The 72,089-nt window shown below is 38.3% G+C and overlaps 3 protein-coding genes and 2 long non-coding RNA genes across 7 annotated transcripts; all 5 read left to right on the forward strand.

Moving 5' to 3' along the window:
* The first annotated feature begins 3,171 nt into the window (after positions 1-3,171).
* Positions 3,172-4,890, forward strand: LOC131632610 (uncharacterized). Its single transcript, XM_058903357.1, has 3 exons — positions 3,172-4,418; positions 4,634-4,811; positions 4,870-4,890. The coding sequence occupies exons 1-3, from the start codon at positions 3,172-3,174 to the stop codon at positions 4,888-4,890; spliced, it is 1,446 nt and encodes a 481-aa protein (XP_058759340.1).
* Positions 4,891-22,944: 18,054 nt separating this feature from the next.
* LOC131632609 (uncharacterized) lies at positions 22,945-23,648 on the forward strand. The gene is made up of 2 exons (XR_009293053.1): positions 22,945-23,314; positions 23,420-23,648. It is a non-coding gene; the product is annotated as an uncharacterized LOC131632609 (long non-coding RNA).
* A 278-nt stretch (positions 23,649-23,926) lies between these two features.
* LOC131632608 (uncharacterized) lies at positions 23,927-26,405 on the forward strand. The gene is made up of 3 exons (XR_009293052.1): positions 23,927-24,760; positions 24,847-25,852; positions 25,959-26,405. It is a non-coding gene; the product is annotated as an uncharacterized LOC131632608 (long non-coding RNA).
* Positions 26,406-40,984: 14,579 nt separating this feature from the next.
* LOC131632605 (uncharacterized) lies at positions 40,985-45,504 on the forward strand. Of its 3 annotated transcripts, XM_058903353.1 has the most exons (14): positions 40,985-41,114; positions 41,238-41,475; positions 41,565-41,691; positions 41,775-41,902; positions 42,010-42,079; positions 42,188-42,290; positions 42,967-43,084; positions 43,210-43,291; positions 43,485-43,546; positions 43,761-43,833; positions 44,370-44,450; positions 44,531-44,573; positions 44,660-44,740; positions 45,136-45,274. In XM_058903353.1, exons 2-13 carry the CDS (start codon positions 41,282-41,284, stop codon positions 44,716-44,718), a joined length of 1,140 nt encoding a protein of 379 aa, XP_058759336.1. In that variant the 5' UTR covers positions 40,985-41,114; positions 41,238-41,281; the 3' UTR covers positions 44,719-44,740; positions 45,136-45,274. The 3 variants fall into 3 exon arrangements, with proteins under 3 accessions (XP_058759336.1, XP_058759334.1, XP_058759337.1); XM_058903351.1 differs by lacking the exon at positions 44,531-44,573 and having other exon boundaries at positions 45,136-45,504; XM_058903354.1 differs by lacking the exons at positions 40,985-41,114; positions 44,531-44,573 and having other exon boundaries at positions 41,336-41,475; positions 41,780-41,902; positions 45,136-45,504.
* Positions 45,401-46,538, forward strand: LOC131632606 (photosystem II 5 kDa protein, chloroplastic-like). Its single transcript, XM_058903355.1, has 2 exons — positions 45,401-45,431; positions 45,848-46,538. Exons 1-2 carry the CDS (start codon positions 45,416-45,418, stop codon positions 46,390-46,392), a joined length of 561 nt encoding a protein of 186 aa, XP_058759338.1. The 5' UTR covers positions 45,401-45,415; the 3' UTR covers positions 46,393-46,538.
* The last annotated feature ends 25,551 nt before the right edge of the window (positions 46,539-72,089 follow it).

Raw genomic sequence — 72,089 nt, forward strand, 5'->3', positions numbered from 1 at the left:
TGAATCTCTGCTGAGGAAAGACTCAGTGGGGAAGATGAATACTTCTGCATAACGATCCACTGAGGAGATAAGAAATCCGTTGGGGATAAGGAACTTGGAATAAGAACTTTTTATGAAAACACCTCCACTGGGGAAGAAGATGACTCTCCTGGGGAAAACAGGTCAATCTGTTGGGGAGAGAAACACGCTACTGGGGAGAGTGAGGAGCTCTGCCCAGGAACCTCATTAAGAGATTTTCTAGGGAATCAGATACCATTCAATCATGATTCAACTGGGGAGAAGACATTCCACCGGGGATTCTGAAGCACGAAAATTGAATTGAGACGTGCTTTGCTGAGGAGATGAGAATCTTGGAACAAAGAGAAACTCATACAGATGCACTCAGCTGGGGAATGAGAATCTCTCACTCGGCTAGATCCGCCGATGTGCTGACATGGCATACTCGAAAGGATGTGCCTGCGAGATAAAAAGATGAAAATGCCCCAGGACATAGCATGACGTCCACGGGATTTCCTCACATGGCAGAGGATAGTAATGCTCACCCACAATAGGCAAATGCAAGAGCAAACAGATTGTCAGACATCTGAGCTTGAAACTTTCCTAACAAGCAATGGATTCACGAGTTGACAAGCAAGCAGTGATTAGAACACCAAACAAGTATCGGGTGGAGCATGAAACAGGCATTGGTTCTCCAAGAGAATGCCACCAGGAGGTGGGCTTAAGGGGTCAAGCAAGTGTTGACTTCAAAAGGACCAAATAGATATTGGCTTTCATAGTGTTTCTGCATATTCGTATTGATTGTAAAGATGCCAACAAGTAATGGGCTTACAGACACATTGTGGTGTATAGACAACTATCCGCAATTGTTGGAAATCCACGACACGAGGGTCGGAAACTCACGATACGAGGGTCGGAAAGGAGAGAAACTTACGATACGAGGGTCGGAAAGGAGATAAACTCACGACACGAGAGTCGGAAAGGAGGTAAACTCACGACACGAGGGTCGGAAAGGAGATAAACTCACGACACGAGGGTCGGAAAGGAGATAAACTCACGACACGAGGGTCAGAAAGGACCTAAACTCATGACACGAGGGTCGAAAAGGAGATAAACTCATGACACGAGGGTCGGAAAGGAGATAAACTCACGACACGGGGGTCGAAAAGGAGATAAACTCACAACACGAGGGTTGGAAAGGAAATAAACATACGACTCGAGGGTCGGAAAGGAGACAAACTCACGACTCGAGGGTCGGAAAAGAAACAAACTCACGACTCGAGGGTCGGAAAGGAGGTAAACTCACGACACGAGGGTCGGAAAGGAGATAAACACACTTGCACAGCTTGAGTCTGGGCTTTCTTATAGATGACCTACTTGATTAATCATTCCGATTGATCGTTTAGAGACTAGTCTTTGGCTAGTTCACGTACACTCTTACTTTACCTCTTTCATGTTCATCCCTTTATGCTTGAACTCGTATGCTTGTTTGTATGGATTTTACCAGAATGAGCTTGTATGTTTTCATTTACTTCTTCCATCTTCTTTTTTTTAAACTGTTCACCCCCGCATTACTTAGTCCATATACCAAGCCCCCAATCAACTCTTTGTAAGTTGATTGCCTTGCGCATCGCCATCGACCTGTTTCAAAACTCTTTTCATAATAAAACCTTGACTTTTGTCGAGTGATCATTAAACTCTTTCGTGCATTTGCACTTTTTTTCCTTTAAAATTGTTTTTAATAAAACCCTTTTTCAAAACTGTTGAGCAGAACTACAAATGCTCTGACTTCTCCATTGCACTAAGGAGGTATGTAGGCACAAGACGCAACGTCTTGCCGAGCAAAATTTTGTAAATAACCTTTTCTTTTCTCATTTATATTTATTATTTTAACAAACAAAAATGGTTTTAACATAACACAAATTTTCAAAAGGTTCCTGTGGAGTACCACAGATGTGAGGGGTGCTAAGTCCTTCCCCTTGCATAACTAACCCCCATATCCAGATTTCTTTTTGTGTTTTTTTTGAGTTTTTTCCCTTTCTTTTTTTGGAAACAATAAAGTTCGGTAGCGACTCTTGCTTTTTAATGAGTTAAGTTAATTAATGGATTAAACTCAAATTTTCCGCTCCTACAGCAGCAACCCCTAAAGATGAATATCCTATGCTTGTGGCAAAAATGCTAATAGACTCAGCCGCGGGCTTTGAATATCTTAGTATGTTAGATGGATATTCTGGATATAACCAAATCTTCATTGCTGAGGAAGATGTACTCAAAACAGCTTTTCGATGTCCTGGGGCAATATGCATCTATGAATGGGCTGTTATGCCTTTTGGTTTAAAGAATGCTGGGGCAACTTACCAAAGAGCAATGAACTCTATATTTCATGATTTTATAGAGACTTTCATGCAGGTATACATAGATGATATTGTCATACAGTCTGCTTCAGATGACAGTCACCTTGATCATCTTCACCAATCATTCGAAAGAATGAGGAAACATGGTCTGAAGATGAATCCCCTAAAATGTGACTTCTTTGTGGAGGCTGGAGACTTCCTGGGCTTCGTAGTCCATAAGAAGGGGATAGAAATCAACCAAAATAAAATAAAGGCTATCATGGAGACAAAAGCACCATCAACAAAGAAGGAGTTACAATCATTATTGGGAAAGATAAAGTTCCTAAGAAGATTCATCTCTAACTTGAGGGGTCGAACGCAAGCCTTTTATCCTCTCCTCCGTCTGAAGCAAGGAAGATTTGAGTGGAACAAGGAGCATCAAGAAGCTTTCGATAGAATAAAGCAATATTTAATGCACCCACCCATCTTGTTACCCCTAAATGGGAAGAAGCATATGAGGCTGTACATATCAGCTTCTGACACTACCATAGGTAGTATGTTAGCACAAGAGGATGAAGATGGCATCGAAAGAGCCATTTATTACTTAAGTAGGGTATTGAATGATGCAGAGACTAGATATACTGCTATAGAAAAAATCTGCCTTTGTTTGTATTTTTCCTATATAAAACTTAAGTATTATATAAAGCCAGTTGATGTTTATGTTTCCTCTCATTTCGATGTCATTAAGCACATGTTGTCGAAGCCAATATTGCACAGTCGAATTGGAAAATGGGCTTTAGCCCTTACTGAGTACTCTTTGACCTTTTTGCCTTTAAAGGCAATGAAAGGACAAATAGTATCATATTTCATTGTGGACCATGCCGTGGTCGAAAGCCATCAACAATATGTTGAAATAAAACCATGGAGACTGTTCTTCGATGCATCAACTCACAAAGAGGGAAGTGGAGTTAGAATCCTCATCATTTCTCCTGAAGGAATTCCAACAAAACTCAAGTTTAAAATCGAAGGCCCCCTATGTTCTAATAACGAAATAGAGTATGAAGCATTGCTTGGAGGACTTGAAGCTTTGTTGGAATTGGGGGCAACCAGAGTCGAAATCAAAGGAGACTCCGAGTTAGTGATAAAGCAACTGACAAAAGAATACAAATGTATAAAGGAAAATCTGATTATGTATTTCGTCATGACAAATAGGCTGCTCAAAAAATTCGAATATGTGGATTTAAAGCACGTCCCCAGGATAAAAAATCAAGAAACAAATAATTTGGCACAATTAGCTTCAGGATACAAAGTGTCGAAGGAAAGGTTGGAAGAATTGATTCAAGTTAGAGGAAAAGCAATGGCCACCAGATTATCTCCGACTAATTTAGAAAACACACAATTAGGCTTCGCCAACCAAGAGGAATTTGAAGTGTTGAATAAAGATGCTCTAACAGATACATATTGGAGAAGTCCAGTTGTTAATTACCTTAAAGAACCTTCGATAGATACAAAAAAAAAGATTAAGTACAGAGCTTTGTCTTATTTCTTGATGGGGAACGAATTATTCAAGAAAACTCCTGAAGGAATTTTGTTGAAATGTATAGGCGAAACTGAAGCTTATTTAGCATTATCTAGTGTACATAGTGGAACCTGTGGAGCCCATCAATTTGGGAACAAAGTGAAATGGTTGTTATTTCGTTACGGGATGTATTGGCCCATTATGTTAAAAGACTGCATAGACTTCGCCAAAGGTTGCCAAGAATGTCAGATGCACGCAAGTATCCAACATTCTCCTACAAACAAGTTGAGTTCGATCATCAAGCCACGACCTTTCAGAGGATGGGCATTGGACTTAATTGGAGAAATTCAACCTACTTCATCCAAGGGCCAAAGATATACTTTGGTGGGAATAGATTATTTTACAAAGTGGGTTGAAGCAGTACCATTAGTAAATGTAGACCAGGAAGTTGTGATTGAATTCATCCAAAAACAAATACTCTACATATTTGGAATCCCAGAGAGCATAACAATAGATCAAGGTTCAGTGTTTACTGGTCGAAAGATGCAGGAACTTGCAAAAGAAATGGGGTTCAAATTGCTAACTTCTACACCTTATTATGCTCAAGAAAATGGTCAGGTCGAAGCAGCCAATAAAGTGATTATTGGTTTAATAAAGAAACATGTGGGAAGAAAACCAAAAAATTGGCATAAGACCCTAGATCAAGCCCTGTGGGCTTGTCGAACATCACCTAAAGAAGAAACCAACACTACACCTTTTCAACTCACATTTGGACATGATGCAGTGTTACCAGTCGGAATCTATTTGCAGTCAGCCAAATTCAAAAACAAGAAGAGAATCCTCCAAATGTGTATTGGGAAATAATGATGAACGAATTGGTGGATCTAGACGAAGAAAGGTTGCGTGCTTTAGAGATGATAAAGAGACAAAAGGAAAGGGTGGCCAGAGCATATATCAAAAAGGTGAAAGGTAAAACTTTTGTTAGAAATGATTTAGTTTGGAAAGTTTTTTTGCCTATAGATCAAAAGAGTCAAGCCTTAGGTAAATGGTACCTACATTAGGAAGCCTTAGGTAAATGGTACATACATTATGAAATAGAAGAACTGGCAGAGAATCGAAGGATCCTAAAAGTAAATGGGAAGTACTTGAAAAAGTATAAACCATTCATACAAGAAATTAAAATAATGGCGAAGTAACAATAAAGGAGCATATTAAAGCCAAAATGGTGTAAGTACGAGCGCCAAAATGGCAATATTCTGATATTACAAAACAAAAATTATAAAGTAAATATCCAGAAGCATTAAGAAGAAAAGCACAACGCAGGTCATAGTCTGCGAAATGAAAAACCAAAAGATATGCTGGAGCAATCACGTATCAAAGTCAGCTGGAAGAGAAGCTTTAATCTAGGCATACTGAGAAGCAGACAGAGCTAGACGACGTTCGATCAGGGTTTGTTGTCTCTTCAACTCTTCGATTTCTGGCTCCAATTGTTGGGCCTTCTCGATGTGTTGGATACCCATTTGGACTTCTTCGTTTATCTCCTGCCGATCTAGCTTTCGGATCTCGTCCTGACGATCCTCTGCAACTCGTATCTTTTCTTTCAGTCGTTCGATCTCTTCCTTCCAAGATTTGATATTATCTTCCCATGCTTTATACTCTATTTGGTATTTCGAATGTTCAAGCTCCATAGCTTCGACCTTGTTAGTTGATTCACTAGCAGAATTTCACGAAGAAGTTAGGGCACTCACTTTTGCATTTAGCTTTTGAGAAACCTCGTGCCTTCGCAGGTGATCTGATTGGAGCTAGTCAAGCAAGAAGCCCAGTGAGATTAATAATTGTGAAACCTCTTCGGAGATGTTGAGCAAGTCTACTTTCTTCAGCAAGCTCTTCAGGCCAAAGCAAATGGTGGCATCCTTTTGTATCGCCCGAACCAAGTCAACATCAAAGAATTTCTCTTTTATCTGGCGAAGAAGACTCTGGCCAGGTGATTATGCAATTTTTCCACAAGAAGCTGTCGAAGACACACCACCCTTGCTAGACGAACTACTCCTCGTACTCACCGTGGCTTTGAGAAAACTAGCAGGATTTGTAGCTTTGAGAGGTTCCAACTCAGTTGAAGAAGATAGTGGAGGAGTATTGTTCGAAATAGTTCCATGTACGGTGACCTTCCCAAAGGGTTGGTCTTTTTCATTTTTAGACTCGAGTTGGCTAGAAGCCTCATCTTTAGTTTCATTTCTATCCCTAGGATCAACTTATTCACTCTCTGCAGACTGTTCATCTCCCTCATCAATATTGGATAACTGAGGGTTATCCTCCATGTCGATGTCTTGATCAATGTGGGGAATGTCTGGGGATGAATCATTCAAACGATTGTATTCGACTTACTCAATGTTTTGAATAATTTTCGGAGCACCATCACTTTCAAATTCTAAAGTGAGAAGAGGATCGGCTTGCGAAGTCTGTTTTGGAGAAACTGTAAGAATCATCAAGTCCTCAATCAGATCTTTCGAAGAAAAAACCTTGTTAAATAAAGCAGATAGATACAGGTACATACCAGGAGGATTGTCAATTAAGGGGATGTCATTTGAAGAGTTACTTATTTTGAGACTAGAAGTGACAGTGCCCGCATCATTCTACATATACAGGAAAAATTAGCTCGAGTCAAAAGTCAATATGAAACTTATAATAAAATAATAAAATAAGTCCCTACCTTGGTAAGAATATTATCTGGGCTAGAGTTGTGGCTTTTGATGATGGGGGTGTTCCTAGCAGGCTTTTGAAGCTGTTCGTCAGATGATTTTTGGCCACTCGAAGTTGTGGGCTTCGAAGTCCTAGACTCTTTCTCTTGGACCAAAGAAGTGGTGGCTCTTTGCCTTTTCTTGGTCACCAATTTGGTGTGAGGAGGATACTTATCCTCATCATCCGAGTCAATCGTGATGCTTTCAGGGGCACCTAATCGTGATGCTTTCAGGGGCACCTTTCCTCTTTTTTGGGGTTGGTGGTGGTTTTTGAGTATTCTGAAAAGAAATGTGTTAGAATTACGTAAAAAACCGAAAGTTTTGCAAACCAAAAAGAAAAAGTTAATTACCATAGGTTTTGGTTTGCTGGTCTTGCTAGAGTCTTCGCTAGTCTTTTTGTCCTTCGCACGGGCCCTACCCCGCTGCCTACGTATCCTTTTCAGGAATCAGAGTTACCGTAGCTCGGCTCACGATTTTCTGTTTGTTTTTGTGTTTTTTAGTTGGGCGGAGTTAACGTTCGCGCTCTTGCATAAGGGACGACCTACGATGCGATCGAGCGGAAATAACGATGCCCTTAGAAAGAAGAAAAAGAGAGATTGGTTGGTAGTTAGTTACAGTTGGAAACTGTTATGATATGTCTGAAAGTTAGTTATAGGTGGTTATGATTCTGTTACAGAGGTTTTGAGCTGTTAGAAGTTAGTTGAAGGTAGTTATATGTTGTTGGTGAAGTTAGCTATAGGTATAGGAAAGGTGGAAGTTTAAAACTATATTGTGACTGATTGTTGAATGTGATGTATGTAGGTTAGTGTTATATGTATCAGTTAGGGACTGATTCTGACTGTTTTTTTTATTGGATTTGTGGTATTTTTGTGTGATATGCAGGTTATGGCAATGTGTTTTGAATTGATGTAGGTTTGATTTTGCAGGTTGGTAATGTAACAGGTTTTGGATGGTTTAGTAGTATGTGTGGAGCTTTGTGGTAGACTGTTGGAGATTGAATCGAGGAGAGAATGAAGAAAGTTGTGGTACTGTCTTGAAATGTCAGAATGTGTTTTGATGCATCACGAGGCAAAGCTACAAGATGGATTAGTTTATGTAATATGGAAAAGTTTGGGATATTAATGTATGTATGTGTTGTAACCTATTAGTCTGAACCTGAGCTGATTTAGAATCCAGAAAAACACAAGATGGAATCATGATAGACAAATCTTGGAAGATGCAATGTGAAGTGCAGTCTTAGAGATAGGTCTAAAACTTTATACTCTTTGTATTTTCCTTTGTGTGAAGTGATGTAATAGTCGTGAATTAGTGATGACAATGTAACAGAACCTTTTGCAACCCTTTCAAATTAAATGTCAACATTCCACGTATTCAAAACCCTTTACTCAAATTGCCCATTCTTTCTTTGAATATTTCTTTTTCAATGAAATTTTAATTTTATTCTTTTCATCTCAACTTGCAATCTTGAATGAATCATAGCGTGAAAGAAACCACCAAAGATCTCCATGTGGACTTTTGGCCACGAAGTCCACCTTCTAAAAGTCAGAGCTTCAACAAATGCTTTCCAAATTTAAAAGGAAGTACAAAGTCCATCATGTTTCACCAAAATCTTGCACAAAATCCAAAATCATTGGCTTGTAACTCAAGTAACCAAAGTGAGTCAAGTAATAGTGAAGCCATTATGCGAATGATGGCTAACCCAAATGCTTAGCAAAAAAAAAAACCCGATGATCATAAGGCCCACACCTCAGGATTTATCTGATGATCCCCAGCATACATAGAGTACCTTAATCCATGAACAATGAAAATCTCTGTTGAACAAGTCTGCATGGTGCAGAAACCCTGGACATTGTGAGCCCCTAGATCCCATGCTAAATTTATTGATTAATAGATGCATGATATGTTAGATGACCTAATGGAGAGTATGTACATGAACGCAAAGCCTAAGCCAGTTAGAAATAAAGGGGTAGGACAAATTTGGGGTATGACAGTTGCCCCTATTTAATCGTCTGATACCCGAAGGTGAGATTGGCGTCAGCCTTTCGAACATTCGAGGCAGAAGAAGATTAAATACCAAGACCAGAAATTTGTCCTGAAAAGAAGATGGTGTAAGTGTTATTCTTATTTTTGTTTTTGATATCTGCTAGGGAAAGAGAATTTTGTTTTTTTATTTTTTCTGGTGGAAAAGTTTATGGTGAGTAATGGTTGAATGAGGATAGCTTGTAACGTGGTAGCGGTGCCAATACAAGGTTATCAAAAGGGATGGTTGTTACATGGAATTGTAATTGAAAGATACATGTTTGACAAAGAGATAAGATAACACAGACGAGTGTCGAAGGAGGATATAGACGAGCATCGAAAGAAAAATACAGACGAGTGTTTGGGCCAATACAGACGAGTATCGAAAGAAGATACAGACGAGTATTAAAAGGATAAAACAGACGAGCATTTGGATCAATACAGACGAGTATCGAAAGAAGATATGGACGAGTACCACAAGAGAAACACAGACGAGCATTTGGAACAATACAAACGAGTATCGAAAGAAGATACCGACAAGTACCAAAAGGATAACACAGACGAGTGTTTGGAACAATACAGACGAGTATCGAAAGAAGGTACAGACGAGTACCGAAAGGATAACACAGATGAGTGTTTGAACAAATACAGACGAGTATCGGAGGGAGATACAGACGAGCATCAAAAGAATAACACAGGCAAGTGTTTAAACAAATACAGACGAGTATTGAAGGGAAAGACACAGACGAGTATCAAAAGAGTAACACAGATGAGTGTTTGAATCAATACAGACGAGCATCGAAAGAAGATACAGACGAGTACCAAAGGAATGACACAGACGAGTGTTTGGAATAATACAGACGAGTATCGAAAGAAGGTACAGACGAGTACCAAAAGAATAACACAGAGGAGTGTTTGGAACAATACAGACGAGTATCGAAAGAAGATACAGACGAGTACCAAAGGAATGACACAGACGAGTGTTTGAAAAGCTTGGTAAATGGACTCATTGGGGATTGGGAATTGATCTTAAAATGGTTTACCAGGACGGAAGGCAAAGGATTCACAACACGGGGGTTGGACCTGAAGATTTTGTTCGCATGAGGGAAAATAACCACAGAGACTAGTGACGACTAGACTCGACAATAAGATGACAGTAACCACTGGGGATTACATGGATATCGGTGCTTACGAAGCATAAGAATTACATTAATCCCTCAAGCCAAAAGGCGGGGTGTAACTCTTCAAGAGCGGCAATTATTCGAATTGCCACACACCAAGTATGGTTATTCAAATGATTGAAAAATGAGATGGGTTGAATGCCCACCCTCATTCACACTCTAATTTGCACGCAGCACGCGGGAAATAACCTCGGAGACAACGATTCTAACGAAGAAAGACATTGCATCCGATCCACACTAGAGAGAGGAAACGAGACTTCTTCTGGAGATTGAGGATACCAGGTATCGGCACCGTGGCTTGAGGAGATTTGTAATGTAGTAGCAAATATCAATCGGAGTTTGTAAGGACAATATTTTATGTGGGGAAGTATCGTCGTCTTGATTGAGTGCTAATTTGTATTATCTGGCTTATGCTTTGTATGCATGTTTGAATTTTTCTATGGCGTAATGCTCCATTTTGATGGATATGCTACGCTTTTGAGGATGCAATGTTATATGCAGTGAACGCTATATGCAGAGTGCCAAATAAGGCATTAGTGAGGTAAACACCAGGGAGAATCCCCTTAGTGTTAAGGATTCTGTAGAGATGCCAATAGATATTGGACTTTGACTTGTAAGATGCCCCTTCTGGTTGTTGGCTTGCAGAGTGTAGAATAACTTCTGACTTCTCACCATGTGCCACTGCTTGGAGGATTTTCAACTTGAGGAGATTCCCTCGATTCACCATGTCGGAGATGATAGATCCAGGTAAGGAGCCTTGATTAGGGAAATAGAACAACTCCTAGGAGAAATAAACTCATATGCTTGAGGAATGGAATAAACTCTTAGGAGAAATAAACTCCTATGCTTGGGGAGAGACTTTTCTAGGAGAAGCGAACTCCCATGATTAGGGATAAATGATATAACTCATAAGATTGTTCCCCAAGTTTCATGACCCATGAAGGTATTTGCCCTAAAGGATCCTTGGAGAGATTTGTCGAATTTCGACGTAACTGCCCCAGATTGGTTGAACTCAAGAGAGATTCCTCAACGTGATTGCCCCAGATTGATCAAAGCTTAAAGGGATTTATCGACATGATTGCCCCAGATATGCTGGATTTGAGAGGTCAAACCTCGACTCAATTGCCCCTGATTAGGTACATCTTACTAGAATCCTCAAGCTTTCATTGTTTTGAAGTCAAACAAACATGGAAACAACTTTACCACGCTCTACGGAGTCTTCAAACTCTCCTCCTCAGGGTAGTCAAAGAAAGCATTAACTGTTCATGTCCAACGGAGTTTTCAGAGAACCTTCCCCTTTATGGTCAACATTTGAAATGATTAGCTTTTTACTCCACGGAGTTCTCAAACTTCTTTTACTTTGACATGATCAGGCTTTTCACTGATTTTCATCTTGAAATTTCCTTGATGTTAAGCAAATGTTTTGCATGCTGAAAAATGTTAATTCTAAGAATGATAATTCTAATGCAAAGCCTATGTTAGTCTTGAATTTCAAAGAAACTTTTATTGAAATGAGGTTGCGACCTCTTGCGAATGGATCACTAGTTGACACAACCTCGATTTTCTCATGTGAAAGATAAAGCAAGCATACGATACCAACATAGATATGTGTCACGCTTCATTGGGAGTCAGTTAAATGTTATCTCATCGGAGTGCGCTTTCAAAATAATCCCTACTTCAATTAGGACTTTTAAGGGTTGTAATTTGGTCGGGTTCACGGTTTTAGAAAAAAGGATTTTTAGGCTCAAAATTATTTGGTGCCCACCCCCTCCGTGATATTCTCCAGTCCCAAGTTCAGTTAACTCAACATGAGTGTTCATCCCTCACAAGGAATTTGGAATGGTTGAGGAATCAATGAGGTTCTTTGGACATGGCGGTCGCTCACCTTTTATTCTTCTGATTCATTGTCACACGACTTTGTTCTCGCTTGGCAATTTCATCATTTTTCTTTTTTGCACTATTTTTCTTTCTTTTCATTTTTTTGCCATATTTTTTTCGCCATTTTTTTTTGAACAAGTCGTGTGACCTCACATTATCTTTGGTTCATTTGAGGTGATTGCGACTGCCCCGCTTGTAACACCCCATATTTTCTAATTTTAATTTAATCGGAAATTAAATTATTATTTAGAATTATTTGGTATTTTGTTGAATTATTGGAGAATTATGGATTAAGGGCCATTGGGCTGGAATGGTGAGATTAGTAGTATGGGGGTGCTAAGTGAGTAAGCCCGTTACTAATTATTTTATGTTTTCATAAAATAAAGGAAATAAGGAAAATTGGGAAAAAGGAAAAAGGAACGTGAAAAGCAGAGCAGAGGAGATGAGAGATTGGAAAGGTGATACGTGAAAGAGGAACAGAAGAGGAAGAGGGTTAATCAAGATCTTTGGCTAAGGTAAGGGGGGACTCTTCCGGTTAATATCTTTTATCGTATCATAGATAATAGGACTGATTTAGATGCATTGCTTGTGTCAATTGGTTATATGATGGATTGGGGTTTTGGAATGATTTTGAAGGGAATTGTATGATTTGATGAATTGTATGATTATATGATTGTTATGATGATTAAATGATCCTCTTTGTGTGTTATATTTGTGTTATAACTTGTATGTGGCTGATATGGTGGTAATTGAGGTTCATGACATAACTTGGTTTGGGTTTTGGGGATTTTGGGGTAAATCCCGTAATGTTGTCAATTGCGATGAAAGTTGTGACTTTTGCCAGTTCGCGCCGCGAAGGTAGGTGCGCGCCGCGAAGGCGTAGTAATTTTCTCGTTCCGCGCCGCGAACCTGTGTTTGCGCCGCGAAGGCGTGTTTTCTATTCGTTACGCGCTGCGGACTGGGCGTGGCGCCGCGTGCTGTAGCGATAATTGTTTTCTTGTAAAAAGTTAAAGATGTGTAACTTTCAAACTGTAAGTCCGTTTTAGACGCCGTTTTGGACGTTGTTCCTTAAATTGAATGCTCTACCATATGAAATAAATAAAACAACAATAACTTGATTTTATTTTGAAAAGTACCGTTTTCTCCAAATGTGGTTTATTCTAGTTTTGCATAGTTGATGAGATGCAATGACTGTTGTTTGCATAATTGAATATGTGCAATGATGTGTGTTGTGATAATGTGGTTGCTTCTGCTTGTTATGTAAATGGATGTTGTTCATGGTAAATGTGATTATCATGTGTTTTGATGAATGGTGATGTAAATACTCTGTTTTTATTGGGTTGATTTGTGGTACTTAGTACACGATTGCGAGAGGTGTCATTGTTGTTGCACTGAATGACGGATGTTCTATCTGTTATGATGTCGTGGTGGTAATTGATGTTTGATATACATATATTGTTGAGGTAAAATATGTATTTTATTATGGTTGGGAAATAGCATAATTGTGTGTGGCTATTGATTATTGTGTTGGTTGATGATTATGACATTTAGATGGTTTATGTGGATGATGAGCATGTTATGGTTGATACATGCATTTCATAATCATTATGTGGCTGATCCTTGACGATGGTGGATCAGTGGTAGCTAATTCCCATTGTGTGGAATTAGTGAGTGGGTGTTGCCGTATCCTTGACGATGGTGGATCGGTGAGTTGGGTTATCCCAGATTTTGGTACCACATGCATATAGTTGCATTTGCATTCGGCTACTTGTGTTATTATAACATGAATGGAAGATTGTCCAATGTTATAATATGTGATGATTGTGTAATGGTTATGATTTGTTTGGATGAATTATGGTGTTGTCTCTTGGTAATGTATTCTATTTGTTGTTGTGTGTTGATGAGTACTTCCTGACAATCTGAATATAATGAAATTGGATGAATAATGTGACTATGATGTGTTATTGTTTATGATTCGATAACATTTGTTAATTGTGAATGAGACTCACCCTTACTGTTGATATTTTCAGATTGAGGATAGCGGCTTTTGGCTCGGTGAGGATTAGCTCATGAGTCAGTTTGTTTAGTATAGCGTCGGTGTCATGCTCTGATATTGTAACACTGGGGGAACGCTAGCTTAGATTTGATGATGATACTCTATGTTGTTGTTATTGGAGTAATTTTGTGAGATATTGCATAGATGATGTTATGCTTATCTGTTGATTAATGTTCCGCTGTATAGAAACATGATTTTGTTAAATGGATGGTTTGCCCCTAAGTGAAGCATGACAATTGATTTATGATAATTTGTTTTAAATTGAATTGTGGCACCCTTGTTTTCATGTTTTACTCTGAATTATTTTATTAATTTCCGCGGGGTTTAGAAGGGTGTTACAATAGTGGTATCAGAGCAGGTCGGTCCGTCCGGCCAATTGTCGAGTCAGTTGAGTTGCACGACGGTTGAATACTGTCAGCATATTATCCCTTGGTACGCGACATGTGAGTGAATCACTGTCGGTACTTTGTTGTTTGTTGTGGAAGTTGGTTTGAAACAAGTGGGGGAGAAGTTTCGCTTCTCAGTTATGTTTCAGTTGTAAGATGATTGATTCAGTCGGCTGTTGTTGGCAACAGTGCAAGCATTGTTGGAGTTGTTGTTTTCCGAATCGAAGGTGACTTGGAATTAAGACTTGGCTGGTAATTAAGTTGGAGCATCTTGAAGGAGAATGATTATATGCAATTGATGATTATTTGTAGGAGAGGAAAATTAGAAAGTTGCAATGTATCAGCTCTGCTGGTATGCTGCGAAGTTGTCAGTTGTGTAGCCTTACACCTCGGAAGAGAGTCAGCTGCAAGTTGCAAAGAGGATTGATGTTGTAATGTTTCAGAAACCGCACTTCGGCGATAGGATGTGTTGCTCAAGTCATAAGAATGTTTGGAAGTGAAGAGATACGATAAGGGGCTGTTTGGAATGTGATAGAGTTGAAGAGAATGAGTTTTGGAGAGAGATTTTCGTAAGCAAAACGCAGGAAAATTGCTGAATAGCTGCGGAACTTCGAAAATTCATAACTGGAGTTCTGGACATCCGAATTGAGTTCCGTTTGAAGCGTCAGAAAGCTAACGAGATGAACTTTGTTATAAAAATGGTTGCAGCAGCTGTAACATAATTAATTGTGACAGGATGATGTTGGAAGGAGGCGAAGTTACGGTTACTCTTGTTCTTATAACTAGACTTGTTTATTGGTACTGCACGGGATGTCAGTGTCAGTGTTGAATGGATCGAAGGAATAATTAGAAGGTTTGTTGAGGAGTAATTTTAAGAATTGAATTTACCAATTGAGGAGTTTTGGATATATCGTATAGAGCGTCGCTGCATGATGTCAGTGTTGCATTTTCGGGCAATGATTGGAAAATTCATATCTTGAGTTCCGAGTGTCGGATTAATGTGCCGTTTGAACCTATGAAGAGGAGAGATTATGTTCTACATTATGGGAGAGTTATAAATACAGTAGAGGTGATCCTATGAGAAGATATTCTGAATTCAGTTAAGGAAGCGTGAAATTTGTTGAATAGGAATGCCTACTACCGTGATTATTCGAAACGAAGTTGAGTAAGACATGTTGTTGATGAATAAGTCGATGAGATATTCGGTAATAAAGATGATTTGAGTACCGATGGATTTTAGTGAGGATTGAATTAGTAGCAAAGATGGAATAAACTTTAGAACTCTTGGAATCGTATTTGTGATGGCAAAGTGACGATAAGTATAAAGGAAGAATTTTAGAGGATTTCTGACACCTATTGAATGTGAGGAAGACTTGTTGAGATTTAGAGTCGAAATGATATTGGGATGTGAAAGACGTCACAGGATTGGGAGTAAAACCACGAGTTATGAATGTTGTCTTGGTCTTGCAGGTTAATTGTATTGTTTAAGATTCAAAGTGTTTTGTGATTATAAGAGTTGAAGTACCTCTTTGATCAGAAAGGGCTTAATATGAGGCAGTAGAGATGATTAGAGTATATTTTTTTTAGGATTAGGATTTTGGTTTGAATTACCATCCTAATGAGGAAAATGTTGTGCTATTGTGTTGCGTAAGAAGTCTTAAAAATGTCGGTGCTAATGATGAATGAGTTGGATTTAATTGGACAATTTTGAGACTTGAGTTGGTATGTGAAGGCACTTCTAATAGTGTTAGCTTGGGTATGCTAAAGATGACTAGTGGTATTCTTGACGAGATTAGAAAAGGTCAGGAAGATGACGTTGAGTTGATCGATAGGTTGACTTTGAATTACCAAGGTAAAGGCGGTGAATTCAGAATCGACGAGAACGGTGTAATGAGGTTGAGTGATTGGATTTGTGTAACTGATGTTTTGAGCTTCGGAAGAATATTCTAGAAGAAGGACACTATAGTGAATTATTGAACTATGATGATGTTAATGAGTTTGAGTGCAAACCCGGAAAGGACACTGTTATGTAGTAACAACGGTTTATGCTTAAATAAGATTTTTAACTATCTATTGACAAATTGAGGACTTGATCACCCTTAATCTCTTGTTGGTAGTAGACGGAAATCATATAAATGAGATGAACTTGTTTTGTTACCTTAATGGTATAAGATGTGATGAATACTAAGCCGTGAAGAATAATCACTCACTATGTTGTGTGGACTTATGAAGAGGTGAATATGGAAGAGTGCGACATGATGGGCAAATGACTTAAGACGGGTAATCAAAGTCGCGCAGCGAAAATACGATGTGGAGTAGTGTTATGAGTACTACTTATGGGAAGTAAGGAATTAATATGTCGGAAGCCTACATAGAGAATATGTATTGATCTCTATGTTGGATTTAGAATCCAGTGGATGTAAGGATGTCGTGTCGAAGAATTATAACTCTTTTGAATAATTTCCGAGATGATGAATATGTCATTACGGTTGTACGTAGTTAACGAGTATGTATTCGGCGAAATTAAAACGAAGGATTGATAATATATGATGCTGTAATAATTTTGTGTTGTTATTGAGGTGATATTGTAAATTCCATATATAATGAGGAATTACACTCTATGAAGGACGGAGCTGATTTGATTCTTAGTAGAGAGCGTGACTTAGTTGAGCTATTTTGTAAGCGATGGTATATTGAGGCTGATGAGTGTGTACTTGTTATGATGGTTAGGATGTTTAAATAGAGGAAGTAAATCAGGAATTAGTTTCGTTGGATGCGAGTAAGGATTGCTAAATGGTAGATTAGTACCATGAATGATGAAGAATGATTCTTGAAACGAATGAGTAAAGAGAGTCGGAATCGGGTAAAACTCAGAAATCTATTTGGTATAGATGATTGTGATGAGTAGTCAGTGTAGTGCAGAAAAAGTGGAATGTAACGTGTTGGATAATTACTGGTGTGACTTAAGAGGAGTCAGATAATTGGAATTCAATGGTATAGGAATATGAGTATTGAGTTTCTTGAAGGAAGCGGTTGGTGAAAAGTGTAAGTATTACCTTATCGCTCGACCTTTTGAAGGATAACCATTATTGTATCCTTAGATGCATACCCTTTGGTGAGTTTTGAACACTCGATTAAGTTAAATGAACACTACCCTGCCCCAAGGTTAAAATAAGGGTTTTTATGATTAGGAAAAAAACTCCCACTTCAAGGCTCAAAGGGGTTGACGATGGTCTATCTCCCTTATATCTCCGGTGTTTGGGGATTTGAAACAATGCCTGTATATCCTCAGTAGGGTTTTATTCAAAAACACACGATTAGAGATTTTGCATTTTTATTTTTCATCATTCTCCCCCAGCTTTTTGCCTAAGCAAGCGATTAGTAAAGTTGGTATCGTATGCAAGCGAATCGTTTTATGAGTGATAACGAATGGATTACTTCAAGACGAACATAAACAATGTATTATGATTTTCATTCAGAAATTAACAAGTTTTTACATGCTATAAATGCTTAAACAAACAATGAAATGTTACGAATGAGAATGCAATAAAGAACTGAATGGCTGCCATTGTTGAGGAGACTTGACTCCGTCTGGACTAGTTGCTCTTGAATACTTCTTGCAGTTTTGAGACCTCATATGGACTTCAATTTATGCATGAACCTCTTAGAGTGAATGACACATAATCCTCAGTTGAATGGCTTTGTGCTCCAGCATGGTAGTCACTTAGCATTATCATGTGTTCCTTCTAAACACTTCAGATTACTTCAAAAGAGAACTCCAACGAAGATACCCAAGAGTTGTACATTTTTGCCTTACTTTAGAGATTCAAGCAATGCGAGTGATGCAATGCTCAAGATAAGAGTACGTTTTGCTTATCCCTCAATCGGGAGCCCCAAGCATAGATGTTGGAGAAGTATTCACCATCAAACATGGAAGAACCTTGCATGGCCATCAAACTCAAGAGAGCTATAGGTGGAGAAGAAGGCCCAAAACACGAATCTTAACCAACTGACATTCCAACAAACGAGGAAGTAATTGGGCACAAGGCAATAAAATCACATCAATTTGTTTCTCATATTCTTCTTGTCTCTGTTAACAAACAAAATCCACTAAGAAGGAAATTCTGAGAAGAGGCAACTGAGATATGAAGCAGAACCTTGAGAATGAGAAGCGTTGTGTAGAACACTCTTGATTACCACACGGAAAAAGATTCTGACGAAGTCACCTAGGAATTTATAATGCTTTAAGGGATTCGAGCAATGTGAATGATGTAATGCTCAAGATAAGAGTACGTCTTGCTTATCCCTCGATCGGGAGCCCCAAGCAACTTCCACACATGTACAAGAGATGATTACCACTTTAGCTTCAATATCCGAACCATTCGGAGTGAGAGTAAATGACCCTTGCAGTTTTTTTTATATCAGGCACTAGGCACAAACCAACAAAGTATAAGTCAATGGAGTCGCGACCTTCTATGAATTTCAAACTTTTCTCCAAGAGGTGGAATCTTTTGTTAATTTCAATAATCGGAAACTTGAATACTTCAATGATGTGAATTTTCCTTACCAAGAATAGGAATCTCAACATTATTTCAGACATTCTGATTCATAGGACCTTCTTTTGAGGTGAGATTAATATTTCATTTGGCCTCTGAGGAACTTGTCTCAATTCTTCTTGTCAAAGAGAAAAGGCTTGACTAACCTCCATACACTGATTCACATTAGTCTCCATTTCCGTTCTCATATCAGTTAAAAACCCCACGAAGTTGTTCCATTATTAACTTTCTAGCACATAGCGGTGAGAAGTCAATTTTGTATTGTTGAAGTCAGAATCTGAGTAGAAAGGGCCTCCATAGGCTTCTGAGAGGACCATGAAATGCATGGTAGTATGAATACATGTTTCATTTATGAGAGATCCTAAAGTCTTTTCACACTCTTTTATTTTCTCCTTTTTTGTTCTTTTGAAATCAAGGCTTTATTTTGTATATAATATCTTTTCTTTTCTTTTTTCTGCTTTTCTATTTCCTTTTTTTTTTGAAATAGACTTTAGGATCCCCCACAAATGAAGTGGATAAAGCAATGATGTTATACGATGCAACAACATGGGATCAAGGTCCATATAATCTTAGTAACCACTGTACAATTCTCTGAATAACTGATATAGGTCAGATGTCATGAGATCAAAGGTCCGGCATAGGTATCACGGAACCATAGTAACAATAGTCACCAACAGAACTGAATAGTCACCAACAGTACCTGTCATGTATATCCCTCCCCACTCACAGGTGAATCTAGGTCAGGGTAGGTCAAAAAAAGCCAACAGAGGATTGAAAGTAGGCGCAATCATACGATATTGCCTCGTTCAACCAAGCTCTGCCCGTGGATACATGATCGGAGCAATCAGACAAACGTATTCTGTCCGTCATGGCCACTCTATTCCTAGTTCCTAAGGTATCACTCTGGCCTGGGTATTGGGCCTTTTACCTCATAGGACATCCCACCCAACCTGCAAACAGAGAAAATATGTGGTCCCCACGGGGACCCATAATATAGTCCAGATGCATGCGGAAAGTAAACATGATATGCAAGCAGGAAATAAACATGATATGCACGCTCGCTAAGAATGGACCAGCACAGGTCTATCACATCCCCAGCAGAGTCGCCAGCTGTCGCACGCTCGCGAAAAAATGAACAGAGTCGCCACCAATATATTTATCCCATAAGGGAAAGGAATATCAGACAACCTGGAAAATGATAAGAACAAGGTCTTGCGACCAGAGAATCTAGGTACGGGAGTCAGTTACGCGAGGGAAAGGTGCTAGCACCCCTCGCGCCCATCGTACTCGATGGTATCCACATATGTTTGTTTCTATCTAAAGGGTGTGTACTATGTCTATGTCTACATGCGAAATGAATGCAAAATGTAGGGAAAAGAAATAATTGTACTCGCACGGGCCCTACCCCGCTGCCTACGTATCCTTTTCAGGAATCAGAGTTACCGTAGCTCGGCTCACGATTTTCTATTTTTTTTTGTGTTTTTTAGTTGGGCGGAGTTAACGTTTGCGCTCTTGCATAAGGGACGACCTACGATGCGATCAAGCGGAAATAACGATGCCCTTAGAAAGAAGAAAAAGAGAGATTGGTTGGTAGTTAGTTACAGTTGGAAACTGTTATGATATGTCTGAAAGTTAGTTATAGGTGGTTATGATTCTGTTACAGAGGTTTTGAGCTGTTAGAAGTTAGTTGAAGGTAGTTATATGCTGTTGGTGAAGTTAGCTATAGGTATAGGAAAGGTGGAAGTTTAAAACTATATTGTGACTGATTGTTGAATGTGATGTATGTAGGTTAGTGTTATATGTATCAGTTAGGGACTGATTCTGACTGTTTTTTTATTGGATTTGTGGTATTTTTGTGTGATATGCAGGTTATGGCAATGTGTTTTGAATTGATGTAGGTTTGATTTTGCAGGTGGGTAATGTAACAGGTTTTGGATTGTTTAGTAGCAGGTGTGGAGCTTTGTGGCAGACTGTTGGAGATTGAATCGAGGAGAGAATGAAGAAAGTTGTGGTACTGTCTTGAAATGTCAGAATGTGTTTTGATGCATCACGAGGCAAAGCTACAAGATGGATTAGTTTATGTAATGTGGAAAAGTTTGGGATATTAATGTATGTATGTGTTGTAACCTATTAGTCTGAACCTGAGCTGATTTAGAATCCAGAAAAACACAAGATGGAATCATGATAGACAAATCTTGGAAGATGCAATGTGAAGTGCAGTCTTAGAGATAGGTCTAAAAATTTATACTCTTTGTATTTTCCTTTGTGTGAAGTGATGTAATAGTCATGATTTAGTGATGACAACGTAACAGAACCTTTTGCAACCCTTTCAAATTAAATGTCAACATTCCACGTATTCAAAACCCTTTACTCAAATTGCCCATTCTTTCTTTGAATATTTACTTTTTCAATGAAATTTTAATTTTATTCTTTTCATCTCAACTTGCAATCTTGAATGAATCATAGCGTGAAAGAAACCACCAAAGATCTCCATGTGGACTTTTGGCCACGAACTCCACCTTCTAAAAGTCAAAGCTTCAACAAATGCTTTCCAAATTTAAAAGGAAGTACAAAGTCCATCATGTTTCACCAAAATCTTGCACAAAATCCAAAATCATTGGCTTGTAACTCAAGTAACCAAAGTGAGTCAAGTAATAGTGAAGCCATTATGCGAATGATGGCTAACCCAAATGCTTAGCAAAAAAAAACCCCGATGATCATAAGGCCCACACCTCAGGATTTATCCGATGATCCCCAGCATACAAAGAGTACCTTAATCCATGAACAATGAAAATCTCTGTTGAACAAGTCTGCATGGTGCAGAAACCCTGGACATTGTGAGCCCCTAGATCCCATGCTAACTTTATTGATTAATGGATGCATGATATGTTAGATGACCTAATGGAGAGTATGTACATGAACGCAAAGCCTAAGCCAGTTAGAAATAAAGGGGTAGGACAAATTTGGGGTATGACAGTAACACCATTACATTTTCAATATTTATCCTTTGTTTTATAAACATAAGCTATTTAAATACCTTTACATTTCCCGTCGAATCATTTACATTTACAATCCAGTCATTTCAATTACTTTCCGCAATCTCTTTTGTTACATTGTATTTTACATTTTTTTACATCAAGCCTTAGGATTAAAGCATTTCTTGTAGAAGTAAAACTCAGAAATATGACTTCAATTATTATGATAGACACTTTTCGACACATGTCCTAGGATCAATCTAGTCGATCCTGCGAGTGACCAAAGTATAGTTAATAATTTGGAGGACTAGCGGTTGTTTACCGGAAATCACCGTAAACACCATGAAAATAATTTGGAGGACTAGCGGTTATTTAATAATTTGGAGGACTAGCAGTTCCATTGATGCTCCCGACTTACCCGGACACCCCAATAATGTTATGTTTTGTAGGTTTACCCTTTGCACATCTTGTAAGATTTTGAAAAAACTGTTTTGCCAAAATTTGCCAAAGGGGGATATTGTTGTTTCTTTTGGATTTGTTGTATCATGAAAAAAAATATGGAGTATACAAGATGTTTTGGTGAAGAAGGAACACGTGTTGGACACAATGTTCCAGCATGTGTGAAATATCTGGCCCTTGATAGCAGGCAAAGTTTGTTGCAGTTTATGTAAGTGACAAAGATAACATAACCTAACATAACTATTTTAGATTTTCTTCTATCTATTACGAAAAGGCTAAAATTTAAATTAAAAATAGGCTTAAATGCACTTTTGGTCCCTGTAAGTTAGCGAGTTTTTGATTTTCGTTCCTGTAAGTTATTTTTTTTTGGTTTGAGTCCCTATATGTTACTTTTTGCTTGAGGTTTAGTCCCTAAAGCCAAAATCCCCAGGAAAATTTGCAGGTTTCCTGCGGATTTTCCTGCGAAATTTCCTGCGGATTTTGATTTTAGGGACTAAAACGAACTCGAAAGTGAAATATAGGGACTCAAACCGAAAACAAAAATTTACAGGGACGAAAATCAAAAACTCGCTAACTTACAAGGACCAAAAGTGCATTTAAGCCTTAAAAATATCTAATGAAGTTTAAACTTTGATGTTCATCAAAATTATATATAGAATCTTTAATATTATTCTAATTTTATATTTGACTTTCTACAAGTCCTAATGCTTAGAATGAATTTGGAAAAAAATTAAAATATTCTATAAAGTGCACAAAATAGTTATATTCATTATATACATGCAAAAGAGGAAAAACATATGGCCCTTGACAGCAGACAAAGTTTGTTGCAGTTTATGTAAGTGACAAAGATAACCTAACCTAACATAACTATTTTAAATTTGCTTCTATCTATTACAAAAAAGCTAAAACTTAAATTAAAAAATATCTAATGAAGTTTAAACTTTCATGTTCATCAAAATTTTATATGGAATCTTTAATATTATTTAAAAATTATATTTAGCTTTCTATAAGTCCTAATGCTTAAAATTGTTTATTTGAAGTTGGCAAACAATGAAAGTTTTCTATAAAGTGCACAAAATAGCTATATTAATTATATGTGTAAAGGAGAAAAAATATGGCTAAAGTTATCATGTTTGTTAATGCTCTTCTCATATTTTTTTCTCTATATTTTGTCGTAACCAATGGTGGTAGACGTGGCGGACTTGGACGTGGTAATGGTATGTTTTTTTCAAATTGTTTTCAAACATTGCAATTTATCTTATACATGATATCATACCTATCACATTTTACAATCATTATTATTTATTCCTTTTACAATATAGGTAATAATCACGGTCGCATTCCTTGCGTTGAACACAGTGATTGTCCAGAGAAGACTTTACCTTTAGTTATGAATTGTATTGACCATCATTGTCAATATAGATTGATAGTCGAGGATTAAGTGTAGAAATAATTATACCACTTCAAAGAATATAACTTTATTTATAGTCATAATATTTGTACTTCATATTTTACTTTTAAATAATCCTAATGTTTCTCTCGCTTTTCAAATTTTAGGATAACCATAAAAGCGTATTTGAATATTATTATGAAAGTTTTTTATGGTAATATATATATATATATATATATATATATATATATATATATATATATATATATATATATATATATATATATATATATATATATATATATAAATATATATATTTTGTGGCAGACAAAAAATCGTAATAAATGTCATATACATTTATGATTTTCGACTGTCACTAAAAATTAAAAGAAGATAAAAGATGTTAGTGCTATTTTAATAAACCTCAAAAAATTAATAAGTATTAAATTAAAAAAAAATGTAAATGCCATTATAATGGACTTTTTTCTAATTTTTCTTCTATTAATCGATACCTCTAATATATTTTTATTTATTCATAATTTTGTTTTTCAAACCAAAGACAATATTAAAAAATGAGTTTAATGGCAATGCACTGTCAGTGTAAATAAGTATTATACAAACATTCGATTAAAATATTTTAAAGTACCATATCATACAAGTAATTTAAAATTTACGATCTGACTTAGCAGAATAATTGATACCGTAAAAATAATTTACAGTGTTAGTTAATGCACCATCCTTTTTCGTTTGAAAAGAATTTCCACTACCATGAATAACACAAACGCACACCGTTAATTTGGTGGATAAGCTATACTCCTTATATTCCCAACTCAATCCGTGAACGCTACCGCAGAAGCCGACAAAGAATCCAGCGCCGAAACAAGTTTCCACCCTTGACGTAAATTCCATTTTTCTTCACTTCAAAAATTTCACTTCACAACTTCAGTTATATGCATTACATGTTTTTTTCATCGCCAGTGTTACAAACTTACACTATAAGTAATGATTTCTTTTGATGTGTGGGTTATAAAAGAAACCAACCTGGCCATGGTTTATTGAATGAGACGATGAATATGAAGTTTACAGGTTATTCCATTTCCCTTTCATTTTCTCCTTTAACTTCCAATTTCATAAAAAACACTCCCAGATTACAGGCCACTATATCTCGAAGAAGCCCTAGAAATTTATGCATTTCAAAGTTCTTTTGTTCCAAACAACAATCATATAATAGACACGAGGCTGTTGCCAATCACTATCTTCCTCCTTGGTTCAGGTTAGTACAATTTATTTTCGATAATTTTTGTTATTGAAGAGTCCTTTTGTGTCATTAAATTTGATTTTGTGTTGGTTGAATTTAAGTGTTGCTCCAATGATGGACTGGACAGACAATCATTATAGGACTCTAGCACATCTCATATCAAAGCATGCTTGGCTGTATACTGAGATGCTTGCAGCCGAAATAATTGTTCATCAAAAATATAATCTCGTAAGTTTAAATGATTCGTAATGACTTCTAATGCAAGGGTAAACACATATACTCAGAGACACCGTTCAATGTACAAAAAAGCTAAATCAATTCTATTTTTGACATCATTCAAAACATTTAAAAAGGAAAATGTATTCACACATTGAACAAGGGGCTTGTTCATCTAAGACACTTTGTACTAATTCTATTGAAGAATGAATTTCCTTTCTTGGATTGGAAGCCTTCCAAACATAGGTGTGGTTGCATTGAACTGAGTTACCAATTATCTTGTATTCTTTATTGTTTTTACATTGTTTGTGTCTTGCTGTCATATTTTTTTAAATCCAATATAACAAATTTTTTTAGACATTTGATCCAACATATGTCCTCTTAAGAACAAAATTTCAATATTGACTTTTTTGAAATTTAACATAACTAACCAACTTGATGAAGATGCCAAAGACTAAAAGTTAAAATTAAATAAAAGGTTAAAAGATGATGAAGTTTATGTAAGTGACAAAGATAACATAACATAACTATTTTAGATTTGCTTCTATCTATTACGAAAAGGCTAAAAGTTAAATTAAAAATATCTAATGAAGTTTAAACTTTCATGTTCATCAAAATTTTATATGGAATCTTTAATATTATTCTAATTTTATATTTGGCTTTCAATAAGTCCTAATGCTTAAAATTATTTATTTAAAGTAGGAAAAAAATGAAAATTTTCTATAAAGTGCACAAAATAGTTATATTCATTATATATATATATGCAAAGGAGGAAAAATATGGCTCAAATTATCATGTTTATTTATGTTGTTCTCATATTTTTTTCTCTATATTTTGTCGTAACCAATGGTGGTCGACGTGGTGGACTTGGACGTGGTGGACGGGGTAGTGGTATGTTCGTTTTAAAATGGTTTTCAAACTTTTCAATTTATCTTATACATGATATCATATCTATCACCTTTTAAAACCATTATTCTTTATTCCTTTTACAATGCAGGTCGTAATCGCGGTCACATTCCTTGCATTGAACACAGTGATTGTCCTAAGAAGACTTTACCTTTACCTTTAGTTATGAAATGTATTGACGGTTTTTGTCATTATAGATTCATATCCGAAGATTAAGTTTAAAAATAATCATATCACTTATAAGCATATAACTTTATTTACAGTCATAACGTATGTACTTTATATTTTACTTTAAAATAATCTCGATGTTTCTCTTGCTTTTCAAATTTTATAATAATCTTAAAAGCGTATTTGTATACTATTATGAAAGTTTTTTTTTGGGCGACAAAAAATCATAATAAATATGATATACATTTATGATTTTTCATTGTTACAAAAACTAGTGGGAAACCCGTGCGTCCGCACGGGTTCTGGTGTGAGCCGCAGATACGTCACCAGCTTGTCATGCGAATTCAAACAAATTAGAAAAAATCAAAAAATTATTAAAAAAGAAATAAAATACACTGCAAGATAATTGTATAAGTTTTTAAAAACTTCTATTATTAAGAAAAATTATTAAACACATAATTTGTAAAAAAACAATTGTCAAAAATAATTTTTTTTAAAGATTGATAGAGTTGTAATAATAAAAGAATTTATAAAGTTTAACAAATGAGACAAATAAATATTCAAAATTAAAATTAGTTGAAAATCATTAGAAACATAATTTACTTAAAAGTACCAAAAGAGAATGATATAAAAGAATTAAGTTTAATATTGTATTTATTAAAATTTGGATTATGGTTTAAAATATTTTAAAAAAATGAAAAGCCTCACGTGTGTTCGCACGGATTTTGGCCTGGTTGCTTGTGCGTTCACACGGTACTGGTGTGTTACCCGTGCGTTTGCATGGTACTTGTGTATTACCTATGCTTTCACATGAGTATTGGTGTGGTACGCATGCTTTTGTTTTCAAAATATAATAAAAATATAAATAAAAAACAATTTTTTTTATTAAAAAGAGTTTATAATTTTTAAAAGAAACATATTTAAAAAAAAAAAAAACCAAGATTTTTACCAAATTTCTTATTAAATGTTTTATTAAAAAGAGTTTATTATTAAATGTTATATTAAAAAAACTTAAGCTAAACTATTATTTGGGTCAATTGGCAAAATATGAAAAGCTGATGACAAATTTCTTGATGCTATAACTGGTCTAAGGTATTTAAATCACATCTCATTTTATACAATTATTGAGTAATATTTGGGCACTGTCAAATTATTGAGAGGTCAAAATTTATTGAATGAGAAGCTTCTGATTAAATCCAAAATGAAAGCGCAATGAGAAATTACAATCAAAATAGGTTATATACTTGAATACCAATTTCACATTAACAAGACCTTATAATCTTTGAAATGTTACCCTCTGTCGTAAGACAATTATAATTAGTAGGTGAAATTTAATGTTTAATGATGCATACATCTTTGTAATAATGAGACTAAAAGATAAATAGAGAGTTATGTTATTCATATCCACACTTAATCATCTATTTAAAATCAAAATAAATCCAAAATGGAACTTCAATGAAATGCTCACTCTGCACAAAATTAGCCACTTATGCAAATGAAACCAAATTGCCAATGCATCCCTAATCAATAGCTACAACCATTTTAGAATAGTAGTTCATATAATTATGAGGTACTAACATTACTAGTCTATGAGTAACTCTTTAGTTGAAACTTCACACTCGAGTAATACCTCAACATTTATAATATATATTTTTTATTTTCCAATTTCAATTTCTATTAATATCTTTATGACCATTAATGACAAATTGAATTGAATTGCTTTGGTATTTCTATATCTTAAACCAAACAGACAATTACATATTGCATTGCTTATCTCCAAATCACTCCAACATTTTAAGCAAGTCAATGAACACTAATTGTAAATATCAAATAAGAATTCAAGTTTAATGAATAATCTCTTTATGAGTTATTGAGTTCTTGATAGCATTTTAAAAAATTGATTTGCTTGCTAACTATAGCAATTTACAATATTTTAACACATGTGGATATCAGCATGATGAATACAAGTAAATTCAATAATTATGATTATAAATTAAATAGTGCCCATGGTATTATACCCTGTTTGTTCATCAATGTTTAACTCCATTAAAATCATCCATAAACATAAGAAAATATGGTATAAGAAAATATCTAGATTAGGATAAAAACTTACAGCATAGAGTGCTGCCAATAGGTTGATATCCCAACCAATGTTCCAAATATTTGGTTTACTTTCCACAACATATGTAACTGCAATTGATTGAAGTGTTCCAAAAAATACACTATGGGTGTCAGTGAGAGCTGTGCTGAATATTTCTTTAATCTAACTGCCTGAATGATGAAGAAAGAAGACCAAACAAAGGTAGTAATTATGAGCTGAATTGAACCCTTAACCCTATCTTTTTCACCAGAATTGGTATTGTTTTTAGGAACATAATTTCTAGGATGATGCATGTATTGAGAACCCAAGATATTGATAGCTTGTCCATTGAATAACGTCATCACCATAGCCCCAACAACTTTAATTACAGTTCCAATGACCTTTACTTGGCATCTTAGTTTTTTGATGTCCAATTTCTCCATCCTAGTTTAACAAAAGAAAATACACCATATATGAGATTATATAATTATATAAATATAAATAAGGTGTATAACTAATTGTGTAAATAAAGTATACCTAAAAATAACAGTCATTACAATTGTGATAGCAGGGAGAATATTTCTAATAGCACATGAGTATGTTGGAGATGTGAATTTCAACCCAGCATAATATAGATTGTGAATCACCGGCCTAAACAAAACAAAATAAATTATTTTTTTTTGGAATAGTTAAAGTCGCAACTCAGATTGGTTAAGATGAAAATGAAGTTACACATAAGCTTGTCACTATTACCACCAAGGTAACACAGTACTAATACAAATATTTTGATCAACAGTCTATAATCAAGTACGAATCTAAACCAGGAAATTATAGACAGTGCAAAGTGCAAACCTTTCCGGAATTTATAAAAGTGTGGCAGCTGTTTAGTGGACAAAGTGTAAAATGCAGCAATTGTTTAGTGAATGCAACTGTTATAGTGTAAAGACGTGTTTTCTCTAGCGGTTTCAGTATCAACAATCATAGCATCAGTCGAAGAATACACACGCCCATGTGTAAAGAGTGTGATGTAGTGAGATTCACAAACTACACAATACAAAGAAAATAAGATAAGAAACATAAAGCTTAGCATTGTTGAAAGTGTAAACAAACTATGCCATGTAGAAACAGCAAAAAATGTCTGCAAGATTACACCCTCAGGAACCGGGGAAGTGTAATTGATGGTGAAAGTGTAATTAAACTATGCCATGTTGAAAGTGAATGTTAGTTGACAATGAGGTGAATTTATGTGTCCATTTTTGCACCCTCAGAAACCTGTCAAGTATACGTTATGAATCATAACGGTAGCACACAAACTGAAAAAAACATGATAATATGCAGAGCACTGGAAAGACTTTGATTTTCTAAAACAGAACACATAAATTAACCTCATTGTCATTGTCAAAAAAACATCACCTCCACAAAACAAATATGTGCGGCTGAAAGAGTGGCGGTGTGCTCACTATCAAAAAGACATCCCTAAGAGTATTATAAATAGGAAAAGAAAATCACGAATAATGTGATAATAAACAAAAGAAAGTGAACCTTTAATGCATCAACTGCAGCAACAAACTTTGACTGTGTGCTCACTGCATCGGTTGTAACTGTTGCATTCTCAAGATGTACTATGTTATAAACCAAAATCATAGAGCTTCATGTGACCAAAAAATTATAAGAAATCACAAGAATTATTGTTTTAACATTTAATTTTCAAACCTTTTTCCGCAAACGGCTCTTGCAAGCAACCTCTCGATTTTGTGGAAGACGCCTTTGTTTCAGGGAAATCACTAATCACACAACATTACTCCGAATCAACGTGCACATTAAAATCTCAACAATACACTACAAAACCACAAACTCCATGTCATATATTGAGAAGAAAAAGGTAATTACAAAACCTGCAACATGTGGCTTTACTTTTGATCTACCATCAAGGGAAAAGGATAAACTATCTATTCAAATTAAACCATCAAAAACCAAATTATAACTTCCTATCTAGATATTAACAATTCATGTGGTTCTTGGGAAGGCAAGTGCAATTGATACATTCGGAGAGTTTGGAGTTTCGATACTAAAACATAGATATTCAATCATAAACAACATCAAATTCATAAGAAATTCATAAGGTGAAACTTGTAATAATAGTGTTTTTCATTTGATAAGGTGAAAGTTGAATTCAACATTTTTAATGATTATATGCTATAACAAGAATTATGTTCAACAGATAAAATTAAGGAAAGGACACAAATTTACCAGAATCAACACACCAGTACTCCAAATCAACACACACATTAAAATCTCATCAACAAACAACAAAATCACAAGATCTTACATACACATTTCACACAAAATCACAACATAAGCAACCAAATTCATCTGCATATAACAAAACCAATAATGAATTCACCTCACGAAACTAATGTGAACACCGAGACTTCTATGAACAGCAGGGTCAAAGTATGAACTCTGACATAATGAAAAAAAGATAGAATCAACAAAAAAACATTAGACATTCAATAATGTGTGTGCTTTCACCAAAATATATACCATCAAAACAGAGTAAAACATGTTACATTGTATCAAATATTATTAGTATCATGTTTTCTATTCACATTGAACGAATTATCGATATGTTAAACATGATCAAACACACAAAAGTTTAGATAACTTAGACATTTACAACTAATATTATGACCAATACTTACGCGCATTTGAAGTCATTTGGTAGTATCAAGTAGTTTTTGACATTTAATGAAGTAATATTTGATTTTTTTTACTAAAACACTGCTCAATCATTTTATCGAATATCTTATGCCCCTTTGTCCACCGCCCATTTGTCCACCCATGCCCCTTCCATAACTTCCACCAGGGCCAAAGTATGAACTCGAAAAATCCACTTTATCTGGCAACTCAACCCCGTGGATCAAATGTTTCAGACGTATTGTCGCTGAAATTATTTTCGGTATTTGCAAATAACACTAAAATCGTTAGTAAGTAAAAATAAAATGCCAAACCAATAAGCAAAAATGATTTTTCATGAAAACATGCAAAAATTGAAGTTAGGATATTTGTTATGATAACACTTGAAACCATAGAAATAAAAAAATTCCAATGTTAGTCACAGAAGAAAGTTTAATCGAAACTTCATTGACCTTTATCAAACATAACAGAACAACATTAAGAACTAAAAAAATCCACCTTATCAGACAACTCAACCCCATTGATCAAATGTTTCTGAAGTATTGTCGCATAAATTGTTTTCGGTATCTGCAGAGTCACTAATCCATTGTCATCAGTAGCATACAATATAATCAATACTACTTCAAAAACCTGAATCATGCCTAAAAGTATACAAAATATGGCAAGAACGCTCAATTGTATGAATTCAGTGACTGGTAAATAAATTGCACTATCCGGTCAATACTTTCCCATAACAGAGAAGAAAAACACACACATAAATAAATATTACCTTTTGAAGATTCTCTAAGGACCGGCTTCTTCAAATTGTTCTATATCATCCTGGTTTATGAAATTATAGCGTCAGAAATAGGAAAATTTGTTTAACTACAACAAATACATTTACTTAAATGTTTACATACCATTTGAAGAAACACATTTATTCCATTTTCATCTTCAATTTCAGAAGTTTAACTAAAATAATAACAAAACCAGTCAAAACCCTAACTATTGAGTTAACTCAACAACTAGCCAATTGTCATAGAACCACATATGCAGCTTCTGATTCGTCAACCCCATACGAAGCGACATATGTAGGATTACTTCGATTTTCTTTTTCAGGTTCAATTTCGTAAGCAAAATTGTTGATAACGGATCTGGATTTATTTTTGAAAGATCCTTGCAAATATCAAAATGATTTGTAAACCGATGTCGCAAATCATCGTTTGTTTCTATTTGATTTCAATAAGTAAAAGAGTAAAAAGGAAGAAAAAATGGAAGCAAGAAGTATTTTCCGGAACCATTATAGTTGTTATATTGTAGATTAGAGAGAAGCAAGACAGAGTAAGAAGAAGAGTAGACATTGAAAAAAAGAGTAAAAACAGAATAGTAGTGACTGCAAAACAAATTAAAGATGTGGCCAAACGTGGAAGCAAGAAGTATTTTCCTGAACCAGTATAGTTGTTATATCAACAATATAAGAAAAAAAAGCTGTTCTGGAAAATACATATATGCCCTTTTGCTTCTATATAGGCCCTTTTGCTTCTATATAGGCCCTTTTGCTTCTATACTGTTCCACGTGGACACCTTCACCATCTACCACTATGGAAAATACTTAGATGGACGCAGTTATACCACCTGGATTTACACACAACCAATCACATTTTTTATTAATTAAATAATAAAACTAAAATTATCTCTCTCCTCTATTATCACTGTTAGACGCTGGCCTTAGGATCTAGAGGGGGGGTGAATAGATCGTTCACAGTTTTACGGAGTTAAATGACTTTTCAGCGGAAGTGATTCTGAATCGACTCGCGTCTATTCCGAACCACTATCGAAACGATTGTATATGTGTTTAAAACCAGTCGAAGACTTGAGATGAGTGATAAGAGTATATGTTGCAGAATCAAAGCGTTGCTCTTATTGAAAATCAGATTAACTTCTTGTATGATGGACAATATTTGCAATGCAGTAAGAGTGATAGAAACAAATATACAAACACTTGGTGATAATGATCAAATTGATGGTGATTCAATATGTGATGGATTGTGATGTTTATATAGGTTCTTAATTCACAATCTTAACACTCGAATCATCGATCAATTTGCTATTATAACCAAATATGAACAGAATGTAAATGAAAAAGTAAAAGCGACAAGAACACGATATTTGTTTAGGCAGTTCGTCGATCGTCCTCGCTACGACTACGTCTGCCCCCAATTCCAAATTGAAATTGGGTAATCTTTCATTAATGTTGAAAGTAGTATATACAAAGAAGATAACAAAGCGATAAACGATAAACCAATTATGTCGATCCTTTGAATCTTCTTCCCCCTTAATCTTGAACCAGATCAAGGTTATCCAAGAGCTTCACTTTGATTCCCTTCTGCAGTGTCTTGATTCCTTGAACTCCCCGTTCCTCAATCGTTACACTCAGCCGAATCCTCAATGAACGCCTCTTGATAAAAACCCCCAAGAACCACCCGTCGTGGAGGACAAAATCCGCAGATTTTATTCACCAACAAACCCCACAAACCTTCACCCACTAGGAATCTTCAATTCCGTTCCATGGACGTTATCGAACTCATCACTAACCCGCAACGCAAGAATGATTATGTGTAATTGTGTTGGAGATGATGAAGAACGAAGATGAGAAGCGTTTGTGTATCTTTCAGTCGTTGGTGTTGCTTTGAATAATGAACCTTTGATAATATATATGATAGCTTAACAGTTGGAGATGAGAGAAACAAAATTTTTGGCATTCTTGATCAGTTAGGTCGACCTCTTGTAGAGCTTAGGTCGACCTAGCAGTGCTTGCAGAATTTTGCTCCCAGTTAGGTCGACCTGTTTAAGGAGTAGGTCGACCAGAATCCTCTTCAAATGCATTCTGGGGACATTTTCTCAGATTAGGTCGACCTAGTTGTTGTGTAGGTCGACCTAGCAGACTGGTATGTAAATTTCATCAATTTAGGTCGACCTAGATGATATGTGAGTCGACCTAGCAGAAGTATATGGATTTTTCTCCATTTTAGGTCGACCTGGGTTGACAGTAGGTCGACCTAACTGCTGGTTTTCTGCATTCTTCTTGATCTGCTTGTGTTGAGTCGACCTATAAGTATAATAGATCAACCTGTACTATCATGAGTGATCAATGCTTGCTTTTCTTTGAGTTTTCTGCTTCCGCCTTGTTGTTTGAATGCTTATTTGAGTTTGCCATGAATCAAAAACATCTTTGAGTGTAATCTTGTATTCACATGCTCCCCCTTTTTGATGATGGCAAACCATTAGTCGAAGCTTTGGTGGTAAGTGATAAAGACTCAACAAAGCTCCCCCGTACATCCAGCATCTATCTCTCAACAAGGCAATCTCTCAACAAAGCTCCCCCGTACACTCAGCATCTATCTCCCCCTTTGTCAACATCAAAAAGAGATACAACGAAAATAGAAGAGTAACGAGAGAAACATAGATAAAATGCTAGCATTCATAAAAAGGTAGCCAGTGATAGCATGAGAGTCAAATGAGCAAGAGCGATATATGTATGAAGTCACTATAAGCATGTTAATTGATAGCATATTATAGTATCAATAATATTTTTGGAAGTGAACAACAATAACGTTACCGCTTTCTCAACTTTAATGGCAGCCTTTAATCAATGTGGAATGACGCCTGGCTAGATGATGAACTACCTTTACGCTAAGAAAAATGTTAGCAAAAGAGAACATATATATATATAAAGTAAAGGAATAATATTAAGAGAGAACAAACGTAATTAGCCCAAATTAGAGATATCGAGTATCCATAATTCCCTACGAATGTTGAAGTATTGCTCCGTTGCTAGAGGTTTGGTGAAGATGTCAGCTAGTTGCTTCTTGCTTTCTACATGTTCAAATGTAACGTCTCCTTTCTCTACATGATCTCGTAGAAAGTGATGTCTTATTTCAATATGCTTGGTACGTGAGTGTAAGACAGGATTTTTACTCAAGTTTATGGCACTTGTGTTATCGCACATGATAGGTATGTGATCAAGCTTAATACCAAAGTCAAGAAGTTGTTGCTTGAGCCATAATATTTGTGCACAGCAGCTTCCAGTAGCTACATATTCTGCCTCAGCAGTAGATAATGCAACCGATACTTGTTTCTTGCTATGCCAACTTATTAATGAATTTGAGAATAGATGACACGTTCCACTGGTGCTTTTTCTATCGGATTTGCAGCCAGCAAAATCTGAATCAGAGAATCCTACCAAATGACACTCATTTCCCTTTGGATACCATAGGCCATATGTAGTAGTTCCACGTAAGTATCGCAGAATTCTTTTGACAGCTTTTAAGTGAGATTCTTTTGGACAAGATTGATATCTTGCGCACATACACACACTAAACATGATGTCTGGTCTTGAGGCAGTAAGATACAATAGTGAACCTATCATACCTCGGTATAATTTCACGTCAACCTCTTTACCTTTTTCATCTTTGTCTAGATTAGTATTTGTTGCCATAGGTGTGTCAATTTCTTTTGCTTCACTCATTCCAAATCTTTTGAGCAGCTCCGTACAGTATTTAGTTTGATTCACAAATGTTCCATGACTGAGTTGCTTGATTTGTAGGCCAAGGAAGAAATTTAGCTCACCCATGAGACTCATCTCAAATTCACTCTGCATAAGCTTAGAAAAATCTTTGACAAGTTTTGCATTAGTCGACCCAAATATAATGTCATCTACATAAATTTGGACTAAGAGAATATCTTTATCTTTTCTTTTAATAAAGAGAGTAGTGTCAACTTTACCCCTAGAGTACCCTTGACTAAGGAGAAATTTGCTCAAACGTTCGTACCAGGCCCGAGGGGCTTGTTTAAGACCGTATAGAGCACGTTTCAGCTTATAGACATGAGTTGGATACATGTAATTCTCAAAGCCGGGTGGCTGAGCAACATAGACTTCTTCATTTATATAGCCATTTAGAAAGGCACTTTTAACATCCATTTGGAATAGTTTGAAGTCTTTAGAACAAGCATAAGCAAGTAAGAGACGAATAGCTTCGAGACGTGCTACAGGAGCGTATGTCTCTTCATAATCAATACCTTCCTCTTGATTATAACCTTGGGCAACTAATCTAGCTTTGTTTCTAGTAATAACGCCGTTTTCATCAAGTTTGTTACGAAAAACCTATCTAGTGCCTATTACTTGATGATCTCCCGGATGAGGGACTAAGTCCCAAACATCATTCCGTTTAAATTGGTTTAATTCTTCTTGCATGGCCATTAGCCAATGCTCATCAAGTAATGCATCCTTAGCGTTTTTCGGCTCAACTTGTGAAACAAAAGCAAAATGATGACAGAAGTTACTTATCTTTGAGCGTGTTGTAACGCCCCTTGAGATGTCTCCTATTATATTGTCAATTGGATGGTCTTTCACATTTGTCCAGGCCTTGGGAAGTTCTTCATTGTTTGAGATGCTTTCTTTTTCATTTTCATTGTGAGACTCATCTTTCTCTCTCTCAGCATCTTTCTTTACAATACTTTCATTCTCGTCTTCCTTATCCTTGACAATGTCTTCAGTGGACGGACCTGCACCATTAAATGAAAGACCTTTCTCGACATATTTTGCATAAGATTCATCAAAAGACACGTGTACTGACTCTTCTACTATAAGTAATCTCTTATTATATATCCGATATGCTTTGCTAGATTGTGAGTAACCAAGGAATATGCCCTCATCAGCTTTAGCATGTAGATGTTGTTTACTCTTAAGCCCTTAAACATAATGTCTCTTTTCTTAGTATGTTCTATTGTGCAGCCAGAATTTGTAAACATTACTTTAAAATCTTTGTCACACAATTGACTTATACTTAAAAGATTATGTTTAAGACCTTCTACTAGCAGCACATCAGTTATAGTAGTGGTAGAAGGGTTACCTACACTTCCTTTACCAAGTATGGCTCCCCGATTGTTATCTCCATAGGTGACATACCCCTTTTTCTTTGCTTGAAACTCAACGAAAAGAGATAGGTCTCCAGTCATGTGTCTTGAACATCCGCTATCAAGGAACCACAACCTTTCGGCAATGTCAAGACACTTTTCCTGCAAGATTAATTTAAAGAGGGAGGTCCCCAATTTTCATTGGGTCCTTGGTAGTGAGTACACAATTTGTTGCACTTAGGCAACCATTGAAATACTCCTTTAGGAACTAAAATTCTCCTAAATTTGCATTTTTCAATGGTATGTCCCTTTTTGCAACAATAATGACAGGTAATATGATGAGAATATGGAGTTTTGCTAGTTGATACTTTTGGTACAAAAGTGTATTTACTATATAAAGGAGTATACGATCTTTTGAACTTATTTGGATCAACCGCAAAAGTCACTTTTGGTTGTAGAGCCTTGCCAGAATGTTTTGCTCCATTTTTCTTTAGATATTTGTTGTATCTTCGCACAAACAGTCCCATTTCCTCATCATCGGAGTCTTCGTCATCACTTGTGTCACTATCCTTTGGCTCTCGTTTTGAGGTCTTGGAGCTCGAAGCTTTTAGAGCTATTGACTTCTTCTCTACCTCTTTCTCCATGTTCTTTTCTTTCTTTGTCCTTTTCTCATGCATGTCAAGGCATTTAAGGTGTTGTTCATGTTCCTCTAGTTTACCAAATAGAGTTGTGATGTCTAAAGTGTTTAGATCATTTGCTTCCTTTATTGCTGTAACTTTGGGTTGCCATTCCCTGTTCAAACATCTTAAGATTTTGTTAGTAGCAACTGCATTGGAAACAGGTCTATCAAGAGAATTTAACCGATTTTTCAGATGAACGAATCTCTTCTGCATGTTTTTGATGGATTCACCATCTTCCATGTGGAAGAGTTCGAACTCTTGAGTTAACATATTGATCCTAGCTAGTTTGACATCATCCGTTCCCTCGTGGGCAACTTGCAATGTGTCCCACATAGCTTTAGCTGATCTACAATGGGAAACGCGATAGTATTCATCAACTCCTAGAGCTGAGATTAGAATATTTCTCGCTTTCCAATCGTATGCATATCTCTTTTCATCTTCAGCATCCCAAGTATTTTCTGGTTTTGGAACAACTGCACCAGCTGCATTTGTCATGGTGATCTGAAAGGGACCATTGACAATAGCTGTCCAGATGTTCCTATCAATTGCATTGATGTGGACACACATACAATCCTTCCAATAGCCATAGTTTTCACCGTTGAAAACTGGAGCTCTATTGTGAGCCCCTTTAGGTCCGGAAGCCATCTTTCCAATAAGTGTTTCACGTAGCACGGAATAAACCAGGCTCTGATACCACTTGTTAGACGCTGGCCTTAGGATCTAGAGGGGGGGTGAATAGATCGTTCACAGTTTTACGGAGTTAAATGACTTTTCAGCGGAAGTGATTCTGAATCGACTCGCGTCTATTCCGAACCACTATCGAAACGATTGTATATGTGTTTAAAACCAGTCGAAGACTTGAGATGAGTGATAAGAGTATATGTTGCAGAATCAAAGCGTTGCTCTTATTGAAAATCAGATTAACTTCTTGTATGATGGACAATATTTGCAATGCAGTAAGAGTGATAGAAACAAATATACAAACACTTGGTGATAATGATCAAATTGATGGTGATTCAATATGTGATGGATTGTGATGTTTATATAGGTTCTTAATTCACAATCTTAACACTCGAATCGTCGATCAATTTGCTATTATAACCAAATATGAACAGAATGTAAATGAAAAAGTAAAAGCGACAAGAACACGATATTTGTTTAGGCAGTTCGTCGATCGTCCTCGCTACGACTACGTCTGCCCCTAATTCCAAATTGAAATTGGGTAATCTTTCATTAATGTTGAAAGTAGTATATACAAAGAAGATAACAAAGCGATAAACGATAAACTAATTATGTCGATCCTTTGAATCTTCTTCCCCCTTAATCTTGAACCAGATCAAGGTTATCCAAGAGCTTCACTTTGATTCCCTTCTGCAGTGTCTTGATTCCTTGAACTCCCCGTTCCTCAATCGTTACACTCAGCCGAATCCTCAATGAACGCCTCTTGATAAAAACCCCCAAGAACCACCCGTCGTGGAGGACAAAACCCGCAGATTTTATTCACCAACAAACCCCACAAACCTTCACCCACTAGGAATCTTCAATTCCGTTCCATGGACGTTATCGAACTCATCACTAACCCGCAACGCAAGAATGATTATGTGTAATTGTGTTGGAGATGATGAAGAACGAAGATGAGAAGCGTTTGTGTATCTTTCAGTCGTTGGTGTTGCTTTGAATAATGAACCTTTGATAATATATATGATAGCTTAACAGTTGGAGATGAGAGAAACAAAATTTTTGGCATTCTTGATCAGTTAGGTCGACCTCTTGTAGAGCTTAGGTCGACCTAGCAGTGCTTGCAGAATTTTGCTCCCAGTTAGGTCGACCTGTTTAAGGAGTAGGTCGACCAGAATCCTCTTCAAATGCATTCTGGGGACATTTTCTCAGATTAGGTCGACCTAGTTGTTGTGTAGGTCGACCTAGCAGACTGGTATGTAAATTTCATCAATTTAGGTCGACCTAGATGATATGTGAGTCGACCTAGCAGAAGTATATGGATTTTTCTCCATTTTAGGTCGACCTGGGTTGACAGTAGGTCGACCTAACTGCTGGTTTTCTGCATTCTTCTTGATCTGCTTGTGTTGAGTCGACCTATAAGTATAATCGATCAACCTGTACTATCATGAGTGATCAATGCTTGCTTTTCTTTGAGTTTTCTGCTTCCGCCTTGTTGTTTGAATGCTTATTTGAGTTTGCCATGAATCAAAAACATCTTTGAGTGTAATCTTGTATTCACAATCACAACCACCCTCCATGTTGGCAATTAAAAACGAAATTAAATTTTAAATAAATTTAAATTTTCTCTCTTCTTATTGGTTGTTCCTAAATATATGGATTTAGGTCCGTGTTCATGCAAGAATTGCTCCTACCACTATTTGGTTTTTTTTTTATTATTACTAGTAGAATACCCGTGCGTCCTCACGGGTAATTCCTATCTTAATGTGAATAATATAGTACAAACGAAATAAGCACATACTATATCTTAATGATTCTTAGTAATATACTTCGAAGTTAATGTGAAAAATCATGATTGAAAGTGAAATATTACAAATATCATCGCTAACTATAAATATGTATAAATATTATATTGAATAAAATAAAAAAGGTATTGTGGTGATAATGACCCATAAAAATGGTGGATTAATAGTTGAGAAATAATCCGGTAAGATTCTTAATTTCCTTATACGACGATTTTATCATAGAAGTTTCTAACTTAATTTTCTCGAACGGGTAAATTGATTCATATATTATATCATTAGATAAGATTTGATTATTGGTGATATATAATTGTTATTATAAAAACACCAATAAATAAAAATATTTCAAACTAAATATGTAGCAAATCACCAAAATGATAAATATGATATATCTAATAACTATAAATATTCACGAATATCATTTAATAATGTTAAATTTTTACAAATATATTGTTGATTAAAAAGAGTATTGTGGTGATAGTGACCCGTGAAAATAGTGAGCTTTGATATAAAATTTCAAGAAACTGATACAATTTACAAATATTTATTTGATACACTATAAAATATATTTAAATATACATGTAAATTTAAATAAATTATTTAATTATAAAATTAAAACAATTATATAAATTTAATTGTATTAAATAATTATACAAATGAAAAAAATGAATCTGTAAAATTGAAAAAAAATAAATATTCTTGATATAGAACATTTTATAATCCTTTCCCAAGTTGTTTTACCAACATCCAGCTAACCATTTTCTAATTAACCAATTCAACCTAACAAACAATAAAAAAACTAAACATACATGAAATTACATTCGTAAATAAATATTGTACAAAGAATACAAAATATATTTTGTCAAAATAGTATTTCTAAATGAATAATGTTTTGTTTTTTGATGATATATAAATTAAAATAAATATTATACAAAGAATATGATAAAATATACACATAATACTAGTTGATTTTTAAAATAATTAAAGAAATATATTAATAAAATTTTATAACATAATACTGTTTGGTTTGGTTCGGTTTGCAAAATACAAACCGCAAACCGAACCAAATCATACGATTACGTTAGAAAATGACCCAAACACATCCGAACCAAATACCATTTGGTTTTGAAGACCCCTCGCTGAATAACACAACAGCGCACCGTTAATTCTACGGATAAGCTATACTCCTTCTATTCACAACTCAATCCACGAAGAATCCAGCGCCGGAACAAGCTTCCACCCTTGACGTAAATTCCATTTTTCTTCACTTCACAACTTTCACTTCACAACTTCATTTATACGCATTACATGTTTTTTTCGTGTTACAAAGTTACAACAGTATATGAGTAATGATTTCTTTTGATGTGTAGGTTATAAAAGAAACCAACCTGGCCATGGTTTATTGAATGGGACTATGAATATGAAGTTCACAGGCTATTCCATTTCCCTTTCATTTTCCCCTTTAGCTTCCAATTTCATCAAAAACACTCCCAGATTACAGGCCACTATATCTCGAAGAAGCCCTAGAAATTTATGCATTTCGAGGTTCTTTTGTTCCAAACAACAACATGGGGCTGTTGCCAAACACTATCTTCCTCCTTGGTTTAGGTCAGTAGTACTATCTATTTTCTGCAATTTTTGTTATTGAAGAATAGTTTTGTGTCATTAATTTTGATTTTGTGTTGGTTGAATTTCAGTGTTGCTCCAATGATGGACTGGACGGACAATCACTATAGGACTCTCGCGCGCATCATATCAAAGCATGCTTGGCTGTATACCGAGATGCTTGCAGCCGAAACAATTGTTCATCAAAAGGATAATCTCGTAAGTTTAAATCGAAGAGCAGTTTGGAATAAATTGTACTATTGCAAAGCCATTTATTTGTTCATTTTGTGTATTCTGCTCAGGACAGATTCTTGGCATATTCTCCGGAACAACATCCCATTGTGCTTCAAATTGGAGGGAGCAATGTAGAAAGTCTGGCAAAAGCAACTGAACTTGCTAATGCTTATTGCTATGACGAGATCAATTTAAAGTTTGTATATCTATCTTATCATCTTAAATCCTAAAGTTTCGTTGTTCTGTTATTGGTCTCGGTCTCTGACTCTAGTTTTTTAAATAAACATATATGATATATATCAGCTGTGGTTGCCCAAGTCCAAGAGTAGCTGGACATGGGAGTTTTGGCGTGCGTCTTATGCTTGACCCAAAGGTTAGAAAATTGTAATTAATTCTATATGACAATATGCAATTTGATTGAATGTATAAATTTTCCTTGTCAACTTGCATTGATATTGGAGTTTAATGTATCCAAGAAAAGTTTGTTGCCGAGGCTATGTCAGCAATTGCTTCAAGTACAAATGTACCTGTCAGTGTCAAATGTCGAATTGGTGTAGACGATCATGATTCTTATGATGAACTGTGTAAGGACACCTTCATTATACATTCTTATGCTAAAATAATATCAAAGTACACCAAATATGTCTGTAGATTCTATCTTTTATAAGATTTTGCAACTAACTAAGCTATACTCAATTGGTGGCTAGCATTTATTTAGATTGCACTCAAAAAGGTTATTCCATTTATAGGTGCATGGTGGCTTATTTTCACTGAATCCCTTGGTTACTGTTTCCTTTAATGCATAATTGTGACACACTGATAGGAGCCAGTAATCTGAAATATAGAGATATCAGAATCTAACAGAAAATGGTTTTGATGGAGTTTTTAGGACCACCCTTTTTTTGTGCTAAAACATGGCCAAGAGTCATATTGCTTCATATAAGTTTGGCCTCAAATCTAACCTGCCACCATCTCTCCTTGACAATATCTAATTCTGTTACAAATTGAAATTAGTTCGTATAGACATTTAACATGCCTATCGAATGTTACATGGGATTCAGTAATTGGATTCGATTTGCATTTGAAAGATGACACTTTGATGCTATTTGTTGAGACAGTAACCTCTTGATTGTGATCTTTTCATTTTACATTCACAAGGATGAGGGGTTGTTATTTTGATCTTCGGTTAATAGTTTCTTCTATAAAGTATTTGGATCATGGTTTTTGGGGTTTTATAGTGAACTTTCTGTTGCGTATCAGGTGATTTCATATTCAAGGTTTCTTCTTTATCACCCACTAAACATTTCATAATTCACTCAAGGAAGGCACTGCTCAATGGCATTAGCCCAGCTGAAAATAGGAGTATTCCTCCGCTAAAGTACGTTACAGTTAAATTTGGTTTTTGTAGTCTTACACATAATATATATCTTCTTACATACCTATGTACATACACAAATACAATGTGTCTAGAATTGTAGATGATATGACAGTCTTTTAATGCAGATACGAATACTTTTATGGCCTTTTACGAGACTTTCCAGATTTAACATTCACAATAAATGGGGGTATTACTAGTGTTGATGAGGTAAAGCCACTGTCACTGTCTTTGTGATTTTGTGTCAAACCTGATATTTGTAGGAATATTTGGAGTTTTTCAGTACTAAACTTTTTTTTTTAATAAGCTTTTCAGTACTAAACTTAATTGGTTCTCTTATAATTACTGCATATTGTTCTGATGATTCTATCTTGGACTGTTTTCATGGGGACTTCGGTTGTAGGTCACAGCAGCTCGAGAAGCTGGGGCTCATGGCGTTATGATTGGACGTGCAGCATTCTATAAGTAAGTGTCAAATACGAAATTCCCCTCTTTTGTCCATATTCAAGCATAAAAGTTGCTTTATTTCAAGAACCAGAATTCGCTTTAAGTCGGGGCATTGGAAATTGCTGCATATCTATAACAATGATTTGTTGATTGACCCCTCTTGATATTGTTTAATTATTGATGCAAAATTCATATGCGGTGGCTTGCATAATCATTGTCGTAATGTCAACAGCCCTTGGAATGTATTGGGACATGTTGATACTGCAATTTACGGTGCACCAAGTTGTGGTCTTACACGTCGTCAGGTTCATTTAGACAATGCTCGGCTTTCCATCGATTAAATTGCACTTAGGGGTGTGCATGGTTGTTTATTTTCAAAAACTAAACCTTAACCATTTTAAAACCATTTAAATGGTTTGGATTTATAACCATAACCACATTTTAATCAAAACTGGTTATAAATTCGGTTATGATTATATGACCGGTTTTTAAACAAAATCCAGTTTTGAAAATTATATTTTCTGAATTTTTTTTTCTTCAAATTTTTTATTTATTTTGAGAATTAAAATATTTGGATTTGGATAATAACCGGATTATAACCGAATCCAAAATAACTTAACCGGTTAATAACCATTTAATTATATCCCGATTATATGAATGGATAATCAAACCATTAATAACTAAATCGGTTAATAACCATTCAATTATATCCGGATATTTAAAAATGGTTTAGGTTTGGACATCACAACCGGATATTTTGTACACCCCTAATTGCACTGATACTTTCTCATTACTCAGTTTACTATTTTTATGTCTTAACTATTTATCTTATTTACTTAAGGTTCTTGAAAAATATATAGTCTATGGGGACTCAATGTTGGGAAAATATGGACATAAGCCAAATGTACGAGACATTGTGAAGGTGGGTAACCTTCGATTGATTTTGCAATTTGTTACTCTCTTTTATTCTCTGGAAACTTATGTAGTGCCTGTGTTGTATAGAACACCTGTTATTTAGTAAAGCTATTGTCTCTTATGTATAGATGTAAGTTATATACCTATTAATAATATTCAAATTTCTACCTACAATTCGTTGCTATTATATGACTATTGTCAGTTGTGTCACTGCAGCCTTTACTCAATCTTTTCCATTCAGAACCTGGGAATGGACAGTGGAAGCGCAACGCTGATGCCGCTTTTCGAAATTGCACGGTATAGTTACTGTACTGAAACCTAATTAACTGAGTACTTAAAAGGGCATGTTGTTTTTATTTTAAATATGGCTTTCGGCAAATAATTAATTTACAGTATGTACAAACTTTAACATTAAAGCAAACCATATGAATTATTTTTAATTTACTGTTATTTTCTGTGATTTCTATCTTACATAAATGATCAGCATTTCAACATAGTTATCTGACAAGTGGTCTATAACCTTTAAGTAACTCTTCATCTATGAGTCCATAGTTTAAGACTTAAAAAACAATTATTTATAGTTGTTAGGCCAGGTTTGTGTTGCATAATTTGATTACAGTTTAATGTCATTTAATGAGTTATGTTATTGCATAAATTGATTCAAATGCTAACTGAAATTTTGAATTATGCAGACAATAGAATCATTTTTTGAAGAAACCCTTGAAGCAATTCCTGACTCGGTATTGGATTTGCCTGTTTCAGAACCATCTCCTGGCCGCACCGATCTTTTTGCTAATGTAGACAGTTTACTGCCTCCTCCATACAAAACAAGAGAAGAGGCCATTGTTATATGCGCATAGGTTCCCTGACACTAAAAAAAAAGGGTCAAATTATAGTCATCAGTACCATTTTTGAGTGAAATGAAGTGATACAAGTACAACTCATGTAACAGCTCACATTAATACAAGAAAAATGAATGTTCTATTTTGTAAGTTATTGACTTCCAAATGTAATCTATTCAATTCAATTCGATTTATAAGATATAAGCAAAACTTAGTGAATGGGATTACAATTCTTTAACAAATTATTTTGTACTGTGGAATGTTAGAGTGTCTTACCAACCCCTTATACAAAAAATTGCAAGACATTTTTTTTATAGAGTAAACCATCAATTTAATCTACTTAGTTCCTCAAGTATAAAGAAAATAGTCCTTAAAATATATGAAATCTGTCAAATTATTTTCTAAGATTATATATTAATAAGAGGTACTAGAAACTAAAAAGACAGTGTTCACATGATTTAGGGACTAATTTAACAGATTTTATATAGTTTAAATATTATTTATTATTTTCATATAATTTAGGGACTGAATTGATTCTTGAGGGACTTATTTTTTAATTCAGGGCCACTAGTTCAAGAGGATCAACAATCCGACGTGGCAATAACTTATTGGTCATTTCTTCTACAAGATAAGATAGTGGATGACCTTACAAGTTCCAAGTCTGTGATTTACATTACATTCCATATATCCTTTTTATCTAACTTAACTACTCACACACAACAAACACATAGAAGCACTAGTTTTCAGAATTCAATCAAGATCACACCACTACACACCACATCAATGGCATCACTAACCATGACAGCATCATTCTTCGCCGGCAGCTCAGCGATCGCCGCCCGGTCACCTGTGGCAACTCAAAGGAAACTGGTGGTGGCTAATGCTGCTAGAGGAGTTGAAGTAGAAAAGATGGAAGTGAGTTATGAGAATGAAAAGGAAGGAACCAATGGAAGGAGGAACATCATGTTTGCTGCTGCAGCAGCTGCTGTTTGTTCTGTTGCTGGGATGGCTTTGGCTGATGAACCTAAACGTGGTTCTCCAGAAGCTAAGAAAGCATATGCACCTGTTTGTGTTACCATGCCAACAGCTAGGATTTGCCGCAACTGAGGGTGTTTTAGTCTTTTATGTACTTGTATTGTAATGAAATGAACATTGGGATGTAATGTTTTGGTTTCATATTCTTATCCTTTGTGATTCTATGTACTAAGTTGTTCATGAAACTATCAAATTTGCCTTGTCTATGTTACTGTTAATTTGATGCTCAACCAAGAAATTTGGTTAGTAGCTTAGAGTGCTTGGAGTTTCATTTTGCTTTTAAGAGGAGAGGTAATATATGAAATTTAGTTCTCTACACAATAGGTAATTAAATAAGAAAATTAGGCGTAGGTATTTCAACACACATCATGTTGTTGCATATAATATTAGTTATTAATTTGTTTGTTAATACTTGATATCGTTGCATATAATATTAGTTATTAATTTGTTTGTTAATACTTGATATTACTAGATGAAGTTAATTTTGAAGAACAGACAATATATATTTGTTCCGGTGTAACGAGAAAAGGAGATGTTGGGAGTGAAGGTATGAGAAATACAAAAAAATGAGAGTTTGAATTGGATTACACAAAATATAATCTTTTTGCAACTCACACACAAAGCTAACAAGTGAATAAAAATAAATGAACATAATTTTTTTTATTCTGATTAACTGTTAACGAAGTTACTCCAATCCACCCGCCAAGGTAATTTTGCCTTATCAACAAGGGCTTAATCAACTATAACCAAACTGATTACAGACAACCACGATAAGTCTGATTAACCTTGTTGACAAGTCTAATAAGCCCACTGATCCTTATTGCCAAACTACAGGCGATCATACTAAGTCCGATAAACCTTGTTGACAACCCCAACAAATTTGGCTGGTCCTTAATGTCAAACTGCAAACAATCACAATAAGTCCGATCAATCATGCTAATTGTTCTGGACTGGGCCAAGGCTAGGCCCAACACCGCTTTCGGCCCAATAAGCCCCAGAGGCCCATGAATAGTTCATTGCCTTCCCGACACGCCTTGCTCGGCACTAACACCCTACCCGGAGCGGACGACCTTGCTCGGCGTTAACTCTCCCCCGGACGTCATCCTTGCCGAGGACCCTGCTCCGCGCAGGGCTCTTTCATATCCAATCCTCCGAATAACTCGGATCCCACGTGGCTCCTAAAAGACCGCGTCTTCCCTTGGACTTCGGAGTGGTTAACCAGGACAGAGGGCGTACGCGCACCTCCGATATTTCCGCCCAGGAAACCTGGCAGTCTCCTAGTTGGGCTTGGGAATCCAACCCAATAGCGAGATCATGGCCCAGCGCTGGGGGCTATATATACCCTCTTTGACTAGAGGGTCAGGTATTCAATTCTCTTCTAACCTTAGCTAGTACTTGCTCTCCTTTGCTCATCTACTCACTTTGGCATCGGAGTACCTTGCAGGTACACCCCCCCTTCACTTCACGAAGACCAGCATCCGAGCAGGCCTTGACGATTCTCCTGATCAGGTACGATCAGTGGCGCCGTCTGTGGGAATCAAGCTTCCCCTTCTTTAAAGAAACAAAGATCAAAAGCTAATCCATCCTTCGATCGTCATGGCCGGGGGTAACAACAACAACACTGTCCTCGTCCCGACCCCCGATCCTTTCCGTCTTACGGACATGATCGAGGAATCCAGCCAGGCTCTGCATCGACGGGGAGGTCGGCGACACTCTGCTGAAAGGAATGGGAGGACAGGTCATGAGACCCCCCAATCCGTCAGAAGACCACCACCTCAGCACGTCGAGCAGGCTCAGAATGACGAGGCCGAGCAGCTCCAACCTCAGAACAACGGAGAGGACGCAGCTCGGAACGATCGCAACGCCGAGTTGATCCAAACCCAGCCTGAACAACCGCTGACTCGCGTCCAACACGAGACGGACCACAGGGACGGGCAGACTGCCTCCTCCTCCACCCGTTCCCGTGAGAGACCGAGAACTCACCATCGGCAGACTCGGGATGCTACAGATGCCCATGGGGAAACCGACCCCTCGACCCTCGTCATCCTCAAAGAGCTGCAGCGGACCAACCGCCTCATCCGACTCCAGGGCGAACGGATTGAGAAACTGGAAAAGAGGCACCGTCACCGCTCTCCCCCGCGGAGACACCGTCGATCGCGTTCCTCCTCTTCGCGCTCCCCGCCTAGGAGGACTCGCCGACGCTCACCATCCTCCTCTCGGTCTCCACCGAAAAGATCCCGCCGCCAAAGGTCCTACTCGCGCTCCCCTCTGCGGAAAAGCAGGAAAAATCGGAGGCCTGAACCCGCAGAGGAAGAGAGCCCTTCTCCCGACAGAGAGGAAAGAAGGCCCGCCAGGAAGGGGAGGAAACCTCGCAAGGAGGAACCCGCCCGGCGTAACACACGCTCAATCTCTCCGAGCGCCAGCGACGAGGAGGAATTCCGCAGCCCCTTGTCTGAAAGCATTAGAAGGGCCCGCCTTCCCCGAGGAATGGAAAAACCCCCGACTTTGGATGCATACGACGGGACTACAGATCCCGACGACCACATCAGGAACCTGGAGGCCGTCATGGAGTATCACGTCGTCCAAGGTTCCATCAAATGTCGGATCTTCCCGACCACGCTCCGGAAGGGGGCAATGACCTGGTACAGGAATCTCCCTCCCAACTCCATCAAGTCTTGGGCCGAGCTCAAGGAACTCTTTCTGAGTCACTTCACTGCTTCCCGCCGTCAGCCGAAATCAGAGGCAAACCTCGAAGCTGTAGTCCAAGGGACGGACGAGCCTCTCCGAGACTACCTCGACAGATTCAACAAGGAGGCCGTCCAAGTGGAGACAACCGACTACATGAAAAGGTATCTCCTCGAGCGAGGGCTCCTCCCCGGCAGCGAATTCAGGAAAGCGATAAAGATCGAAAAAATGCGATCTATGAACGCCATCTTGAAAAGGGCGCAGGCTTTCATCTCCTTCGAGGAAGGCGAAGCGGCCGCAGTCAAAGCATCAAGGGGAAATGGCGTTACTCGGAGCTCGAGCCAAGACCCGTCCGCCGCGCCCCGAGCAAACGAAAGAAAGAGGGACGACAGGTCCCGCGACACAAAGGAGCGCAGAGGGCCAGCAGGGCGCTTCAACGACTATACCCCCCTGAAAGTTTCACGGGAGAAGATCCTGGCCGAGTGCATAAACGCCGAGTTCAGAAACTCCAACATCAGGCCCCCGAAGCCGAATCCCTCCCGGCCGGGGACCGACAAGTCCAAATACTGCAAGTATCACAAGAGCCACGGGCACCTGACGGACGAGTGCATACACCTGAAGGACGCCATCGAGACACTGATCAAAGAGGGTCACCTTTCTAAGTACACAAAGAGAGGAGACCCTCCCAGAAGGAAGGACCGTCGGAGCTCCGACGAGGGCAACTCACCGAATGCCAGGCCGCTGCAGGTGGCACTATCCGTCACCCGACCAGAAGACTTCATACCCTCGGTCGGAGTGACATCTGCCCTTAGCGTCTGGGAAGGGTTCCCGACAGCAATGCTGATATCCAACGGCGGGGACCCTGGCTCCCTCACAATCGGCTCCGTGAAAAGGAAGTTCGACGAATTGATCAGCGCCACCACGGACCTGACCCCGACCCTGAGGAGGTTCAAAGGGAGGTCAGAACCGATCACTTTCTACTTGGAGGAGCTACCCGGCGGCGCTCCGAACGCCACAATCCCACTGCTCGTGCGAGCAAGGATGGCGAACTTCGACGTCCGACGGGTCCTGGTCGACGAAGGAAGCTCGGTCGACATCATGTACTCCCACCTCTTCCAAACCCTACAGCTGGACGACTCACATCTCACTCCTTACGTGGGATCCGACCTCCAAGGATTCAACGGGTCAACCACGAAGCCGTGGGGTTACGTCGAACTGCTCGTCTCCTTCGGGGAGGGGGAAGCTTCCAGGCAAGTCAAGACACGGTTCTTGGTGATAGACTGCAAGACCCTCTACAACTGCATCATCGGGCGCCCCACTTTGGCCGAACTCACTGCCGTCCCCTCAACCGTTCACTTGAAGATGAAGTTCTATACGAAGAGAGGACGAGTAGTCACAGTCAATGCCGACATCGAAGCTGCTAGGAGGATATTCGACGCATCAGTAAAGGGACTGGAGCTGATCTCCCCACCCTCCAGCTCCAACAAAAAACCAAGGGCTGAGGACAAATCCCCTCCTGAAGATCGGCAGACGACAACAGACGTCAGCTCAGTCGACCTCGACGCTCGTTTCACAGAAGAGGAGCTGAAGAATGGCGAAGAACCGCAGCCGAAGACAGCTCACCCTATCCGGCCCATTCCAGACGGGGACTTCGAGCTCGTTCCTCTGGGTGACAACCCCGACAAGACTGTGAAGATCGGCAAGAACATCCCGGATACACCGAGGAAGCAACTCATAGCTTGCCTGAGGAACAACGCCGACTTATTCGCCTGGAGCGCAGCAGAGATGCCCGGACTCGACCCTGAGGTCGCCTGCCACACACTCTCCATCAATCCGACCGCAAAAGCAGTAGTTCAACGTAGGCGTCGGCAGTCTCCCGAGAAAGCGGAGGCTGCCGAGAAAGCTGTAAAAGACCTCTTAGAGGCAAATTTTATTTCCGAGGCCAAGTATTCAACTTGGCTCTCAAACGTTGTACTAGTCAAAAAATCTAATGGAAAATGGAGAATGTGCGTTGATTATACTGATGTTAACCGGGCATGCCCCAAAGATGCATACCCATTGCCTAATATTGATAGGCTGGTCGACAACTCGGCCGGCTATAAATTATTATCGTTTATGGATGCTTATTCAGGTTACAATCAAATCCCCATGGCGAGAAGCGACAAGCAATGCACGGCATTCATGACCGAGTCAGGCAATTATTACTACAACGTAATGCCCTTCGGACTCAAGAACGCCGGAGCCACGTACCAGCGGATGATGAACAAGGTTTTCCGGGGAGAGATCGGCGACACCCTCGAGGTATATATGGACGACATGATCGTCAAATCTCGAGAAGACGACGACCACACGGCACATCTCGAACGGGTGTTCGAGCAGGCCAGATCCTGCAAGATGCGTTTTAACCCAGAGAAGTGCACTTTCGGAGTACGGGCGGGCAAGTTCCTCGGATTCTACCTAACCGAACGAGAAATAGAAGCCAACCCGGATAAATGCCGAGCGTTCTCAGAACTTCCTACCCCTAACAATAAAAAATCTATCCAAGTACTAAATGGGATGCTCACAGCACTATCCCGCTTCGTCGCAAAATCCGCCCAGCATGCCCTCCCATTCTTTAAGTTGCTTCGGAAAGAGGCGACCTTCGAATGGTCCGATGAGTGCGAACGGGCATTATCTCACCTCAAACAGGTACTTTCCAAACCGCCCGTCTTATCCCGACCGGATGGCAACGAGACCCTATATCTCTACCTGGCTGTCTCGAACGAGGCAGTCAGCGCGGCCTTAATCCGAGAAACGGAAGACGGACAGAAGCCCGTATACTTCACGAGCAAAGCCCTACAAGGGCCCGAGGCCCGATATCAGCAGATAGAGAAAGTTGCGTTGGCCCTAATAACGGCCGCGAGGAGGCTGAGATACTATTTCCTCGCCCACACCATTGTCGTCCGGACAGACCAACCCATTAAGCAACTCCTCAGCCGACCAGACATGGCCGGGAGGATGCTAAGATGGTCCCTCGAGCTATCCGAATTCGATATCCAATACGAGGGAAGAAAGGCGCTTAAAGCTCAGACGCTCGCCGATTTCATTGCCGAGATGACCTCAATTTCTAGCGGCCCGGCTCCCACCGAAAACAAATGGACCATCTTCGTAGATGGAGCCTCAAGCAACTCGGGGAGCGGGGCCGGAATAATCCTAGAAAGCGACGAGGGGCTCGTCATCGAAGTATCCTTGGTCTTGTCCTTCGCCACGTCAAACAACCAGGCCGAATACGAGGCTCTCCTGGCAGGCCTACGCCTTGCCGAGGACGTGGGCGCTCGCGAAGTCATGATCTATACCGACTCCCAACTCGTCGCGTCTCAAGTTAGCGGCGATTACCAAGCAAAGAACGACACACTGGCCGAATATCTCACTCTCGTCAGGGAAAAAATGAAAAAATTCTCAAAAGTAAACGTCGAGCACATTCCCCGGGAGCATAACTCGCGAGCCGACATATTGTCTAAACTCGCGAGTACAAGAAAGAAAGGTGGAAACAAGTCGGTAATCCAGGAAATCTTACCCAGACCGAGCATAAGCAAAAACGCGCAAGCTCCGCAAGTGTTCGCTATCGGGGACGACCATTGCTGGATGACCCCGGTATATAACTTCCTCACCAAAGACGAACTACCCGCCGACGCGAAGGAAGCTTCAATTATCAAGAGACGAGCCTGCTCGTACACGGTCATGGAGGACAAACTATACCGGCGAGGCTTCTCCATCCCTCTCCTTAAGTGTGTCGACACCTCGCAAGCATCTGAGATACTCCAAGAACTCCATGAAGGGATCAATGGCCAGCATCTCGGCGGCCGATCACTCGTGAGGAAAGCCCTCAGAGCCGGCTACTACTGGCCGACCATGCAACAAGATGCCAAAGAGCATGTCCGTAAATGCGACAAATGCCAGCGTCACGCCGACATGCACTTGGCTCCCCCTAACGAGCTTAAATCTCTATCGTCACCATGGCCTTTCTCCACCTGGGGAATGGACCTCCTCGGACCATTCCCGGTCGGCTCGTACCAGAATAAATATCTGGTGGTCGCCGTCGACTACTTCACGAAATGGATAGAAGCCGAGGCGCTCGCCAAAATCACGTCTCAAAACGTGCTCCGTTTCTACAAACGAAACATACTCGCCCGATTCGGGGTGCCTCAAGCCATAATCACCGACAATGGCACCCAGTTCACCGATAGAAAGTTTCAAGAGTTTGTGGCCAAGCTCGGCACGAAACAACACTTCACCTCGGTCGAGCATCCTCAGACGAACGGGCAGGCCGAGGCGGCTAACCGAGTCATCCTCCGGGGACTAAAGAGAAGGCTCGGCGAAGCCAAGAAAGCTTGGGTCGAAGAACTTCATAGTGTACTCTGGGCGTACCGAACAACCCCCCATTCGAGCACAGGTGAGACCCCATTCAGATTAACCTACGGCACCGAAGCCGTGATCCCCGTGGAAATCCGAGAACCTTCTCGGCGCACCGAGGCACCCCTCGAAGAAGAGCTCAATAACGAAGCTATGAGGGAAGAACTCGACATGGTCGAGGAGATCCGCACGGGATCGTCCCTCCGAGAAGCAAAATTAAAACAACAGATAGCTCTCCGCTACAACACCAAAGTCACCAAGCGCGAATTCGAAGTCGGCGCCCTAGTGCTCCGCAGAAATATGAAAGATTCGCGCGAGGGTAAACTAGCCCCGAACTGGGAAGGCCCATACCGAGTTTACGATAAAACCGAGAACGGCGCCTACTACCTTGAAGATCTCCTCGGAGTAAAACTTGCTCGGCCTTGGAACGCTGAAAAACTCAGACGTTATCACAGTTAGACTCGACCTAACACCCCCGGAGACCTGCATCCCGCACAGGTGCAAGCCGGGAAGGAACCCGCGTCATCGGTACGAACACGGGAACTCCACGACAGCAACGGTCGGATCCTCCCACGAAATGGGAAAACCGACCACGCGGAAGACTCTACACCTAGACCCTCCGCGGAAGTACCTGAGTGGCAGAACCCCAGCTCGCGATGGGATCGTTCACGCCGCGAGAACTTGGCCATAAACATGGTCTCGTACCCGCTAAAAGCGCACACCTGCTCTGCGCACCCGGACCGTACTCAACACGCCCGGGCAACCTATCTAAGCCGAGCATCGTCCTTACTCAAAATTCTAATCATCAGATAGGTCCCCGGAATACCCGAGCGGATCCCGTAATCATCAAAACACAGCAATGCAAACATGCGACAGTGAAATTCAGACATAAGCAGATCCCCGGCATGCCCGAGCGTAGCCGGCTAAAAGCGAAAAAATCCTAAGTATGGAAAAGACACCCCGGTTTCCGAGCACCAAGAAGTGTTATCAAAATACGAGCATACAACGATAATATTTTAAAGGAGCGAGTAAACGAATATAGACAAGCGAAGCTACAAAACATTAAAGCTGCCGACCAAATTGGCCGGCGATGTCAAAAGTTACAATCATTGCCGGGCACGCAGGCCCCAAAAATTATCCGGGCATAGCCCAACAAAAAGAATGGCACGCAGGCCGAGAAAGACGGACACGCAGGCCCGGAACTACACTTTCTACTCTTCGCTCCCCGGGGACTCAGGCACCAACACGCCCTCCACGATCCTCGAAGAGAGCCCGACATTATCCTCCTTCAAACCAGGGTTCAGAAGCCTCAGCTGGTTAAGAGCACGCTCGAAACCGACGTCGGCCATGTCGGCCAGACTTATCTTCAGGCTTTCTATCTTCTCCACAAACTCAGCCCTAGACTTTAGAGCTGCCACATCCGGCGACTCGTCAGCCGAGGGAGCCCATTCAAGTCGAAGGTCAGCCAGCTTCTTCTTCTCAGCCGCAACCTCCGCGTCTTTCTGCTTCAGGGCCGCGTCGACCTTCTTCCTCAACTCCTTGCGCTCGGTCTCCATGGCCTTCACCTTGTCCTCGGCCACCTTCTTAGCCGCCTCGGCCTCCTTCAGGGCCTCGGTCGAGCCCGAACCTCCACTGGCCAACACTTGGGCCATCCCCAAGACCCTCATCACGGCGGCACTGTCGCACGCCAACTGTTTCTGAAGGGACGGGGTGTCCATATCACTGATCCGACGAGCTTCGTCCGGTGAGGCAACCAAGGGGAACTTCTCGAAATAGCCTCCATCCTTGTAGCAAGGGGGCAACACGAAGGCGCGCCCGGGACCTAGGTTCGACTGATCTGGACGTCCCCCCTCGGAAGGACGAGATCTCTTGGAAGACCTCTCGTCGACATGACTCTTGTGAGGAGAGCCCGCCGAGCCTGAGTTCTCTCCAGCTCCGGTTCCCTGGTTCTTCTTCTTCTGATTCTTCCTCGCATCCAAAGCCTGTTTCAGGATATTATCCTCCTTCTCCGGCATAGCCTCTGCAAAGAAAAAATAAACAAGTTAGCAAAATACCGGACAGAGATCACAAAGCAAGGTGAATGGACACAACCTAACAACGTCCGGGTCTCCTCGGGAGTCCGACAAGCTAGCAAAGCCTTGGTATTAATAGGGCGCTGCTCCGCGATCGGCACCCCGTCCTCGTTCAATACGGGATCCCCATTCCTCGTCACCCAACGAGACATAGTAAAACTATCTACGTATTTGCAGAGGACCGAGTATGACTCCCGGTCTTGATCATCCAAATCATCGTCCTCCCAAGCATAGTATTTCGGAGGAGACGCAAAATGACCCTTCCACCAGAAAAACGGAAACGTCGTGCAGAACTCCCTTACTTCCTGCCCATGTTCATCCCTCACTATCTCCCCCTCGGCATCCCGCTCGGCCACCATATCCGACACCGAAGAGTAGGCCGTTGGACTTAGGGGGCGGACAACGAAGTATCGATCCTTAAAACCCTTCACGGAATCAGTATACATTCCGAAGAGTTTACGCTCGGCGTTCCTGAACGAAACCCAGCTGTACCGCCCGTTTGACGCCTGCCGTTGAACACGAAAACATCTTCCGAACAACGCAGACGTTGCGCCTATACCCAAATAATCACAAACAATCTCGAATGCCCGCATAAAAGCAAAAGCATTCGGATGAATTTGGGACGGCGCCAGAGATAGAAACGCCATAACTGAAACTTGAAAACCAGAGAAAGGTAACCGGAAGCCGAGCTCCCTAAACACGTAATCGTACATCGCAAAACCGTCCCCGGCAAACCGAGAGCATATGCGTTCGTCCGGAGACGGGCAACCTACTTGGTAATTGGGCGGATCGCCTTCCCCCAGAACCTCAATTTCTGTAAACGCCCCGTCCAGAGACGCGGTGTACCGAGAAACAACAGATAGAGCCTCCTCGGCTATCCAATCGGGCGCAACGATATGTTCATAACTGAATAACGGCATAGGGGAAACCCCTCCCTCGGCATCCGAACCAGGGGATCCCGTGTGAGCGCCTTCGGCCGAGGGAGTGCCATCTTCCTCAATAATTTCGACGTCGGAACTAGTTGCCGTCGAGCTGTCGGAGTCACTGGTCGTCGAGTCGGTGTCCGAGCCGGATCTTGAGGTAGCACTCGAATCTGATTCACCTGCACGCAGAAGGGAGAAGTGAATTCGATAGTCCATCAAATCCACCCTTCCACCGCAAGGCAAGCGAAAGGGTAGAGCAGGAGCAGCAGAGCCCCCGGCCAAACCCCCATCGAGGAACAACGCTCGTCAGCCGAGGACTCACAGATGACACGACAACGGGAAAGCTTATCTTAAGCAGTTTAACGCCAACGTACTCCGGCCTGCCAACCCACGCTGACCCCCGGGCATCGCTTGGATAACCCGGGGAGGATGGCGATGGCGAAGACCTCGAAAGCGAAACACAAATCCTATGAAAAATAGTAAAGCAACGACAGGCTAAACGAACTTACTTGCAGACATGATGAGGATGGCCGAGGAGAATCCTTCGCTAGGCAACGATCTTGATATGATGAACGAGCTGGGAAATTATTCTCCGAGGAACCCTTGATCGAAGCCGAGCAGATAAACAGAGAAAGGAAAACTCCCATATGAGAGAATTCGCCCCCTTTTATAGGAAGAAGGCTCGGAAGGCGAAGCGTCACCTCTCCTGACAGGCGCCGCCTCCTAGACCCTAGGCCATCATTGCCTATGCCACGTCAGCGCGTGCTTCCCACGCGCGACGTTTCGCCCACCACTGGATTTTCCTCCGAGCGCGTCTGTGTAACAAGGACCGATTCACCGAGCAACCACGAGAATTGGGGTCCGAGCGTAGAAGCAAAGTCACAGCTTCTTAACCAGAAAACTCCGACTTGGGGGGCTCCTGTTCTGGACTGGGCCAAGGCTAGGCCCAACACCGCTTTCGGCCCAATAAGCCCCAGAGGCCCATGAATAGTTCATTGCCTTCCCGACACGCCTTGCTCGGCACTAACACCCTACCCGGAGCGGACGACCTTGCTCGACGTTAACTCTCCCCCGGACGTCATCCTTGCCGAGGACCCTCCTCCGCGCAGGGCTCTTTCATATCCAATCCTCCGAATAACTCGGATCCCACGTGGCTCCTAAAAGACCGCGTCTTCCCTTGGACTTCGGAGTGGTTAACCAGGACAGAGGGCGTACGCGCACCTCCGATATTTCCGCCCAGGAAACCTGGCAGTCTCCTAGTTGGGCTTGGGAATCCAACCCAATAGCGAGATCATGGCCCAGCGCTGGGGGCTATATATACCCTCTTTGACTAGAGGGTCAGGTATTCAATTCTCTTCTAACCTTAGCTAGTACTTGCTCTCCTTTGCTCATCTACTCACTTTGGCATCGGAGTACCTTGCAGGTACACCCCCCCCTTCACTTCACGAAGACCAGCATCCGAGCAGGCCTTGACGATTCTCCTGATCAGGTACGATCACTAATAACCTCAACAAGTCTGTTGATCCTTATTGACAAACCATTATGACCGCAACTACAGTCTTCTTGAGAATCCTAATTAAACCTAGTCTCTCAAGGAACTTATCAACAACCGTTGATTACAAAGATGTGTATACATAGATGCTTATAATTAGTTGATAACATCTAAAGTTGTTGAAAGCTAGATATGAACAAAAGTTCCTTGCTAAAAATACAAAACTATACAAAGAATATCTCAACAGAGTTTGCGCAACGCTTTGGTGTAGTTTTGTAGAATTGATTAGTTGATTTCAAATTCATCCAAGTCTTCCTTTTATAGCTGAAGAAATATATCTGTTGGAGGGTATAATAGAAAACAAAAATCCAGCTTTAATGTTCCTAATGGTCATGGTGGAATGGTAGATAACAACTACAAATAGGATTTTCTTTACGCCACCCTATAAGAGTAGAGGTCACAGTGTACTTTGTACTTTTATACTTACCATCTCACTCAAGCCATTCTTGATCTTTGTCTTCTATATCCTTATAGACTTCTGATTGTATGTTGATTGAAGCATGTTGTAGAAGGATCAGAACTTGAGTCTTCTTTAACCTAAGTCTTTGAGTCTTCAGAACCTGTTCAGCAGAAAATTGTCTTCAGAGTCTTCAGCACTTGGTTTTCAGAAGTAATGTCTTCAGATCTTCAGAATTTTTTCAGCAGAACCTTGTCTTCAGTAACTTCAGAACTTAGGACTACAGAAGTAAAGCTTTAGAAGGCCTCTAAAGCTTCCTTGCAAAGTCACAATCAGAAGCTCTTGTACTAACGTTTCTTAGAATCGTTGCAGAAGAAGCATTCTAGAATCTTGACTTAACTTCTAACACATCCCACGTATTCTTCCAGAGTGTTGAGTTTAGAATCTAATGACGTCACACGCCTTCTTACCATATTCATAACCTATTTAGTAAAAGCTACACACTATACGGATACCACTAGAGTACACAATTGTTCTCTAAGATAACATGTAAAGTTATCATCGAAATGCAAGGCCAAATGCATAACCAATCTTGTTCCTACATTACCCCCCTTTTTGATGATGACAAAACCATGTATTTTGATATAACAATTCATACAAGGTAATCACCATAAAACTCAAATTCAAAAAAGCTAACCAGCTCCCCCTAAATATGTTAATACCCAAAATTCATTTATACTTGTTCAGAGTCTCCCTCTGAGCCCAAGACTCACAAAATAAATTTTGCAGTAGAGAAAGTAACATAGAGAAGGAGTACCTCCCCATTGATGTCTCATCAGAGTCTAACTAGAACTGCATGGTCTTCATGTCAGAACCTAACTTACTATCAAAACACTATGAGTATCATAACCTGTTTAGTAACTGTCTTGATGCCTCGTATCAAACATCGAAACTAGAACCTTGGTTCTTCCAGAAACTTGATCATGCCACCAGAAGGTGCAAAACATCATGTCATCAAAAGGTTCAACACCTGAACCGTTTCCTGACTGACCATTTCCTTGGACATTTCTTCTAACCATGTCTTAGACGATGTCGTAGATCTTGTCTTATGACCATATCTTAGACCAAGTCTTAGATTATGTCTTTTGACCATGTCTTAGACCACGTCTTAGACCATGTCTTTTAGACCATGTTTTTAGACCATGTTTTCAGAAGGTTCACGACCTCTAAACGATACCAAAATAAGAGCAAACATATTACACTTTCAGAAAGTTCACAACTTCTGAAGTATCAGAGTCTGGTTTATCAGAACCTGGTTATAAAAACTTCCAAACAATTTACAACTTCTGAACAACTTTGTGGAATAGAAGCAAATGTTGCCATAGCATACATTGACATTCTTTCAGACAGTTCACAATTTCTTAAAAATGCTTAGTAATAGATTAACCTTGTCATGCTTCCAGAAAGTTCATAACTTTCGAAGCGTTAGAGTCTGATCACCATACTTTCAGAAAGTTCACAACTTCTGAACAATATGTGTTATCAAAATACGATTACCTTACTTTCAGACAATTTACAACTTCTAAACACTGTGGGGTGTCAGAGCTTGATTTAACCATATTTTCAGGAAGTTCACAACTTCTTAAACACACATTGTATCAGAGCAAACATGCATTGTATTAGAGCGTAGGTAAAAACTACTTTATTCAGAAGGTTCATAACTTCTGAAGTATTCATAGTATCAGAGCAGGATTTGTTTTTGAAAGTTCACAACTTCTAACAAATACAATGTTCATAGATGCTTAGCTCATCACAGCATTATTCACGCGTCTTGATAAATTCTTCTGATGCCAAATCTTTAGATCTTGATGCCAAATGATAATCTTCTGATAGTCAAATAATCTATCTATGAAAACCAGTGAACTTTCACCAAGTTCTTGAATCAAACATTAAACATATGGTTAGAAACAAAAGCATTATATCATGTTTAGGCTTAAGATTCTGAGATTAGGTACCATCAAAATCATAACTCTTTCTCCCCCTTTGTCAGAAATAAAAAAGACTTTAAAAGACAAAACAATTTTTTTTCCATAAATGTTCGGGATAACTTCATGGAAACGAACATTAGTTGATGTCAGCACACGTTATTAACAAAACGAGAATATGGAAGAAGGGCGAATAACAAGAAATAAACATTTATTCATTGAAAGGAAACAAGAGTACATAAACGATACACTTAAAGGAGGATAGTCAGAAAACAACAACAACACGGACAACAAATGTAACACCCCAAATCTACCCCGCAGATATACAGGAAAATTAGAGTATAAAAGTCTCAAAATGAACATCAATATTTGAGGCGTCACAATTTCGAATTAAAACAATTCATAAACATGTTCATAATCCATAAATACATAGCACATGCATCGGAGTAAAACTCATAACTCATTCGTCATTCAATCCAAACAACTTAGAAACATCACAACGGAATTCATTACCAACATAAACCAAAATATCTCATTTACGCTGATCATGGCAATCGACCAATCCAACATATCTCACAAAGAGGTAACAACATAATCCAAGAGAAATAATCATATCCATACATAATACAAGAAACGAGAAAACAACGATGATAAAACACGACATCATTAGAGCAAACTAGACGTCCCCTGAGAGCTACGTATCAGAGCATAGACACACCGACACGAACTAATAGGTAAACGGCTACTCCACGTTGTTACCTGCACGTTACCAAAGGAGGGTAACATTCAAACAGAAGGGGTGAGATATCATTCATTATAAAGACACGTATGATAATATTCAAAGCATAGTAAAGATCACACATATATCACCACTTCTCACCACATAACATGTTACCAACAATTCTCATCATTCAAACACCTTATAAAACGGTAACCATGTCAATAAACAAGTACGACAACATATTCCATTCACAATTATGAGTTCAATACATCACAATAACCTCTCATCATCACATCACATCAAACACACATTCAAAACAACATCAAATGCAATTCAAATGTGACTCAACTTATGCAAATGCATGTGGTACCATTCGGAGAAAAACTCCCATCTCAATCATTGCCATTGGGCCATAGTCTTTGCCATCTTTCAGGCTAATAGTCGTTGCCATCTCTCAGGCTAATAGTCGTTACCATTCTCAGGCTAAAGGACACTTATGCAATGGATGCGACACAATAAGGCACATCCACAAAACACATATTCACAACGTACGACAACATCGTCCAATCATCGACTAAACATCATTACTTTTGTAGTAACTCATTCCTTCACAATCACGTCGCTATGTTGCATCATCATACAACAATGTTTCATGCCACAACAACAATCACAACATCCAAAAATTCAATCCAAGAAAAGGTTTCAAAAAGATGTTTAAGGGTTTTCAAATCATATTCATTGGAAACACATTGATTAAAGCTTCATGGAGGTTCAAACGGCAATTAAAAACAAGTTACGGTTCAAAAGATACATCAATTCAAGGTTTGAACCAGTTTTGTGAAACAGGATCCGCTTAGCGGCCTGCAAGCGACGATAGGTAGAAGCTTTTTACGAAACAGGCTCCTGCCTAGCGGACTGGCTCCGCTTAGCGAGCCTTTTTTATTTTTCCAGATAGAATAACATCCGCTTAGCGGTCCCACGTCCGCTTAGCGGAAGCGCGATTTTGCAGAAAAACGATAACAGTAATAGACCTGCATAATCACCCTTCCCTCACCCAAAACTCATTCTGAACAGCAATTAAACATGTATAAACACGAAATCTATCATCATCTATCATCAAACATCAATCAAAACACATTTCTAATCACAAATTCATGCATTTTGTTCATAAACCCTAACATTTCTACACAAAGACAATCCATGGTTCAACATACAATCCAACCCACCCTAAACATCATCATACATCCCTTTAGCATGGAAGAATCCCACCCTTACCTTAGGTTTTGGATTGAAGCCAACTCTATCTTCAACCTTAAGATTCTCCTCTTCTCTTCTTTCACCAAAATCCCAAATGAGCTTCTAATTTCTATTTTCTCTAAAAACCTTGTTTTAGTTAAACCCTTACTATCTTAAATTACTAATAGGCTATGACTAACACCCCTCACTTACTAATGCTAACTCAAGCCCAATAACTAAAAGCTTCTCTAACTTATTTTATTTATTACTAAAACCCAACCATTAGCACAACATCTCATAAGCACCTAATTAACACACAATAATTAACTAAATCACATAGCACACAATTAAATAAAATACTTAAATAAAAAACGGGCGTTACAACAACCCCATTCACCCATCAAATACTTTAAATATTTTCTCTAAAAGGCCATTCTCCGGTCCATTTATTCAAACTATTCCAACAATTCCTGCCTTATAAAAAAGTTCAGACATAACTCTTCCAAAAGGTATGTTGGATTTATGTTGACTTTTGGAAAGAGCAACTGAGTCTTGTAAATAATTGAAGATAGTTAGGGATAAATTGACTCAGACATTATTAACCAGGAGGAATATGAAAAGTCCGTCATCATGGGACAAAGTGTCTTTGTTCATTTCTCTTGGACAAAAATTTGTTAACAATAATTTAAACCAAACTTTAGGGGGGAAGAAAAGTGCTAAGAAAACTCTGCTGAATTTGAAACTCAATGATTCCTCCAATAAAAAAACTTTGTTAAACTTTTACTCCACTAATTAACACCTTCAGAGTCCATTCATAATCTTCATTCCTCATCCGATCCTTCACCATCTTTTACACAAACCATAACAACAATACTTTTTACAGATCATAACTAATTACACAATTCATCCTTTTCGTTCAGATCGCATATCACCTTCAAACCATCAAATCACATATCACTTCACACCTTCCCCTTGCATAACCCACCTCCGTATCCATATTTCTCTTTGTGGGTTTTATCATTTTTTTCCCTTTCTCCTCTTGGAAACAATAAAGTTCGATGGAGACTCTTGCTTGTGTGAGTTAAGTTAATCAATAGCTTAATCTCATGATTTTTTCGGCGCTACAGAAAAGTGGCGACTCTGCTGGGGAATTTCCCTAAGTGGGTTTAGCATGTTTTATTTATCTGTGTGTTTATGTGATTTCCTTTTTGTTTGCTATATTCTTTACACACACACACACACACACACACACATATATATATATATATATATATATATATATATATATATCTGTTTATATGGTTGTTTGGGTGATACATGTGTGGTGAGATAAGTCCTAACCCGAACTTCATTGCAATATGAGATAGGATGGTGGTATGATCAATAGCTGCATGTCTGGACCAGTCCTAAACATGAGCAACATATGATGAAACCCCAATAAGTGGAGGCCTCATGGAAGGTAGTACTTGTTTCTAAGAGCAATCGTAACAACATTATTACTTTCAATTTTGAGTGTCCTGAGATGTTGAAAAGCCATTAGAACCCTTTATTCCATCTTAGCCTTTTAGGATGTAGTGCAAAAACAGTTCAAGTGCAGACTTGAACCAATTATCATGCGATGCTACACTCAGACGATTTCTTGAGAATACTATTGGCACCCACAAGCAGTTGTGTAGGCCGGTAATATCCGAAGGAGGATCGTAGATTCTCGGAACTTTGTAGAACTAGTTGTACAGGTACAATAAGCCCTTAGTACATACCTTTGTAGGTGGTTTTTATCCAATGACTCCATGCCCATGGTTTCTCATGTGCCTTTTCCTACTATGATGCATTGTATCTGACATTTTTTATGAGGGCGTGGGTTCAAGCCCGGAGCCGGTGTTGCTGGTGGCGACACCAACGAGAGGTTGTTTAGTTGTGACAAGTGCCATAATGCTTGGGACCATCATATATATCCAAGTGGCACCTTATCCTCTTTTGCTTCTTTGGTGAGTTTAATGTTTCAAGGACTTTATAAATGCTTTTAATGTTTTTTCCACTTTCTATGTGGGACTACTTACAATTAATTTATTGCCATTAAATCAATTTCCCATTTTGTTATTTTGGAACAACACTCATTGCAATTAATGTTCATAATTTCCAACAATACCCCACTTGTTCTAATAAGGGATAAATAACATTCACCCCCCTGCCATATGGGCGAGTTTTGAGTTTGCCCCCTATTAAATTTTTTTGTTAGATTCCCCCCTTATAAAACACAGATTCCATTTCTGGAACCCCCTATTCCCTTGTTTGGCTGACTGGGCATAGAGAATCCGGTGACTTGGCATCCATGTGGCTGGCGACTTGGCAAGTTTGGAAAAATTAGAAAATGCAGATTTCTAAAATTTGGCCAACATAGGGCTCGAACCCAGTCCCCCCAAGTCAAATAACACCAACTTACCACAACCACTAGGCCACTATGTCAATTGTGTTATTTTATGAAACTTAAAGGTATATACTGTATATTTAGTATTATATTAAGATATATATTATAGCTAATATATATAAAACGTTAATATATATTATAGCTAATATATATAATTTTAATATATATTATAAATTTAAAACGTTAATATTTATATAAAAAATATAAAACGTTAATATTTGTTAGGAATTTATAAATTAATATTACTCAATAATTTTAAAATTAACATTTTTCTTATTAATTGTATTGTTAAAGTTTTAATCTTATTAATTATAATTATTAACGGTTTTTTAATATTTAATTATATTAATTTTATAAAATGTTATATATATTAACAGTATATTAAAAAAATAAAATGTTATATATATAAAATGTTATTTATTAAAATTAAAAAAAATAAAATAATATATATATATATATATATATATATATATATATATTAACAGTATATGAAAAAAATAAAATGTTATATATATAATTAAATACAGTTAATTAAATAGTATATAACAAATATTAGTTTATATAATATATACAGTTAATTAAATATTATCCTAATTGTATACTAATGTTTTTAAAAACTAACAAACATTTTATTTATAAACTAACATTTTTTATAAACTAATAAACATTTATTAAAAAACAATATAAATGTTTAAAAAATACAATATAAAAAAAATGTTATATAAAAAAACGTTATATACTGAGTAAAATAAAACTTTATAAAAAAAACATTATAAAAAAATATTACAAAAAATGTTATAAAAAAACGTTATAAAAAATTGTTATAAAAAAACATTATAAAAAACGTTATAAAAAAACGTTAATAAGCAACATTTTTTCTAACATTAATATATATATTATATTAACGTTTTAAAACAAAAAAAACAATTTAAAAAAACAAAAAAACAAAAAAAAAACGTTAATATATATAAAACAAAAAAATGTTATAATTACATATAAAACAAATGAAATGTGTTGGTGTAGTGGTTGGGTATTTGTTGCTTGTACTAAGGGTCTTGGGTTCAATTCCTATGGAGACCATTTTTTAGAATTAATATTCTATAAAGATATCCAGCCAAACAAGAGATTCAGCCAAACAAACAAGAGATTCCCAGCCAAACAAGAGATTCAGCCAAACAAACAAGAGATTCTCACGCCTAGTCAGCCGCCCAGTCAGCCAAACAAGGGAATAGGGGGTTCCAGAAATGGAATCTGTGTTTTATAAGGGGGGAATCTAACAAAAAAATTTAATAGGGGGCAAACTCAAAACTCGCCCATATGGCAGGGGGGTGAATGTTATTTATCCCTTCTAATAATGACAAAAACTAATTCCACAAAATGAGATATAAAGAGTGTTAATACAGTTAGGTATCTTTTTTAAACTTAACCTTAGTGAGGAAAACGCAGAGCTTAATTGGAATATTAGGTAGCAATGCTTTTAAATCATTAATCCATATGATTAGACCGGTGTTACCTGACACACCATTTTTAAAGGTTCTTCCCCTACATATCTCGCTTAGCACTTATTTATGCCCATATGCTATCCTGTTTCATGAATTTTTCATGAGAGAAACTCCAAGTCTCACTTTGAGACGATACCATCTCGAAATTCACATAGGTGAAGTTCATGTTGTATCCTTTTCCATGAGATAGTTTTCCTCGATTATGAACTTCATTAAGAGTTTGGAATAAAACTCAACCCTCGTTTTAAGGTCAACATTATCACAAAAATTTTGACGGCTATCCAAATCATCGACTTGTTGTTACCCATTGAATCTTGAGGTTAATTTTCTGTTAACGTAAGTTTGGGTTGTTGCCGTTGTCAGAACTCTTACTCAAGGAGTTTCAACTCTATACCTCTCAAGGTTGTTTTTACTAAGTCCTTGGCTAATGGCTTAGTAAATGGATCGACCAAATTATAGCTTGTTCGTATATAGGTGAGAGAAATGATTTCATCCTTAATAAATTTTCTTACGAACGAATGTCTAAGATCTATATGCCTATATTTTCCATTATACACTTTGTTGAATGCTCTTGCTAAAGTGGCTTGGCTATCGCAATGTATCATTACCTTTGAAACATTGTCTTTTGCCAACGGAATTTCCAATAGAAGATCCCTCAATCACTCTGCTTCTTGACCAGCAGAAGCGAGAGCCACGAAATCCGATTCCATGGTCGAAAGAGTAATGCATGTTTGTTTCTTGTTCTTCCAAGAAATTGCTCCTCCAGCCAGTGTATATATCCATCCAGTTGTAGATTTATGATCTCCAATGTTAGATATCCAACTCGCATCAGTATATGTTTCTAGTATGGCAAGGAACCTACCATAATGATGGAAAAGGTCTTTGGTATTCAGTAGACAAACAAAAATCCTCGTGATTGCCTTCTAATGTTCTATGCTTGGATTACTAGTAAATCTACTCATTTTACTAACTGCAAATGATATGTTGGGTCTGGTATATTGCATTAAGTACATAAGACACCCTATTGAACTTACATATTCCAATTGAGCCACTACTCTACTATTATTCTTTTGAAGTTTGACGACATAATAAAAAGGAGTGGTCACTACCTTAAATTTTAGGTGTTTGAACTTATCAAGCATTTTCTTGATATAGTGTGTTTGACAAGTTCATAAACCCCACTATTTCTCTTAACTTTGATCCCTAAAATTATGTCAACAAGTCCAAGATCTTTCATCTTGAAGGTGGAAGATAGGAACCTCTTTGTCTCTAGAATTCCATTTAAATCATTGCTAATTATTAGCATGTTATCAACATAGAGACAAAGAAATATTATAGTGTTTTTGCACACCTTTGTGTATAAACAGTTGTCACAAGAATTAGGAATAAATCCATTTGAGAGTATCACAAAATCAAATTTTTGATGCCATTATTTTGGTGCTTGTTTTAGGCCATATAAGGATTTGACAAGCTTACACACCTTTAGTTTATTTCCCAGAAGCACATGGCCTTCTGGTGTAGCAACCTGCCCTAAAAATTAAGCTTTTAGAGTCGCCACCTATTCTGAAGGGCGAATAGGAAACCCTACGCAGTTAAGAGATCGGAGTAAGTTATTATAATCAGGTCGAGGGAAGGTGTTAGGCACCCTCAACCCTTTCCTATGGCTTTGAATCTAAGGTAACAGTTTTATGGCAAAATTATAGAGGTTAATAGCTAAGGTAGTGAAAAGGGAAAAATTGAGATTTTAAGTGAATTGAGATTTTAGGGAGGGGGACTCGCCTTAGTTATCCAAGTGCCTACGTATCTCCTTATGGAGAATCAGAGTCAACGTAGTTCGGGCACAGGATTGTACGCCTTTGAATTAGTGTGAGGTTGTTTGAATGGTTTGAAGGCTTTTTGAATGGCCTGTCGTAGTTTTGAGTAAGGATGAAAATCCGTAGTTTGAAGTGTTTTGAATGTTTTTTAGACTTGGGCGTACAACCCTGATTTGATATGTCACCGTTAGATGCAGTGACCAATAGGTTTGGTCAGTATAGCTAACGGGTTAAGGGCATTGCTGATTGCTCAGATCGATAGATTGATCGTCGCGGGCAGCAAATTAAAATGTATTTTGAATTTATGTATTTTTATCTCTCGTCTAAAGCGACTGATAGCTTCGGTCGGGTCGAGGAGAGAATTGATTTAGAGTTAGCAAATTAGTTAAAATGTCACTTCTCGTCTAATGCGACTAATGGGTTTAGTCGATTCGAGGAGAAGATTAAACTAGAATTAATTGAATTATTATTTTTGCCAACTGGCAATGGGATAGCGCAAACCCTAATACTCACACCTTTATAGGGTTTTTGTGATTATAATAGTTTAAAACTAATTAAATAATTAAATCGAATGATCGAAATAATCGGGAATTAATCCTAAAACCTAATCATAGTCCTAATCCTAATTTAATATCATAATCCTACTTAAATTGATTGATTAAACTAAACATGTTAATTAATGAATAATCTAAACAATTAAATAATAAAATAGAAAATTATATATATAAAACCTGGGCAGAATCCTGTGTGGTAGCTACGTGAGGGTCTATAGTATATCTGCATTTCTGGGGCGTTAGATCTTGCCGGGAGAGATCTGAGGGCTGATAACAAGGGTGCGTCGCGTCCCTTCCTTGGCTGGAGAGCATATGATCAACGGCATTGAATTGCTGAAAAAATAATGTCTTTGGGGAGACTCGAACCCCAGACATGCTGATTAGTAACATACCTCAGCCTTTACCATTGCGTCATGTTACGTTTCTTGTTTCAACGATTGCTAACAAAGATAATATACCAAAAAACAAATAATTAAAAACATTTTAAAAGATTGAACCGCCCAGTAACCTTCCTCCCTCTTCGTGACTTTTCTGGGAAATTTACAGACTCTTTGGCAACGCTTCTTTTGTGTAGCCATAGACCTGCGGATGTCAAATTCATCACCTGATGAAGATAAATCCCAATTAATCATCTAGGTCCACTAAATCCTACCCCCCGAACACGGAAACAACAACGATTTGGACTGATTTTGCTTCTATCCAAGATTCCCAATTTGAAGGTCCGAAAACCATAGCTATGGCACAACTCTCCACAATGGTGATGTTACGATTCTGATTGTTTCGAGAGGCTGCGAATTGTTGGGATCACTCAGAGTGTTTCAAGGAATTGTTTTGTGCGTTTGGTTTGGCTCGAACCGTGTCAAAACGTGGACTGCAACCTTACCTTGCTGCACATTTTTTTTTTGCGTGAACAGAGTTTCTTTGCAGCCGACTCCCCCCCGGTAAATAGGATTATGCGCCTTTTTTATATTGCACCAATTAGGTTTTCTTTTTATTCTTAATGGGCCTATTGCCCAAATAACATAATAATAATAATAATAAAAAACTCCTAATAATTAAAATTAGTAAGAATAATAATAGTTAGTAATAATATATACAAATTCTATAATACTAATCCTAGATAATATTAGTAATAATATCCCCTAATATTAATATTAATATTAATAATAAAATTAATAATATTAAATACTAATAGTTAGGAATAATAAAAAATACTAATAATAATCCAAAAAATGCAAATGTTAATAAAAGAAAAATAATATTAACAAATGATGAAACCCCTGAAACACCTGTTAATCGCAGCCCATTTATTTCTCAGGATATTTTATAAGAGGGCGGTTTTGACAATAGGAATGTCAAACCCCATGACTCTTAATTTTGACCCTTGATGAATTAAAAGATATAGATCTGATCGGGCAAATTTTGGGGTATGACAGCTGCCCCTGTTCAATCTTCTTAAACCTGAAGAGTTAGAGAGGCACGTCTGCCTATCGTGATCTAAAGGTAGAAGATGATTGAACACTGAGAATGCCCTGAAATTTGCATTTGTTTGGGAAGAAGTTCCGTGGGAAATGAACTTACAGATGCCACCCAGGTAAATACCCCTCTTTTATTAGAATGTGGAGCAGATGCTTTCGAAAGGAACCACTTGCTTTGATTGTAGTACGGCCTAAAAAGGCAACCCGAATTTTATGCAATGTTATGATGCATGTGATGTATGATGCAGTGAGCTTCTCAAAATAAATGAGAGCGAAGTATGTATATGCATTATGTATGAATGAGGTATGTTAGTTGAATGATGCATGATTGTTAGTTGAGATGTGTTAGTAACTTTGAAAAGAAAGATAGAACCTTTGCTTGTTGTTGATGAAATTTTGGGGAACATCACTGCCGAGGGACTAACGTGATAAACCCAATTGAAGTATCGTTTGAAAAACCTTGTGCTCGAGTATGAGAGAAGAGAACCGTCCTGCTAAAGCCTGAGTCTCACATAGCGAGGACTTGTAAGAGGGATCACTTGTTATGATTCTAACAAGCTCACCTGCACCAATAGGGTCATTTGCGAGGGTTATCGCAAACTCACCTGCACCATTAGGATCATTTGCGAGGGTTATCGCAAACTCACCTGCACCAATAGGGTTATTTGCGAGGGTTATCGCAAAATTTACCTGCACCAATAGGGTTATTCGCGAGGGTTATCGCAAAATTTACCTGCACCAATAGGGTTATTTGCGAGGGTTATCGCAAAATTTACCTGTACCAATAGGGTTATTTGCGAGGGTTATCGCAAAATTTACCTGCACCAATAGGGTTATTTGCGAGGGTTATCGCAAAATTTACCTGCACCAATAGGGTTATATGCGAGGGTTATCGCAAAATTTACCTGCACCAATAGGGTTATTTGTGAGGGTTATCGCAAAATTTACCTGCACCAATAGGGTTATATGCGAGGGTTATCGCAAAATTTACCTGCACCAATAGGGTTATTTGCGAGGGTTATCGCAAAATTTACCTGCATCAATAGGGTTATTTGCGAGGGTTATCGCAAAATTTACCTGCACCAATAGGGTTATTTGCGAGGGTTATCGCAAAATTTACCTGCACCAATAGGGTTATTTGCGAGGGTTATCGCAAAATTTACCTGCACCATTTGGATCATTTGCCCTGGTTCGGACAAATTTCACCTGCACCAAAGGAATTACCTGCCATGGTTCTGACAAGCGTACCTGCATAAGAGTAATCATTTGCTATAGTTCTAGCAAACTTACCTGCATGAAAAAAAGATTCACCTGTTTGGAGACTCACGACTCGAGGGTCGGAGAAAATACACCTTTCACAACACGAGGGTTGGAAACTCACGACACGTGGGTCAGGAAATACACCTATCACAACACGAGGGTTGGAGACTATGCTTTTGTAGTATGATTTGAATTTTGATGTAACAGTCAGACGGGAACTAACTACCAAACGAGAATTGGATTTGATGGTTTTCCGGGACGAGAACTGGACTTTGTAATGATTTGCCAGGACGAGAACTGGACTTTGTAAGGATTTTCCAGGACGAGAACTTGACTTTGTAATGATTTTCCAGGACGAGAACTGGACTTTATAATGATTTGCCAGGACGAGAACTGGACTTTATAATGATTTGCCAGGACGAGAACTGGACTTTGTAGTATGTGAATGCACTAGATGATATGCATATGCTAATGCGTATGTATGCATGCTGATGCTGATGTCAATCTTGAGATTTTATCTCCTTATTGAGCTTGTTTAGACCATATTTTCCCCTACACCATGACTATGCTTATGCTGGATTTACAATTAATGCTTATGCTTATGTATATGTTGATTGATGTAGCGAGTGGAACAGAGTAATGTCTTCTATAAGACTACCTGAAAAGGTTTTTGGAATGGATATGAAAATTTGTCTTGAAGAAGACTACCTGAAGAGGTTCTTAGAATAGATAGACATTTTCCTTGAAGAAGACCACCTAAAAAGGCTGAA

The sequence above is a fragment of the Vicia villosa genome, unplaced genomic scaffold, assembly GCF_029867415.1.
Source record: "Vicia villosa cultivar HV-30 ecotype Madison, WI unplaced genomic scaffold, Vvil1.0 ctg.000970F_1_1_3, whole genome shotgun sequence".
Taxonomy (NCBI): domain Eukaryota; kingdom Viridiplantae; phylum Streptophyta; class Magnoliopsida; order Fabales; family Fabaceae; genus Vicia; species Vicia villosa.

Excerpts from the sequence above, each read along its gene's own strand:
- LOC131632605 (XM_058903351.1), top strand. The coding sequence starts at position 41,282 with ATGAATATGAAGTTCACAGGCTATTCCATTTCCCTTTCATTTTCCCCT. Across the intron at positions 42,291-42,966 it reads TGATTCTTATGATGAACTGT|GTGATTTCATATTCAAGGTT; the intron begins GTAAGGACACCT and ends GTTGCGTATCAG. Across the intron at positions 43,085-43,209 it reads AGGAGTATTCCTCCGCTAAA|ATACGAATACTTTTATGGCC; the intron begins GTACGTTACAGT and ends CTTTTAATGCAG.
- LOC131632610 (XM_058903357.1), top strand. The coding sequence starts at position 3,172 with ATGAAAGGACAAATAGTATCATATTTCATTGTGGACCATGCCGTGGTC. Across the intron at positions 4,419-4,633 it reads GAACTTGCAAAAGAAATGGG|TGTTACCAGTCGGAATCTAT; the intron begins GTTCAAATTGCT and ends GACATGATGCAG. Across the intron at positions 4,812-4,869 it reads CCAGAGCATATATCAAAAAG|ATCAAAAGAGTCAAGCCTTA; the intron begins GTGAAAGGTAAA and ends TTTTGCCTATAG.